Here is a 72,089-nt window from a genome sequence, read left to right as displayed (position 1 = left end):
GGAGCAAAATAACTGATGATGGTGGAAGCAGAGAGGATATATAATGTAGACTGGCAATGGCAAGGAAAGCGTTTCTGAAGAAGAGAAATTTGTTAACTTCGAGTATAGATATAAATGTCAGTAAGTCGTTTCTGAAAGTATTTTTATGGATTGTAGCCGTGTATGGAAGTGAAACATGAACGATAAATAGTTTGGACACGAAGAGAATAGAAGCTTTCGAAATGTGGTGCTACAGAAGAATGCTGAAGATTAGCTGGGTAACTAACGAGGAGGTATTGAACAGAATAGGGGAGAAGAGGAGTTTGTGGCACAACTTGACAAGAAGAAGGGACCGGTTGGTAGGGCATGTTCTGAGGCATCAAGGGATCACAACTTTAGCATTGGAGGGCAGCATGGAGGGTAAAAATCGTAGAGGGAGACCAAGAGATGAATACACTAAGCAGATTCAGAAGGATGTAGGTTGGAGTAAGTACTGGGAGATGAAGAAGGTTGCACAGGATAGAGTCGCATGGAGAGCTGCATCAAACCAGTCTCAGGACTGAAGACCACAACAACAACAACACCGTAGCGGTCGTGCGGTTCCAGACTGAAGCACCTAGAACCGCTCGGTCACAACGGCCGGCACGCTTTTATGAAAGCAGCGTAAGGCGACAGGTCGGATGATCGCAAGCAAGACGAAGACTTTTTTAGACCATCGCCCCTAGCCAGTCAGCCCTGCCATAAAATTTTAATATATTTCCTTATCCCATTTAGAAGTGATACATTCTTGTATCTGTGCTGCAGTCTTTTTCTGAAATTACAGTAATTATTCTGCAGAAGTAAGTTTTTCCCAAACTTTAAAAACTCTTCCAGAGGACATTCTCATCTACCTGGGAACAAATATTCTATTCAAATTCAAAAATTCTGCAGCCGAGAAAATCTTCAGTATTTCATACTGCAGAATTTCTGAATTTGAATAGAATATTTGCTCCCAGGTAGATGATATTCAAATTCAGAAATTCTGCAGTCGAGAAGATCTTGATAATACATTATTTGATAGTCCATGACTTACATTTTCACTCTACTACATACCACTTATCAGAAGATAAAACCATATTAAGAAGAATTAGTGTCAAAATCCGGTTAGAAATTAAGAACGCGTTGAATTAGAAGACATTGGCAACCAACAGAAATGTCTCTCTTTAAAGTCAGTACCGCCATTAGACTGTTTTTTATTTGCAGTGTTGCATTTACACGATCATGATTTCGTCTTTACAATGCCATTATCAAGTGTTTTAATGTTATACAGTGCCAAAGGTGGCATACTGTCGTATTTAAAATACACTATTAGACACGTTTTCTAAGCAGTATGCTTTTACCAGAAACATTGACCCTTAGACAATGTGTCTAATAGTGTATTTTAAATACGACAGTATGCCATCTTAGGCACTGTATAACATTAAAACATTGGCAGAGCGTTGCTTGGTCTGATGAAACCCGATAGATTCTTCATCATGGGGTTGGGAGGGCGCGAATCCGCGGTAACAACTCCTTGATATCTGCGCCACGTAGGCAAGCTGACGGCTGCTCCATTATACTCTGAGGAATATAAGTAAACAGACAGAATACAGCGTTGCGGCCGTCAACGTCTACATAAGACAACAAGTGTCTCCAACAGTTGTTATATTCGTTACTACTGCTACAATGGCAGGTTACCAAGATTTAAGTGAGTTTGAACCTGGTGTTATAGTTGGCGTACGAGCTATCATCTCACGAGAGTACTGAGCCGTGGCGGCTCATATCGATAGTACCACTCTGGTGGTTTACCTTTCCTGCCACGGTCAGGGCGGTAAGCAGCGCCCTCTGGGGCCTACGCGAGAAGTAACGAGGCGAGGTCCTGTGGGGGTGTGCTCCGGGACGTGGTGGAAGAGGGTTGTCGGGCTGACGCAGCGAGTGTGGGACCGGACCTATCGCATGGAGAGATACAAGTTGGCTCTGAACGGAAGGCGCCGTAGCAAGCAGCGGGAAGCGGGCGTCCTGTAATTTGTGTGAAGGAGTAACGATTTTTGCATTGGATGTCCCAGTGGTTCCCGAGAGATGCGGTGGGTGCTTTCGGAGAAGAGAATTGGTAAGAGCTTGCGTCTACGCTCTTTTCCGTACGATGTTGCTGCCTGCCGTTATAAACGGGTGAAAATCAGGTGCTTTCGGAGAACAGAATTGGTAAGAGCTTGTGTCTACGCTCTTTTCCGTACGATGTTGCTGCCTGCCGTTATAAACGGGTGAAAATCAGGCGCTTGTATTGACTATACCGGAACTGGTGATGTAAAATTACATTTGTGATTGAGTCTCACTTGTACTGTGACTATTTACAGGCGAAAACTGTGGTGATTTCATTAGGTCTGGTTCTTTGCTGTGCAACTAAGGGAGTCAGTTATTTGGAGTAACTGAGGGAGCACCGTTATGTTGGTCTAAGTGATACGTTCTACACATTTTGTCTATGGCTTTGCGAATCGAAATCGTGGGGGAGTACACATGTGAGTAATTTGCTATTGTATTGATGGTTATGTTGCAAAGACTGTTCTCTGGTGTGTTAAATCACGCGCTGATTTGTAGCCAATCTGAGCAGAAGTTATCATTGCTACTTGCTTACGAGCTACTGTCCTTATGATTGGCGTTGTTTGTCTTTTGATTGTGGGTGTGCTCACGTTTAATAAAAAAAATTACGGCTACTATACATAAGGGTTGTCTAGTAAGGAAATTGCTTAAGCTTTTACCATATGCTGGTCTGTTTGCCTATCACATTGGCTTTCTATGCAGTAACTGATGGAATATGCATGGTGGTTCAAGATTGTAGGCTGACTAGTATTTAAACTTGTGTTGAGGTTAAGGGCGAGATCAGCTTCCCGTGGGGCGATTCTGTATACAACCAACCCTCGGGGAGCTCTTCCGTCAAATCCACCCGCTCGTTACACACCACCGACATACATCACGTGGCGACTCGGTACAACCGACCACGACTGGTCCACGCTGGAGAGCCACACTGCCCTCCCGTGTCCACCAGAGTCTCTGAGCGCACAACGCCCCTTCTTCCGCGCCACCACACAAAGTTACAACCGTCAAAGACCTCACTTCCTCCATAGCAGTTTCCCGGAAGCAAACGCAGATATCGAGAGCAGAGGGAACAGACAACCAAGCAGCCACTTAAAGACAGACAACATATCAATCAAACATGTCAGGGGAAGAAAAGGAAAACCAATGCAATTTAAACACAAGGTGTAGCAAGAGTCGATACACGGCTAAGGTATGGAGACAGCTTCTTGAATCCATGGACCCTTCATGTCAGCAGGGGACTGTTCAAGCTGGTGGAGGCTCTGTAATGGTGTGGGACGTGTGAAGTTGGAGTGATATGAGACCCCCGATACGTCTAGATACGACTCTGACAGGTGACACATACGTAAGCATCCTGTCTGACCACCTGCATCCATTCATGTCCATTGCGCATTCCGACGGACTTCGGAATTCCAGCAGGACAATGCGACAGCCCACAAGTGCAGAATTTCTACAGAGTGGCTCCAGGAACACTTTTGTGAGCTTAAACACTTCCGCTGATCAGCAAACTCTCCAGACATGAACATTATTGAGCATGTATGGGATGCATTGCAATGCGCTGTTCAGAAGAGGTCTCCACCCATTCGTATTACGGATTTATGGACAGCCCTGCAGGATTCATGGTGTCAATTCCCTCCAGCACTACTTCAGACATAAGTGTAGTCCATGCCACGTCGTGTTGCGGCACTTCTGCGTGCTCGCGGGTACCCTACGCGATATTAGGCAGGTGTATCAGCTTCTCTGGCTCTTCAGTGTATATCTCCATCTATGTGGGCCAGTGGAATGAAAACTGAACACCCGTCACAAGATGATCACGGTATGGTTCCATTCAAAACTAACCTCCCCACGCGTTGAGACTTTCACCCCACTGCGAGACGAGACGATCAGTTCCTGTTTCGTAGAACGCGGTCGGCCGCTAACGGATCAACAACCGCTGCCACTCTTGTAGTGGCTCGTCCAGCTGAAATCGGCGTACATCCATATCTTTCTTCAGACCGCCAAAGATGAGAAAATCACACGGTGAAGGACCCGGGCGCTGCAGAGGATACTGCGGTGTTTCTCAACCAAATCACTAAAGTCTAGCTTTCGTCTGGTTCACAGTGTGGGCGCTGGCGTTATGGCGCAACAGGATGATTCCGTCAGACAGTATTCGGCAGCCCGAGGGCAAACGGCAAAGCCAACAACGGAAACATCCCACATGTCCCCCCATCAACGAAATCCAAAGATGTTCACTCAAGTTCCCATACGGTCATGATGACCTTCTCTGACCTCAGGTACCATCTGCTCGTCGAGTTCCTCGAGCGTGGAACCACAAGCAATGTGCTATGAAGACACTTTGCAGAAACTGCAACGCGCCATAAAGTCAAAACATCCTGGAATGTTATCGAGTGGAATCATCCAATAGTACGGTAGTGTCCGCCCCACACTGCCAATTGGACGAAGGCCACACTTCAGCGTTTTGGTTGGGAAGCACTGCAACATCATCCGTACAGCCCGGAACTTTCCTCGGTGTGATTTTCACGTGGACGTCGGTTTCAGTCTTACGAGGAAGTGCAAGAGCGGCTGAGGTTGTGAATCCCAATGCGTTCCACGAAACAGGAACCTGTAGCTTCGTCACCCAGTAGGATAAGTGTCTTAACAGGTGTCGTGATTACTTTCGAATGGTTTGTGGCCCCTTTGAGTCTCGTGTCCGGTGTCCATTTGGCTTCTCCATACACATGTTTACTCTGCACGTTACCTTTCGGCGTGTGGCGGAGGGTATTTTGTGAACCAGTGTTGTTCCCCGTGCCACGTAAGGCTACAACGGAATATCCAACATACAGGGTGATGGTCAGCGGGCCAAATATCTTAAGAAATAAGCATCAAACGAAGAAACTACAAACTCATCTAGCTGGATGGGGGAAACCAGATCAGCATACTGATGACTCAAATTAAAAAAGACGAAGCGCATCCAAAAAAAAAAAAAAAAATGGACTGTGATTTAAAAGCGAGACCGCCAAATGGGAGGTGACCCTGAGAAATATACTGAATATAGAACGAAAGGGCTCTACGAGTAGGGGCGTGGAATATCAGAAGTTTGGCCGTGGTAGGGAATCTACCCGTGGTCTAGGGGTAGCGTCTTTGATTCATAATCAAAACGTCTTCGGTCCCGGGTTCGATCCCCGACACTCCCTAAATTTTTATAAATAATCAGCATTGGCGGCCGAAGACTTCCGGCATAAGAAGTCAGCCTCATTCTGCCAACGGCCTTCTCAAAGAGGGCGGAGGAGCGGATAGAGGTTCAGGGCACTCTCTTGTCCTAGGGGTGGGAAATTTCCCCTAAAGGCGGAAGAATCAGCAATGATCAACGACATGAGGATGCAAAAGGCAATGGAAACCACTGCATTAAAGACACGTAACGTGTATCCACAGGACATGTGGCTTGTAATTGAAGAAGTGTCATGATGATCTCTCCATTGGCAAAAGATTCCGGAATAGCCCGCCATTCGGATCTCCCGGAGGGGACTGCCAAGGGGGAGGTTACCATGAGAAAAAGATTGAATAATCAACGAAAGGATAACGTTCTACGAGTCGGGGCGTGGAATGTCAGAAGCTTGAACATGGTAGGGAAACTAGAAAATCTGAAAAGGGAAATGCAAAGGCTCAATCTAGATAATAGTAGGGGTCAGTGAAGTGAAGTGGAAGGAAGACAAGGATTTCTGGTCAGATGAGTATCGGGTAATATCAACAGCAGCAGAAAATGCTATAACAGGATTCGTTATGAATAGGAAGGTAGGGCAGAGGGTGTGTTACTGTGAACAGTTCAGTGACCGGGTCGTTCTAATCAGAATCAACAGCAGACCAACACCGACAACGATAGTTCAGGTATACATGCCGACGTCGCAAGCTGAAGATGAACAGATAGAGAAAGTGTATGAGGATATTCAAAGGGTAATGCAGTATGTAAAGGGGGACGAAAATCTAATAGTCATGGGCGAATGGAATGCAGTTGTAGGGGAAGGAGTAGAAGAAAAGGTTACAGGAGAATATGGGCTTGGGACAAGGAATGAAAGAGGAGAAAAACTAATTGAGTTGTGTAACAAGTTTCATCTAGTCATAGCGAATACCCTGTTCAAGAATCACAAGAGGAGGAGGTATACTTGGAAAAGGCCGGGGGATACGGGAAAATTTAAATTAGATTACATCATGGTCAGACAGAGATTCCGATGTAAGGTGTACCCATGAGCAGATATAGACTCAGATCACAATATAGTAGTGATGAAGAGTAGGCTGAAGTTCAAGACATTAGTCAGGAAGAATCAATACGCAAAGAAGTGGGATACGGAAGTACTAAGGAATGACGAGATACGTTTGAAGTTCTCTAACGCTATAGATACAGCAATAAGGAATAGCACAGTAGGCAGTACAGTTTAAGACGAATGGACATCTCTAAAAAGGGCCATCACAGAAGATGGTAAGGAAAACATAGGTACAAAGAAGGTAGCTGGGAAGAAACCATGGGTAACAGAAGAAATACGTCAGTTGATTGATGAAAGGAGGAAGTACAAACATGTTCCGGGAAAATCAGGAATACAGAAATACAAGTCGCTGAGGAATGAAATAAATAGGAAGTGCAGGGAAGCTAAGACGAAACGGCTGCAGGAAAAATGTGAAGACATCGAAAAAGATATGATTATCGGAAGGACAGACTCAGCATACAGGAAAGTCAAAACAACCTTTGGCGACATTAAAAGCAACGGTGGTAACATTAAGAGTACAACGGGAATTCCACTGTTAAATGCAGAGGAGAGAGCAGATAGGTTGAAAGAATACATTGAAAGCCTCTATGAGGGTGAAGATTTGTCTGATGTGATAGAAGAAGAAACAGGAGTCGATTTAGAAGAGATAGGGGATCCAGTATTAGAATCGGAATTTAAAAGAGCTTTGGAGGACCTACGGTCAAATACGGCAGAAGAGATAGCTAACATTCCATTAGAATTTCTAAAATCATTGGGGGAAGTGGCAAAAAACGACTATTCACGTTGGTGTGTAGAATATATGAGTCTGGCGACATACCATCTGACTCGGAAAGGCATCATCCACACAATTCCGAAGACGGCGAGAGCTGACAAGTGCGAGAATTGTTGCACAATCAGCTTAACAGCTCATGCGTCGAAGCTGCTTACAAGAATAATATACAGAAGAATGGAAAAGAAAATTGAGAATGCGCTAGGTGACGATCAGTTTGGCTTTAGGAAAAGTAAAGGGACGAGAGAGGCAATTCTGACGTTACGGTTAATAATGGAAGCAAGGCTAAAGAAAAATCAAGACACTTTCATAGGATTTGTCGACGTGGAAAAAGCGTTCGACAATATAAAATGGTGCAAGCTGTTCGAGATTCTGAAAAAAGTAGGGGTAAGCTATAGGGAGAGACGGGTCATATACAATATGTACAACAACCAAGAGGGAATAATAAGAGCGGACAATCAAGAACGAAGTGCTCGTATTAAGAAGGGTGTAAGACAAGGCTGTAGCCTTTCGCCCCTACTCTTCAATCTGTAGATCGAGGACGCAATGATGGAAATAAAAGAAAGGTTCAGGAGTGGAATTAAAATACAAGGTGAAAGGATATCAATGATACGATTCGCTGATGACATTGCTATCCTGAGTGAAAGTGAAGAAGAATTAAATGATCTGCTGAACGGAATGAACAGTTTAATGAGTAGAATATGGTTTGAGAGTAAATCGGAGAAAGACGAAGGTAATGAGAAGTAGCAGAAGTGAGAACAGCGAGAAACTTAACATCAGGATTGATGGTCACGAAGTCAATGAAGTTAAGGAATTATGCTACCTAGGCAGTAAAATAACCAATGACGGACGGAGCAAGGAGGACATCAAAAGCAGACTCGCTATGGCAAAAAAGGCATTTCTGGCCAAGAGAAGTCTACTAATATCAAATACCGGCCTTAATTTGAGGAAGAAGTTTCTGACGATGTACGTCTGGAGTACAGCATTGTATGGTAGTGAAACATGGACTGTGGGAAGACCGGAACAGAAGAGAATCGAAGCATTTGAGATGTGGTGCTATAGACGAATGTTGAAAATTAGGTGGACTGGTAAGGTAAGGAATGAGGAGGTTCTATGCAGAATCGGAGAGGAAATGAATATGTGGAAAACACTGATAAGGAGAAGGGACAGGATGATAAGACATCTGCTAAGACATGAGGGAATGGCTTCCATGGTACTAGAGGGAGCTGTAGAGGGCAAAAACTGTAGAGGAAGACAAGAGATTGGAATACGTCAAGCAAATAATTGAGGACGTAGGTTGCAAGTGCTACTGTGAGGTGAAGAGGTTAGCACAGGAAAGGAATTCGTGGCGGGCCGCAGCAAACCAGTCAGTAGACGGATGACCAAAAAAAAAAACGGAACCTAGAAAATCTGAAAACGGACGTGCTGAGTCTCAATCTCTCGGGGTCACAGAAGTGAGATGGAAAGAAGGTAAGTATTTCTAGTTGGATGAATGTACGGACATATCAACATCAGCGGAACATGGTATAACGGGGATAAGATGGATAGGAAGTTAGGGCAGAGAATGAGCTCCTGTGAACAGTTCAGCGATAGCGCTGTTCGCTTCAGAATGGACACCAAACCAGCGCCAACAACAAATGTCCAAGTATACATGCTGATGCAACAAGCAGACGTTGAAGAAGCAGAGGAAGTGTATGAGGATACTGAACGTCTCATTCTAAACGTAAAAGGAGATGAAAATCATGGGGGAATGGAATGTGGTTCTAAGGGAAGGAGTAGCAGAAACAGTTAGGAGAGAATATGCGCTGGGTAGTAGGAATCGGAGAAACGTTAGTTCACTTCTGCAATAACTTTCAGCTCGTAATAGCGAATACTCTGTCCAAGAATCTCAGGAGGGTGAGGTATACTTAGAAAAGGCAGGATGACACGGGTGAATTCCAGCTCGATTACAACATGGTCACACGGAGATTCCGAAATCAGGTGTTGGACTATAACGCATACCAGAGAGCAGGTACAGATGCAGGTCACAGTTTAGCGTGGTAGGAAATGGGATAGTGATGTACTGAGCAATGATGAGGCGCGTCTGAAGTTAGTTGAAGATACTGATACTGTGATAAGGAATACCAAAGTTGGCACTTCAGTTGAGGAGGAGTGGACATTTACAGAACGAGCGATCACACATGTTGGAAAGACAAAGAGAGGTACTAGGAAGGTAACTGTGAAGAAACCTTGGGTAAAAGATGAAATACTTAAATGTTTGACACAGAAGGAATTACAAAAATGTTCGGGGAAAGATATGAATACAGCAATATAACTCACTTCGGAATGAAAGTAATAGGAAGAGCAAGGCATCCAAGATGAAATGTCTAAAGGAAGAGGTCCAAAAAGTCCTTTTCGATGATTTACTACTGAATGCTTTTGCTCTCCTGTTCTTTTTATACCTCAACAGACAATTATTTCTTACTTCATTTTTGTACTTTAAATTTTTGTTACATTTTCAACCATTTCTCATATGCATTTTAACTATTTTATTCTACGCATAATTTTAGATTTATGACTGATAACGACTCGGTTCATAATTGTATATTTTGATCTGGTATTTTATAACCTGTTACATTTCGGCTGGTTTTACGTCTGATTGATGATTCTACCGCTATCTACCGACCGATGATGCTAATTTCTACCTAGTATTTCGCTTTATACCTAATAGTAAGTACGTTTCTATCGTCGGTTATCATGACACTGCTAATTTCAATATCACATACAGCTTATACCTCACATTATGTGGGGATCTTTCGCCCATGACGGTTACCTCACAACATACCTCAGCGTTTTCACGCACATCAACTGTTTTTCATGCCTGCGTGCTGGCACACAACGTAGAGGCGAGTTGCTGCCGTATAATTAACATCTAAGCAGATATTTACACTACTGGCCATTAAAATTGCTACACCAAGAAGAAATGGAAATGACAGATGGGTATTCATTGGACAGATATATTATACTAGAACTGACTTGTGATTACATTTTCACGCAGTTTGGGTGCATATATCCTGAGAAATCAGTACCCAGAACAACCACCTCAGGCCATAATAACGGCCTTCATACGCCTGGGCATTGAGTCAGAGCTTCGATGGCGTGTACAGGTACAGCTGCCTATGCAGCTTCAACACGATACCACAGTTCATCAAGAGTAGTGACTGGCGTATTGTGACGTGCCAGTTGCTCAGCCACCATTGACCAGTCGTTTTCAGATGGTGTGAGATCTGGAGAATGTGCTGGCCAGGGCAGCAGTCGAACATTTTCTGTATCCAGAAAGGCCCGTACAAAACCTGCAACATGCGGTCGTGCATTATCCTGCTGAAAGGGTTTCGCAGGGATCGAATGAAGGGTAGAGCCACGGGTCGTAACACATCTGAAATGTAACGTCTACTGTTCAAAGTGCCGTCAATGGGAACAAGAGGTGACCGAGACATGTAACCAATGGCACCCCATACCATCACGCCAGGAGATACGCCAGTATGGCGATGACGCATACACGCTTCCAATGTGCGTTCACGGAGATGTCGCCAAACACGGATGCGACCATAATGATGCTGTAAACAGAACCTGGATTCATCCGAAAAAAATGACGTTTTGCCATTCTTGCACCCAGGTTCGTCGTTGAGTACACCATCGCAGGCGCTGCTGTCTATGATGCAGCGTCAAGTGTAACCGCAGCCATGGTCTCCAAGCTGATAGTCCATGCTACTGCAAACGTCGTCTAAGTGTTCGTCCAGATGGTTGTTGTCTTGCAAACGTCCCCATCTGTTGACTCTGGGATCGAGACGTGGCTGCACGATCCGTTACAGCCCTGAGGATAAGATGCCTGTCATCTCGACTGCTAGTGATACGAGGCCTTTGGGATCCAGCACGGCGTTCCGTATTACCCTCCTGAAACCACCGATTCCACATTTTGTCAACAGTCATTGGATCTCGACCAACGCGAGCAGCAATGTCGCAATACGACAAACCGTAATCGCGATAGGCTACATTCCTACCTTCACCGGCGCCAACCTTGTGTGACTGCTCTGAAAAGTTAATCATTTGCATATCACAGCATTTTCTTCCTGTCGGTTAAATTTCGCGTCTGTAGCACGTCATCTTCGTGGTGTAGCAATTTTAATTGCCAGTAGTGTATGTGATGTTATGTTACTTTCTTTATTAATTTTTGTAAAATTGTATTATATGTACATAATATCATAACGCTTCTTACGTACTGTGCGACTGATTGCCTGTTCTTGTCGTAAAACTGTAAGCTGTGAGCAAAGCTCCCAGTAGTTAGCCCATAGCCCCTCCACTATAATCAATAGCTGACGTACGTTCCTGCCCCGTTCACTGCCACAACCTACCATCATGGGTACAACTTATTTTAATTTTGGTCATAACAGCTATTGTTAGAGTTCCCTCTAAATTTAGAGGGTGGCAGCTTGTTGTGGGGTAGGTTGTGCTGAGAGATAATTCTGAAGAAAAAATTTTGATATTTTGTTTCAGAGATTTAATTAGCATTGAAGTTAGCCAATCAGGCATTTGCGCGCCTAGATTCAAGAGGCTAGTCAGAGATGGTGTCGCCAAAAGTAGTCTTCGTTTGGTTCCCTAAAACCGAAGAAGAGAGCGATCCAAAAATTGGACATGGGTCGCTAGTAAGTGTCGAACCCAAGAAGACTGAATAGTCATCTACACTATAACAACTGACACTAATGAAATAGCTTAATGAAAAAAGGCTAACATTCCATTTACCAAATTTTTGAGAAAACGAAAAAACCCTTTGGTGCCCAAACGACATGTCGTATTGAAAAATTCGCTGTTAAGCAAGTGTACAACTAGTAAAAGTGGTTATGTCTCAAATTGTCATAATATTACTGTCATTAGTTAACGACAAATTAATGATTAAACGTGCTGGAGTATCATCCTTTTTCCATTCACTGTTTAAACAACTCGAGAGATAGAGATAAGAAAGGCTGCTGGGCAGAAAATACTCCAAAACAAAATACTGAAGACAATAGCTATTATTTACAGCCGTTAATGAACAGTTTATTTACTGAAATGGAAAAAAGGAAACCCATCAGAGATGCAAAATCATTTCGAGATACTTCACCCGTAAGTATCGCTGATCACCGAACAAGAGAGATCCACAAATTGAACATGGGTCGGTAGTAAGAATTGAATCCAAGCTAAAGGCTGAGTAGTCTCGTGCGATATCACCTGCATTATAAGAACAATTGACACTAATACAATAGAAGGAGGCCACTGAAAAATCTCATCATATGATGACCTGTGGTTTTCTAGCACGTAGTGTATTACTTTGTAGAAGTCCTGCAGCTTGTTAGCTTCGTCTTTCGTGAGCATCACATCCTCTGCCTTCTTCAGCTTGAATGACCTCCAAACTAAGCTACCGATGGATCCAAAAATCTCCACATATCCTTTCAATTTATTACAGTACTCCACATGTCTGTATATGCTACTGTTGAACGAATAAGCATTTCTCCCCATTTCGTTGGATGTCTTCTTGTAGTAACGAGGCCTCCAATCCTTAGAAGTTAAGCACTTGATTGGCTTGGAGACTCTTAGCTACAAAAGGGAGTTTGCGTTTCCTTACAGTGCGAATGATTTCACACACTCTTCAGGCAAAGAAATCCGATCGACTCTTCGAACGACTCTCTCGGCGACTGAGAAGTTTCTGTCACAGGCCAAAAACTACGTCCTCGAATCGGAAGGTACCGAGACTCTGCCGTTCATGATAAATGTCAAAAATAGCTTTCGGTACCGTGTGGTTGCAATTCTGTCCAGCAAATGCACCGCTGAATATATGCAGTCTGGCGGGCCGCTTGAATTTACGAGTGCTAATTAACTCGGAACCGGCGCATCGTGTCGAATACATTTCTTAAGAATTATTTCTAAGCACGACTTGCCCTGCGACTCTCTTACATGTTTCTCAGACTGTTTCTGACCAACCTCTATATTGTAATTACATTTCAGTGCATATGGTCCAAAGATAGTTTGCTGTTTGACCGAAACCGATTGAAATTTTTAATAAAAGTACTATTGCGATCAAGACTGTTTTAATTTTAAATATTCCATTGATCTCGCTCGAGAAAATATCCCGCAATTGAAGCAGCCAAGGAGGCACGATTGTAATGCACGATAGTAGACCCACTAGGGGCTGGACTCGTCAACCGCAAAACGCGGCAGCAATTACGTTCCCACTGACCACAACAATGTAACGCTAGGAAAAGCACTGACAACTATCTACTACAAGGTAACCCCAGTAACGGTACCTGTTTCGATTATTTTTGCAGCTGGACCGAAAACTTTTTCCGGTATTGCATTCCAACCTTCCTTTGCGGCTATCGCTCCTGTGTGACTTGGAAATGACAACAAAAACTGTTTCTATGCAGGCTACCTCAAGGACGTACCACGTCCTAGAGCATATAAATGGGTCCGCTGGTCAATCATGGGCAACAATCTGTCGAACATGAAGCTGCTGGTAAGTCATACTCTCTGTGCTTTCGTTATTTTCACCTGTCTCTTGCTTAAAATTTTCGCAACGAAGCGAGCTAGATCGCTACATAGGGATAGCTTGGATATGAAGCAAAATTTGTCATCTACATCTACATCTTCATCCATACTCCGCATGATACCTGGCGGTGTGTGGCGGAGGGTACTTTGAGTACCTCTATCGGTTCTCCCTTCTATTCTAGTCTCGTATTGTTAGTGGAAAGAAATTAGCCGAACGGGCTAAGGCGCTGCAGTCAGGGACTGTGCGGTTGGTCCCGGTGGAGGTTCGAGATCTACCTCGGACATGGGTGTGTGTGTTTGTCCTTAGGATAGTTTAGATTAAGTAGTGTGTAAGCTTAGTGACTGATAACCTTAGCAGTTCAGTCCCATAAGATTTCACACTTTTTTTTTCGTGGAAAGAAAGATTGTCGGTATGCCTGTGTGTGGGCTCTAATCTCTCTGATTTTATCTTCATGGTCTCTTCGCGAGATATACGTATGAGGGAGCAATATACTGCTTGACTCTTCGGTGAAGGTATGTTCTCGAAACTTCAACAAAAGCCCGTACCGAGCTACTGAGCGTCTCTCCTGCAGAGTCTTCCATTGGAGTTTATCTATCATCTCCGTAACGCTTTCGCGATTACTAAATGATCCTGTAACGAAGCGCACTGCTCTCCGTTGGATCTTCTCTATCTTTTCTATCAACCCTATCTGGTACGGATCCCACACTGTTGAGCAATATTCAAGCAGTGGCGAACAAGTGTACTGTAACCTACTTCCTTTGTTTTCGGATTGGATTTCCTTAGGATTCTTCCAATGAATCTCAGTCTGGTATCCGCTTTACCGACAATCAACTTTACATGATCATTCCATTTTAAATCACTCCTAATGCCTAATTCCAGATAATTTATGGAATTAACTGCTTCCAGTTGCTGACCTGTTATACTGTAGCTAAATGATAAAGGATCTGTGTATTCGCAGCACATTGCACTTGTCTACACTGAGATTCAATTGCCATTCCCTGCACCATGCGCCAATTCGTTGCAGATCCTCCTGCATTTCAGGCAACAGTGGTGAGTGGCTGCGGTTGTTTCTCTCTGGCACTGATTTTTCTGCTTGTCCTCTTCAAAAGAACTACAGAGTCACCGAAAACGTGTTATATTTAAAACTCGAACGTTGCAAATACACTGGTCTTTGATTTTATCCGTACTGGACGAGTGGTCGTGGTTGCGAATGTCAATGTTAAAAAATATATCGGCTCAACCACTTGTTTATAGTGTAAAACACTAAGATTGACGCGTTTCGGAAGTCAAGCTTCCATCACCAGAATAATAAAAAGTAAAAGAACATGTTAAAACTCGCTAAAATAGAACATGCACCAGGCACAATAAAATTGATAGTAAAATTAATCGTGGCTACTTCCCTTGTTGCAAACGTGTCTTCCAAGGTGCATCTCCACATAGTCGTCAAAATATGAAAAACTCTAAAATGGTGTCGCCTATGGTGTTCAACATCTAACCACATGGCTCTCTCCTCTATCGTCGTAAACCGCCCGTGTGTCTTCGTTGATACCACACACCACGTAACCAAACACGACACTGAAACGCGAGTGAACTCACGCCCAAATAAACAAGTCACAGAGATGTCTATACAAACAGATGACGTATACATGTTCCAAGGACCTCATGAAATGATGGTATCCTGCCAATTACTAAAAACGTAGTTACTAAAAGAAACCAGTGAAATGCTTGAAAAAGTTATTTGTATCACCAGTTAGCTGTTCATTCAGTGTGCTCTGATTACCCACGCTATGTATCGTAATTTCCGCTTTTCAGACCAATAATACGCTGCGGTTTAAACTAAGAAATAATTTGCAGCAAGAAAACTATAAATATGAGAGAGCTGGGGTCTATAAAATTCAGTGTAACACGTGAAGGCAAGCTATGTAGGCCAAACTGGTAGGTCCTTTAAAGTACGTTACAAAGAACATAGCGATGCTTTCCGGCTTAATAATTTCGAAAAGTCAGCTGTAGCCACGCATATTTGGGAAACGGGACACTACATGTTGGGAATAGATCAGGATCTCGTTATTTTAATCAGACAGGGAAAACGCAAAAAGCTGGATCTACTAGAACAGCTGTAAATTACTATACATAGCGTGGATAATCAAAACACACTGAATGAACAGCTATTAGTAACTACATTTTTAGTAATTGGCAGGATACCATCATTTAATGAGGTCCTTGGACCATGTGTACGTTATCTGTTTGTATAGACATCTCTGTGACTTCCTTGTTTACTTGTACGTGAGCTCAAAAAAAAAACAAAAAAAAAAATTCAAATGGCTCTGAGCACTTTGGGACTTCACATCTGTAGTCATCAGTCCCCTAGAACTTAGAACTACTTAAACCTAACTAACCTAAGGACATCACACACATCCATGCCCGAGGCAGGATTCGAACCCTACCACAACACGTGGTTCCAGACTGAAGCGCCTAGAACCGCACGGCCACACCGGCCGGCGCGTGAGCTCACTCGCGTTCCAGTGTCGTGTTTGGTTACGTGGTGTGTGGTATCAACGAAGACGCACGGGCGGTTTACGACGATAGAGGAGAGAGCCATGTGGTTAGATGTTGAACACCATAGGCGACACCATTTTAGAGTTTTTCATATTTTGACGACTATGTGGAGATGCACCTTGGAAGACGCGGCTGCAGCAAGGGAAGTAGGCACGATGTTTTAATTTAATTATCAATTTTATTGTGCCTGGTGCATGTTCCATTTTAGAGAGCTTTAACAGGTTCTTTTACTTTTTATTATTCTGATGATGGAAGCTTGACTTCCGAAACGCGTCAATCTTAGTGTTTTACACTATAAACAAGTGGTTGAGCCTATATTTTTTTGTAAGATTAACAAATACACTGGTGTCCAAAATTAAAGCAACAAACGGAAATTTTGCAAGGCTGCCTTTATTTTGACACAGAACAGTATACGCAGGTGATAGTAAAGTAGAAACAATGTGAAGAACACAGAACGTAAACAACTGCAACATGCATAAGGGTAGACAAAAATGTTTCGTTTTTCCAAATTAACCGATTAGCACACATTTTCTGCTCAGTATGGGTGTGACCACCTCTGGCGGCAGTACAGGCATGAAAACGACAGGGCATGCTTTGAATGACGTCATCAGTCTCATTTTGAGGCAATGACGCCCATTCTTCCTGCAGAGCTGCTCGCATTCTTGGAGTGGTTGGTGGATGCTGACGTGATGCAGCCCGTCTCCCTAGTGCATCCCAGACACACTCCATGGGATTCAAATCGGGAGAGCGATCAGGCCACACCATGGGTGCAAAATCTTCCGTTTCCAAGAAAATTACCACCCGTACCGTGTGAGGTCGACAACACCTCGCGACAACTTCTCATGAGGTCGCAAGATCTCGCCGCGACACGTGACAGCAGTTACATACTGCTGATTCAGCCGTACAATGTTCGATTGGCCAACATAATCCGTGCCCACGCCATAAGGTTGCAATTCTGTCCAGCAAAGGCGTTGCTGAATATATGCAGTGTGGCGGGCCGCTTGAATTTGCGAGTGCTAATTAACTCGGAAGCGGCGCATCGTGTCGAATTTATTTCTGAACAATTATTTCTAAGCACGACTTCTAACAACCCTACCACAACAAAGGTCAAAAATTAATTATGATTGTAGTGTTTCTCACGCTGCTAAATATTGCATTTTCGGGCAACAACAAAGTTATATTATGTGGCAGGTGTCTTTAGAGCACATTTCTTGAAATAATGGATAAACTAGGCACTCATCTTTTCGTGTTTCCCACGCTGGTCTCGTTGTGAACTCATGGCTCAATCGTCGAAAATCTAGGTAGTGATGATTCCAAGCTCAGAGACAAAGAGACCTAGTTGTTATTCTGCGATATTCAAAAGTTTTATAGATTTGCTTCATAATGGTACTTGAATTACGTAACCATTACGGCACCTCAACTCAACCTCTCGATACCAGCAATATTCTACTGTGTTTCTGTAAAATAGTAAACATATTTCTGTGACAACATTCAGATTTGATTTCATTAATGTAGAGGTACTTCGATACATCGATATGTTTATATTGCAATGATATTATTCTTTTGTCACTATGATCTTAGACGTACTCGTAACTCTGATTTTTGGGCGTGTAAGCGGTTATTAGAGAGTCAGGTTTTGGTCGTCATGTTAAAAAGACGCAAATTGTTGTCAGTTTATGAAATGTGAACTTTAACAGTGAGGAAGATATTTTCAAGTATGTTTTATATTCTGAAGTGATGTTTTGGAACGAGTTCGCGATACTGCAACATAAGTAATAAAAAAGAAGTGTAACTTAAATTCGGAGTGCTGATTACTTTTTTACATCACCGTTGTCCTAACTTGCAAAAGTTTAATCTTCAAGAATGGTTTATGAAAGACATCTATAAAACTTGTGAATATTGCAGAATAGCACCTAGGCCTCTTTGCATCCGAGCTTGGAATCATCACTACCTAGATTTTCGACGATTGAGACGTGAGTTCCCAACGAGACCAGCGTGGGAAACACGAAAAGATGAGTGCCTAGTTTATCCACTATTTCAAGAAACGACTTTATTAACTGTGCTCTTATTACACCTACCATATAATATCTGTTGTTGCCCGAAAATGCAACATTTAGCAGTGTGAGCAACACTACAATCATAATTAATTTTTGACCTTTGTTGTGGTAGGGTTGTTAGAACCTGCAACACTCTGACATGTTTCTCAGACTTTTTCTGACCATTCTCTATATTGTAATTACATTTCAGCGCATATGGTCCAAAGATGGTTGCTGTTTGAACGAAACCGATTGAAATTTTTAATAAAAGTATTGCGATCAGTGGTCTACATAATCCATGCCTACACCATAAGGGATCATCCTCGATGTCAGTCTCTTTCCACAATGTTTGGATGCCGAAACCGTGTTCCAAGTGCCCTCCAGATACGAATCCGTCGTGAATCACTCTCCAGACCAAATCGGGACTCATCTGTGAAAAGAACATTGGTCCACTGTTCGACCGTCCAGGTGACATGCTGACGACTCTATTCGTAGACCTTCTCTTCTGTCGAGACCTGTCAGACGTAGACATACAGCAGGGCTGCGACAGTAAAGCCCACTCTCTTGAAGCCTTCTGTACACCGTTTGTCTCGATAAAACACGTCCAGTGGATGCTGCGAGGTGAGATGCCGTGCAATGCTGAGGCGGTGCCGTCATGCCTTTACAGCCAAATAGCGGTCCTCTTTTTCTGATGCCACAAATGGTCGGCTCTGCCCTGGTCTTCGGGATACATTTTCGGCCTCTATAAACTGCCACCATATCCGAGAAAGAACGATTCACATTTTGCCATAGAAAGTCACATCAGTTTGCAACTGTCCTGCTTCCATTCTTCATATTGGCCCCCACCGCAGAGAATCTGCTAAGCGTCAAACAAATATGATCAAATATAAGGCCTCGCCGTAGAGTTGATTATAAAAGTCGTTCGTCTATTGTTCACTGCAATGTGAAATGTAACCGCTTCGAGCGCTGGCATCACTACAGCTATTTGACGTCACTATAGTGACTTTGTAAACATGGCTTCAAAGTTGGTTTGTTCCCTCGACTCTTTTTCTATTAATGAACTTCCTTCGACTAGGGTGGGGGTTGAGAAAGGGACGCAGTGCGTGCTATTAATTGTGTGTCGATGGGCAGGTGGAATATGCTGCAAGCGACTTCATGTCCACAATCACCGCTACAGCCATCCATCTCTACATCTGGAAACATCCAGGCAGCTTCTCAGCAAGCCGAAATAAAGGGTGTGGTCACACTCTAAAATCAAATGTTCTTTCTTAGCTTTCCATCTTACTTTGTTTGTTTTTGAACTCTGGATGCTACATGTTGAAAAGCGCTTCATCTGTTTCATACTTTTCAATAATTTTGTAGTTGTTCGAACACTAATTCTATTAATTAAATTATTCAAAAATAAAAATTGTTCTTATTATCCATATAGTATACTGAACATTAATTTACCTTCACATATGCCCCATTCAGTGCTTTATAAATCACTTCGCACCTTTATGGAATTATTTTGGTTAATGTGCAATGTGAAGTTCGAGTGTTGTGTTGTAAGCTAGAATACCTCTCTCCTGTATCAAGAAATACCTGTGTCACAGTTCGCCTGTCTTCTGCACATATAGCACTTCTCAAGAGAGTATTCTGAATTGTAATATGAGAAGTCACTTTACTGAGCAAATACTGAAATACTCTATTATCCATTCGTAAGTAATTTATATATTAAGACTTGACTTCCTCCACTTGCAACTCTCGTCACAAATTTTGCTGAACGCTTTTATTGTCTCGGCGTAAGACCTACGGCTTCATCCAAGTATGTTTCCTTTTTGCTGCTGCTTTCCTTCCAAACGCACACACAATGCACATCTGGTACTAGCAACTGCAGAGGATATTAAAAAGTTGTCCACCATCTTGAAATGTGTCGAAAAATAGGACGACTGTGTAGTACCCCTTTTTTGAGCCGCGTCGAAGATTTTCGTCAAAGAAATTTGACATTTGGAAACATTTAAGCAGCTTCTCAGCAAGCCGAAATAGAGGATGCGGTCACACTCTAAAATCAAAAATTCTTTCTTAACTTTCCATCCTACTTTGTCTGTTGTTGAACTCTGGATGCCACAACTTAAAACGCGCTTCATCTGTTTCATACTTTTCAATAATTTTGCAGTTGTTGGAACACTAATTCCATTAATTAAATTATTTAATCAACTAATAATTAATAAATAAATATAAATATATATAAAATAAATCAATAAAAATAAAAATAAAATAAAATAAATAAAAATAAATAAAATAAGTAAATTAATTAATTAAATTTAAAGAAAATGATAGCCTAATACCGGCCACACTCTCGCTCGCTGCGCGCAACCTACACTACTGGCCATTAAAATTGCTACACCAAGAGGAATGCAGATCATAAACGGGTATTCATTGGACAAATATATTATGCTAGAACTGACATGTGACTACATTTTCACGCAATTTGGGTGCATAGATCCTGAGAAATCAGTACCCAGAACAACCACCTCCGGCCGTAATAACGTCCTTGATACGCCTGGGCATTGAGTCAAACAGAGCTTGGATGGCGTATACAGGTACAGCTGCCCATGCAGCTTCAACACGATACCACAGTTCATCAAGAGTAGTGACTGGCGTATTGTGACGAGCCAGTTGCTCGGCCACCATTGGCCAGACGTTTTCAATTGGTGAGAGATCTGGAGAATGTGCTGGCCAGGGCAAAAGTCGAACATTTTCTGTATCCAGAAAGGCCCGTGCAGACCTGCAACATGCGGTCGTGCATTATCCTACTGAAATGTAGGTAAATAAATTCGCAGGGATCGAATGAAGGGTAGAGCCACGGTTCGTAACGCATCTGAAATTTAGCGTCCACTGTTCAAAGTGCCGTCAATGCGAACAAGAGGTGACCGAGACGTGTAACCAATGTCACCCATACCATCACGCCGGGTGATACGCCAGTATGGCGATGACGAATACACGCTTCCAATGTGCGTTCACCGCGATGTCGCCAAACACGGATGCGACCATCACGATGCTGTAAACAGAACCTGGATTCAACCGAAAAAATGACATTTTGCCGTTCGTGCACCCAGGTTCGTCGTTGAGTACACCATCGCAGGCGCTCCTGTGTGTGATGCAGCTTCAAGGGTAACCACAGCCATGGTCTCCGAGCTGATAGTCCATGCTGCTGCAAACGTCGTCGAACTGTTCGTGCAGATGGTTGTAGCCTTGCACACGTCCCCATCTGTTGACTCAGGGATCGAGACACGGCTGCACGATCCGTTACAGACATGCGGATAAGGTGCCTGTCATCTCGACTGCTAGTGACACGAGGCCGTTGGGATCCAGCACGGCGTTCCGTATTACCCTCCTGAACCCACCGATTCCATCTTCTGCCTTCAGACATTGAATGTCGACCAACGCGAACAGCATTGTCGCGATACGATAAACCGAAATCGCGATAGGCTACAATCTGACCTTAATCGAAGTCGGAAAAGTGATGTTACGCATTTCTCCTCCTTACACGAGGCATCACAACAACGTTTCCCCAGGCAACGCCGGTCAGCTGCTGTTTTTGTATGAGAAATCGGTCGGAAACTTTCCTCGTGTCAGCACGTTGTAGGAGTCGCCATCGGCGCCAACCTTGTGTGAATGCTCTGAAAATCTAATCATTTGCGTATCACAGCATCTTCTTCCTGTCGGTTAAATTTCGCGTCTATAGAACGTCGTGGTGTAGCAATTGTAACGGCCAGTAGTGTATATACAACCGCTCGCAGAAAGATCCGTAACTAAAGTCTGGAAAATTACTCAAGTCACACCGATACCCAAAGAGGGAAGTAGGAGTAATCCGTGGATTTACAAGTCCATATCACTAACACCGATTTGCAGTACGGTTTGGGAACATACTGTGTTCGAACATTATGAGCTACCTCGAAGAAAACGATTTATTGACACATAGTCAGCACGGATTCAGAAAATATCGTTCTTGTGAAACACAACTAGCTCTTTATACTCATGAAGTAATGAGTGCTATCGACAGGGGATGTCAAATTGATTCCATATTTTTAGATATCCAGAAGGCTTTCGACACCGTTCCTCGCAAGACTCTTGTAACCAAACTGCGTGCCTGGGGAGTATCGCCTCAGTTGTGGATCTGGATTCGTGATTTCCTGTCAGAAAGATCACAGTTCGTAGTAATAGACAGAAAATCTTGGAATAAGACATAAGTAATATCCAGCGTTCCCCGAGGAAGAATTCCTGATCTATATTAACGACGTGGTAGACAATCTGAGTAGCCCTCTTACATTGTTTGCAGATGATGCTGTCAATTACCGTCTTGTAAAGTCATCAGGTGATCAAAACGAATTGCAAAATGATTTAGATAAGGTATCTGTTGTTGTGGTCTTCAGTCCTGAGGCTGGTTTGATGCAGCTCCCAGTAAAGCTGCATGCTCTCGGGAAAAATTACTGCTGTAGTTTCCCCTTGCTTTCAGCCGTTCGCAGTACCAGCACAGCAAGGCCGTTTTGGTTAGTGTTACAAGGCCAGATCAGTCAATCATCTAGACTGTTGCCCTGCAACTACTGAAAAGGCTGCTGCCCCTCTTCAGGAACCACACGTTTGTCTGGCCTCTCAACAGATACCCCTCCGTTGTGGTTGCACCTACGGTACGGCCATCTGTATCGCTGAGGCACGCAAGCCTCCCCACCAACGGCAGGGGTCCATGGTTCTTGGGGGGGGGGGGGGGGGGGGGGAAGATATCTGTGTGGTGCGAAAAGTGGCAATTGACCCTGAATAAGGAAAAGTGTGAAGTTGTTCACATGAGTACTAGAAGAAATCCGCTAAATTTCGATTACGCACTAAGTCACACAAATCTGAAGGCTGTAAATTGAACTAAACACTTAGGGATTACAATTACAAATAACCTAAATTGGAACGATCACTAAGATAGTGTTGTGGTTAGAGCAAACCAAAGACTGCGATTCATTGGCAGAACACTTAGAAGGTACAACAGGTCTACCAATGAGACTGCTTACACCACGCGCATCCACCCTATTCTGGAGTATTTCTGTGCGGTGTGGGATCCGCATCAGTTGGGACTGACGGATAACATCGAAAAAGTACAAAGAAGGGCTGCTCGTTTTGTAATAGGGGAGATAGTGTCACAGACATGATACGTGAATTTGAGTGGCTGTCATTAAAACAAAGGCGTCTTTCGATGCCAAGGGTATCTTCTCATGAAATTTCAATCACCAATTTTCTCCTCCGATTGCGAAAACATTCTGTTGGCACCCACGTACATAGGAAGAAATGATCGTCACGATCAAATAAGAGAACTCAGGAGTCGCACAGAAAAATTTAAGTGCACGTTTTTCCCGCGCGCCGTTCGAGAGTGGAACAGTAGAGAGACAGCTTGCAGGTGGTTCATTGAAGCCTCTTCCAAGCACTTCATTGTGAATAGTAGAGTAATCACGTAGACACGTAGATGTAGACGAAGCGGGTCGGAGGACGCGAAAAACAGTGAAGTCGCTGTCGTAATGCGGAAACGAAGCGGTTTATGTGACGTCCAAATGGACATGACCATTAGCTTTCGGGCCAAGGACGGAAGCATTTCCGAAACTGCTAAGTTCACGTGCCGGCGTAGATAAGTGAATGTGCATGGCAAAATGGCACTGTTCAAAACCGGCGCCGAGGCAAATGTGGTGCATCACGGGTCACAGACGAGAGAGAGGAGAACGAAGGTGTGCAGAGACTTGTACAGGCGAATAGACCTGCAAGTTTCCAGAATGCGGAGTGTGCGCTGATATGAAACTTCCTGGCAGATTAAAACTGTGTGGCGGACCCAGACTCGAGCTCGGGACCTTTGCCTTTCGCGGGCAAGTGCTATACCAACTGAGCTACCCAAGCACGACTCACGCCCCGTCCTCACAGCTTTAAATCTGCCAGTACCTCGTCTCCTACCTTCCAAACTTTACAGAAACTCTCCTGCGAACCTTGCACAACTAGCACTCCTGAAAGAAAGGATATTACGGAGACACGGCTTAGCCACAGCCTTGGGGATGTTTCCACAGTTTTAATCTGCCAGGAAGTTTCATATCAGCGCACACTCCGCTGCAAAGTGAAAATCTCATTCTGGAAACATCCCCAAGGCTGTGGCTAAGCCATGTCTCCGCAATATCCTTTCATTCAGGAGTGCTAGTACTGCAAGGTTCGCAGGAGAGCTCCTGTAAAGTTTGCAAAGTAGGAGGCGAGGTACTGGCAGAAGTAAAGCTGTGAGAACGGGGCGTGAGTCGTGCTTGGTTAGCTCAGTTGGTGGAACACTTGCCCGCGAAAGGCAAAGGCTCCGAGTACGTGTCTAGGTCCGGCACACAGTTTTAATCTGCCAGGAAGTTTCGGACCTGCAAGTGTTGAGCAATTGATCACCCAGGTCAACCAAGGATCTGTCAACAGTTTCTCCTCAATGACCGTTCAGCGAACGTTGCTGCCCATGGGTCTCGGATCCATGGTATTGGTGATGCACTCATGCTGATTGCGGCTCATCGGCGACGAACGCTGTAATTTACATGCCAATGCCGAAACTATAAGTCCACTGTATGGCGACAGATGGCTTTTTCAATGAATTACGTTTTATGCTCCATCCGACCGATTGGCGTCCGCATGTACAGCTCGAAACGTCTAAAAGTCCGCCCCTGGTAGCTGAGTAGTCAGCGCTACAGAATGTCAATCCTAAGGGCCCGGGTTCGATTCCCGGCTGGGTCGGAGATTTTCTCCGCTCAGAGACTGGGTGTTGTGTTGTCCTAATCATCATCATTTTCTGCCCCATCGACGCGCAAGTCGCTTTGTGGATAACATCGGAAGTTCACTGAGGCTTTTTGCTGATGATGCTGTGGTGTATCGAGAGGTTGTAACAATGGAAAATTGCACTGAAATGCAGGAGGATCTCCAGCGAATTGACGCATGGTGCAGGGAATGGCAATTGAATCTTACTGTAGACAAGTGTAATGTGCTGCGAATACATAGAAAGATAGATCCCTTATCATTTAGCTACAATATAGCAGGTCAGCAACTGGAAGCAGTTAATTCCATAAATTATCTGGAATTAGGCATTAGAAGTGATTTAAAATGGAATGATCGTATAAAGTTGACCGTCGGTAAAGCGGATGCCAGACTGAGATTCATTGGAAGAATCCTAAAGAAATGCAATCCGAAAACAAAGGAAGTAGGTTACAGTACGCTTGTTCGCCACTGCTTGAATATTGCTCAACAGTGTGGGATCCGTACCAGATAGGGTTGATAGAAAAAATAGAGAAGATCCAACGGAGAGCAGCGCCCTTCGTTACAGGATCATTTAGTAATCGCGAAAGCGTTACGGAGATGATAGATAAACTCCAGTGGAAGACTCTGCAGGAGAGACGCTCAGTAGCTCGGTACGGGCTTTTGTTGAAGTTTCGAGAACATACCTTCACCGAAGAGTCAAGCAGTATATTGCTCCCTCATACGTATATCTCGCGAAGAGACTATGAGGATAAAATCAGGGAGATGAGAGCCCACACAGAAGCATACCGACAATCCTTTTTACACGAACAATACGAGACTGGAGTAGAAGGGAGAACCGATAGAGGTACTCAAGGTACCCTCCGCCACACACCGTCAGGTGGCTTGCGGAGCGTGGATGTAGATGTAGATGTAGGAATCGAAAGACTTGCATCTGGCGAACGGTCTACCCGACGGGAGGCCCTAACACGATGTTAATGTCTAAAAGCGGACACTCTAGAACCAACTGAGCTACCCAAGCACGACTCACGCCCCGTCCTCACAGCTTCACTTCTGCCAGCACCTCGTCTCCTACCTTCCAAACTTTACAGGAGCTCTCCTGTGAACCTTGCAGAACTAGCACTCCTGAAAGAAAGGATATTGCGGAGACATGGCTTAGCCACAGCCTTGGGGATTTTTCCAGAATGAGATTTTTACTCTGCAGCGGAGTGTGCGCTGATATGAAACTTCCTGGTAGATTAAAACTGTGGAAACGTCCCCAAAGCTGTGGCTAAGCCATGTCTCCGCAATATCCTTTCTTTCAGCAGTGCTAGTTCTGCAAGGTTCGCAGGAGAGCTTCTGTAAAGTTTGGAAGGTAGGAGACGAGGTACTGGCAGATTTAAAGCTGTGAGGACGGGGCGTGAGTCGTGCTTGGGTAGCTCAGTTGGTATAGCACTTGCCCGCGAAAGGCAAAGGTCCCGAGTTCGAGTCTGGGTCCGCCACACAGTTTTAATCTGCCAGGAACTTTCATATCAGCTCTCACTCCGCTGCAGAGAGAAAATCCCACCCTAGAACCCGGTTGAACCGTTATGCTCTGGGGAAGCTTTTCGTGGTAGTATCCGGGTGGTCTCGGCATTCTGTTAAGGCACACTGGATCATCACAAGTATGCCTCCATCATTGGGAACCATGCCCGTCCCTACATGCGGTTTGCTTTTCCTCGACCTGATGGCACCTACCAGCAGGACAATGCAACGTGTCACACAACTCACTCTGTATTTGCGTGGTTCGAACACCACCATGACTTTACCGTATTTCCCTGCCCACCAAACTCCCGGATTTAAACGTAGTCCACAATCTGTGGATTCACCTCGGTCTGGCTTTTCGTGCCATGGATCCAAAACCGAAAAATCTAGCTGAGCTAGACAAGATACTCGAGCCGGCATGGCTCCAGATCCCTGTTGGCGCCTTCCAGAACCTCAGTAACTCTTTTCGAGAAGGTCTCGGACGGCAAAACATGGTTACTGCCATATTTGACAAGAGGTGACGTTAACGTGAAGGTGTGTAACACTCCATTCGGATACACTAAAAGTTACTTTTACGTATGAAAATTTCTTTCTGTCGTGAAAAGCAGGCTGTGGTCTGTCTGCTAGGAACTCTTCAGTCTAGCGATAAACATGATCTGACAGTCCGTAGGCCCGGTTTTTGTTCATTAGGCGGCAGTGCAGAGCTGTATCGAATGCCTTCTGGAAATCAAGGAGCCTATTTACCTGTGAGCCGGTTATCTTCTTCTTTCTGCGTGTTACGTACGGCCGGCTGGAGTGGCCGTGCGGTTCTAGGCGCTACAGTCTGGAACCGCGTAACCGCTACGGTCGCAGGTTCGAATCCTGCCTCGGGCATGGATGTGTGTGATGTCCTTAGACTAGTTAGGTTTAAGTAGTTCTAAATTCTAGGGGACTGATGACCACAGCAGTTAAGTCCCATAGTGCTCAGAGCCATTTGAACCATTTTGTTACGTACGGTCAGAGCGAACTGGGTTCCACACGGTCGTTACTTTCGGAATCCATGTTGATTCCTATAGAGGACATTTTCTGTCTTCACAAATGTCATGTGGGCAGACCTTTTTGCGAAATACTGTAACAGAGTGACTACAGAGATTTAAGTCCATAGTTTTTGCTATTCTGTTCAACAAACACTCTTTCACTCAATGACTTTTCTGACAGTAAATCACAGATCCAGTCGTGAAAGTAGGATTAAAATAAATAGCTACACAATTTGACTAGAATCCACTTGCAGGAACGGCGACAAAACCTTGTTAGAAGTCTAGAAATATGGGATCAATTTGAGACCACCTGTAGAAAGCACTCTTCGGTTAAAACAAACACGCCGTATGGCCAGCACAGATGCAAGAAATAGCTGTCTGTTAAAGCATAACTAGCCCTTTATTCATGTGAACTTGAGGCAACTAAATATCCAGGAAACTATGCATCGTACAAAAAGAATTGTTCTTGCTGAGAAGTTGATGCAAGTAAATGGAAAGCTTGTGCGCTCAACAATTGGCCACCTCCCTAGTGGACGGTGTCAGCTTTCTAGGAACTCCCCATTTTTATGGTTTATTCGGATTCTGCACCAGAAACTAGGTGTTCGTTGAGGGCTCTGGTCCCGTCGGCTCGTAAGTTTTTCTCCCGTCAGAAAATGGGAAGGTGTGAGTGCATCAGAATCATCTCCTGGTGTGATGGGCCCGGAGTTCACCGCGGGTTCAATACTGATCAAGCTCGTGGTCAGTTGTTCCCCAGTGAGCTTAGCGAGTCCCAATACCTTCCGTAGGCAACGCTTTATAGTGCCCACCATTCTTTCCCACCATCCTCCCCACCAAGAAGCCCGGGAGACAATGAATTTCCAATTAATACCGTGGTGGGCGAGGAACTGATAAGTTTTTGTGGTGGTTAATATCTTCCAAAGTTGGGCTAGTACCATATTCGTGGCGTGGAATGTTTTCACGTTACCTGTATATATCGTGTAGGGTAGTCCGCGTCTTCCGGCGAACCGCTGAAGTGCCATAAGAAACTTGTCCGTTGACAAGTCTGTACAGAGTTTGAGGTGTACAGCTCATGTGGTAGCACAATGTGAAAAGAGTGATATATGACTTGCGCTTTTCCTTCCCCACTTTGATGAATAGTGGGCCAGCAAAGTCTATTCCGGTTACAGCAAATGGTTTGGCAGGCGAAACTCGTTCAGGTGGCAGCGGTGCTCCAATCTGTTGCCCTCGTGGATTCTTCAAGATCTTGCACGCGAGGCGTGAGTGTAGGATTCTTTTCGTGGCTTGACGAGCTCTAAGGACCCAAAATTCGGTTCGCAGTTCGGATAGTACAGAACGAACACCAAAGTGATGGTGGCGGATGTGTGTCTCTCGAATAACCAATTGTGTGAAGTGGTGGGAACCGTCAAGGAGTACAGGATGTTTTTGTTCCCTATTTAGGCTAGTGCACTGCAGTCGACCTCCTAGACGTATCAATCCATCTTCTACGAAAGAATTGTAGGATTTTTGACTCTTTTGGCAGTGGTAAGTTATTTTGAAGTGCATTTACTTCGCTGGGGAAGGAATCTTTCTGGCCCACTCGAATCCAATACATTTTGGCAGCTGATAATTCGGTGGCTGTAAGTTCTCCTGAAGATTTATTCTTCTGACGAATGTTGTGTAGGAAGCGGAGAGTCCATGCTGTGATAAGAATGAGTTTCCAGTATGAGCTGAATTTAAATAAGTTCAGAAGGCTGGTTGGTGAAAATATCTACAAGACTTGGCTCTGTGTTTTCTTCCTCTTTTCTTCGGGAGGAAGTAGTAACATCGTTGGAGTATCGTTTGGCCAGCATTCAGGAGGGCGTGTAAGCCAAGACGGTCCATGCCACCAAATATCCAGAGAATTCATAGTCACAGAACACACAATACAACATGTCAAAGATACACTGTCCTAAGAGTAAACAAACAGTTTCTCACTTGCCAGAAGTACTGTAACACTTCTGGCACTAAATGTAACTGGGTTTTCTCTTTTGGTGCTAGTCAATTGTCAGGATGAGCATCACTGCAAAGGGCATTTGATTCTAAAGCATTATGTCAGGGTGAAAATACTAAATAAATTACTTTTTCTCTCTTAACAACATGTGGGCAGGGTGGGTTCTTCCTTGGCTCGGGTATGAGGTCGAGTGAAACAGCAGTTTTACATAAGATAACTTTTATCGAAGATTTGCACAACGGTTTCTTTACTGGACTGTTCTGGCTGGGAGAGCGGCAGCTGTGTCGTCTGCGAAGCCTTCTGCTGCGGCAGCGGCGGCGTCTGATTACGCCTGGCGGTGTGTATCTCGTGTCGCCGTCTCGCCCAGTTGACTGGAGACGCGTATGGTGCTGTGGCCCGTCTAATTATTGAGAACGAGGTCGTGAATCGGATGGTGATACCTTGGATGTGGCGTCCCAGTGTTTCTCTTCTCTAAGCGGCCGCGTGTGTCAGTGTTGTGCGTCGGCCAGCGGAGCGGCGCGGCGGGGGAAGGCCAGTGTCCCGGACTCGAACAACGGACTCCCGCTTGCCAGTCTTCGGCTGTCAGATCTTCATCCCAGCTCACAGGTGACTGCTCATGTGAGGCCGTCTCCTTCCCGTCCTCACGAGTCGCCCGGGTACGTAAAAAATCAGTCTTTAACTTCTGTCTTCTGGCGCCGAGACTGCTGCTGCTATTCTATTACAGCGGCGGACTTGTTGCGTCTGTGTATGATGTAGTCTCTTCTTGCATGACGGTCTTCAGCACCGAAACTGACTGAAAACTACTGCTACCCTTTTTGTCGGGCCCACTGCGTCTCGCGTATTTATTCACTTCAGTTCACTGGAGGTGAACGACTTCACGGTCATTGCCTCTTCTGTCACGTTGAAAAGCTTCTCGAAGAATCTTCTTAACGTTGGTCATTGGCTCTTGGAATGTAGGCGAGGGCCTTTGATCACACGTGACAACTGAGAAACACGTGAGTCGGTCGGGCGATGCCCTGACGGCTGAATCGCCAGTTTTCCCTTCTCTCCTGAACGCGCTGGCTTCAAGCGCCGGCCGTTGCCACTGCTGCTCTGCCCGCTGTTTGCCAGTGTGTAACTCTTCTAAACTAAACTAAGTTTTTCATTTATTTTCTAATTTCTACTTCACTTGACATTGATTTCACTAATTTATTTACCTACCTTAAGTATCACTCTGTGACACTAGGTACGGTTTACTCAGACCATTATTTCCCTGTCGTGGTAGAAGACACTGTAATCGACAAATAACACGTGTGCCTGTTTCAGTAATTAAGAAACGACACATTTGATTATATATTGCAATTACGATGAAAACATAAACTTTTGTGTCCTTACGACTGATACTGATATTCCAAATTTTCTTCAGTGTTTCAAATGTGATTGTACACTACAGTTAACACAAGTATGTCTAGAGACTGACATTTCTGGCGGATAAGCTACTTCTACGGTAACACAGTTTTCTGTTCCTTACGGGATTGATTGCGGTGAGTCCCCAAACCACTGGAATGCTTGATTTCGCTGGCTGCCCTCGAACCCCGCTATCAGAGTGACTGATTTCGGTGTGTCTCCGTCCAACTCATGGCAGCTCTCACGCTGCCCACCACGTGGCTGCCTGCGGAACACAAACTACAACCGTTCTGTTGTTGTTGTGGTCTTCAGTCCTGAGACTGGTCTGATGCAGCTCTCCATGCTACCCTATCCTGTGCAAGCCTCTTCATCTCCCAGTACCTACTGCAGCCTACATCCTTCTGAATCTGCTTAGTGTATTCATCTCTTGGTCTCCCTCTACGATTTTTTCCCTCACGCTGCCCTCAAATACTAAATTGGTGATCCCTTGATGCCTCAGAACATGTCCTACCAACCGATCCCTTCTTCTAGTCAAGTTGTGCCACAAACTCATCTTCTCCCCAATTCTATTCAATACCTCCTCATTAGTTATGTGATCTACCCATCTAATCGTCAGCATTCTTCTGTAGCACCACATTTCGAAAGCTTCTATTCTCTTCTTGTCCAAACTATTTACCGTCCACTTTTCACTTCCACACATGGCTACACTCCATACAAATACTTTCAGAAACGACTGCCTGACACCTAAATCAATACTCGATGTTAACAAATTTCTCTTCTCCAGAAACGCTTTCCTTGCCATTGCCAGTCTACGTTTTATATCTTCTCTACTTCGACCATCATCAGTTATTTTGCTCCCCAAATAGCATAACTCCTTTACTACTTTCAGTGTCTCATTTACTAATCTAATTCCCTCAGCATCACCGGACTTAATTTGACTACATTCCATTATCCTCGTTTTGCTTTTGTTGATGTTCATCTTATACCCTCATTTCAAGACACTGTCCATTCGGTTCAACTGCTCTTCCAAGTCCTTTGCTGTCTCTGACAGAATTACAATGTCATCGGCGAACCTCAAAGTTTTTATTTCTTCTCCATGGATTTTAATACCTACTCTGAATTTCTCTTTTGTTTCCTTTACTGCTTGCTCAGTACACAGATTGAATAACATCGGGGAGAGGCTACAACCCAGTCTCATTCCCAACCACTGCTTCCCTTTCATGCCACTCGACTCTTATAACTGCCATCTGCTTTCTGTACAAATTGTAAATAGCCTTTCACTCCCTGTATTTTACCCCTGCCACCTTCAGAATTTGAGAGAAAGTATTTCAATCAACATTGTCAAAAGCTTTCTCTAAGTCTACAAATGCTAGAAACGTAGGTTTGCCTTTCCTTAATCTTTCTTCTAAGATAAGTCGTAGGGTTAGTATTGCCTCACGTGTTCCAACATTTCTACGGAATCCAAACTGATCTTCCCCGAGGTCGGCTTCTACCAGTTTTTCCATTCGCCTGTAAATAATTCGCGTTAGTATTTTGCAGCTGTGACTTATTAAACTGATAGCTCGGTAATTTTCACATCTGTCAACACCTGTTTTCTTTGGGATTGGAATTATTATATTCTTCTTGAAATCTGAGGGTATTCCGCCTGTCTCATACATCTTACTCACCAGATGGTAGAGTTTTGTCAGGTCTGGCTCTCCCACGGCTGTCAGTAGTTCTAATGGAATGTTGTCTACTCTCGGGGCCTTGTTTCGACTCAGGTCTTTCAGTGCTCTGTCAAACTCTTCACGCAGTGTCATATCTCCCATTTCCTCTTCATCTGCATCCTCTTCCATTTCCATAATATTGTCCTCAAGCACATCGCCCTTGTATAGATCCACTATATACTCCTTCCACCTTTCTGCCTTCCCTTCTTTGCTTAGAATTGGGTTTCCATCAAAGCTCTTGATATTCATGCAAGTGGCTCTCCCTTCTCCAAAGGTCTCTTTAATTTTCCTGTTGGCAGTATCTATCTTACTCCTAGTGAGAAAAGCCTCTACATCCTTACATTTGTCCTCTAGCCACCCCTGCTTAGCCATTTTGCACTTCCTGTCGATATCATTTTTGAGACGTTCGTATTCCTTTTTGCCTGCTCCAACATTAATGAGACATAATCTAGAGGTCAGTCTGTACAAAAAATCATGCACCGGCAACACCTTCGCGATTATAGACGGCCACAGAGGCAGCAGGGAACTTCCAACGACTTGTGACCATGCCACGTCTAGTTGCTGCACTGTGTCAGGAAAAAGGAGGATCGACACGTTTTAAGAGGTGTCACATGACTATTGTCACCCTAGTCTACGTTGAATGGAAGTGAGTCATGGACTGTGGGAACTGTAGGAAAGAAGATAATCAAAGTGCTTGAGATTTGGTGCTACAAGAGGGTGTTGAAAATTTGGTGCTTTGATACATGAAAAATAAGGAGGTACTCGAAACAATGGGCGAGGGAAGGAAGTGTGGAGCGAACGTGTGGCAAATATTGATAAGAAGGACGGCAGGGTGATAGGTCATGTGTTAAGACAACAAGGAATAGCTCCCATGGTCTAGAGGGCTGCACAGTCTAAAAACCTCAAGGGAAGACAGAGATTGGACTATATCTGTCAAATAACTGAGGTCGTAGAGCGCAAGTGCTACTATGATATGAAGAGGTTGGCAGACCAGAGGAATTCCTGACGGGCCACATCAAACCACTCAGAAGACTGATGATAGAAAGAGAGATGTATATGCTGCATCCAACATCCTCTGTAATCTGATTTTAATGTTGTAGACATTTTCACCTCCAACTCCTTCCCCACTAATCACACCTATTGCTTCTTCCGGCCCCAAGTTGACTAATCTTAGGTGCCGAAGGATGGTTCTTACAATGCTGCCCACGTGCGTGCAGTCACATCATCAACTCACTCGCAGCTAGGCTACTAGCCAGGCAGCCCTATTATAATTCTGATGAAATGAAATGTTAATATAACTGGAGTTCATTCTGTACGAAAACAATTTGTTTGTGAAAAATGAAAAAAATGATTAACGAAGGTGCTCGGCTGATGCACAGTCGTTTTAACCACTGAACATCCCTGTCACAACATTTTCTGCAACTGATATCATCTGATACAAATGATATCACATATTAAAGAAAATGAGTTTGTCAATAAATCTCTTTAAACATATTTGAATAACTATGTCCCTAGCATTAAATTAGAATTCATCAAATTATATTTGCATCCGAACAGTTGAGCGCCAGGAGAAAGGCGAACACAGAATAATAGGGTTTAGTGTAGCAAGGGATACAACCCGTCGGCTTTGAACAATGACGTCACAAGTCGCCAGAGAGCATGTATTACAAAGATGAAAGAGCTGAGGAGAAGTTGAGAAACAAAGGAATGCGAGAGAGATAAACTTTATTTCACATATGTAAGGGCCAAAGTATTTTCACGTTAACGATATCGCGTGTTTGTATCTTAGTATTTCTCCGCAAAATACAATGGAAAGAAATGAATGAAATTACTAGCAAAGAATACATCACGTTACATTTATGTCAGTTGTATCTCGAAAGTCTTTCGAACTGTATTGCTTAAGTGCAGTAGGGGATACAAGTTCAGCGTAGTCGATTTCTTAGTTTCAACTAGCATTGCTGTCCTGTTGTTCACTTGAACTATGTATCCCCTGCTTCACTAAACCGTAAATGAAACACCCGATACAAATTAAAAGCTCATTCGAAGTGTGTTGCTTAAGTACAGTCCGGAATACGAGTTTGTCGTAAGGCGATTTCTTCGTTTTGACTAGCATTACTGTCCTGTTCTTCACCTGAACGATGTATCCTCCGCTTCAGTAAACCCTAAGTGGAACACGGGATACAAATTGTAGATGTGCTGTTTATTTCGTCTCCGCTATTACTAACAGTCTTTTCTTACGTACATATCAGTATTACTGATGACAGAAGGACCTACGTATGTCATATATGTATACCAGACTTCCACTGACCTCGATATATGTACACTGGTAACGAATAGGTGGAAATACACGTACTTTACATTTGCAACCTGTTTAATTTTATATGTTTTGATTGTTTATTTAACCTTTGCGTTTCACTTGTTGAAAGGGAACTACACATTGATCTTGTCAAAAGCCGAGAAACGATTCTTCTTAGTGTTGTAGCTCCCTTCAGTAGCTGAAGAGTGTTTTTTGGCTTTTTAAAAAAAGGAAAATCTCACGAGATAGAATAAACTGATCCTAAGATACAGATGCTTCAGTAGCTGATAAGTGTCTTTTGGCTTTTTTTTAAATCTCACGAGATAGAATAAACTGATCCTACTTCATTAAGCAATCAATAAAAAAACTAAACTAAAACATAACAGCAAAAGCGAAAATGGTAAACTGAAAATAGAATAGATTACGAAGCTACTGAAGCATCTGTATCTTAGGATCAGTTTATTCTATCTCGTGAGATTTTTTTTTTAAAGCCAAAAAACACTTATCAGCTACTGAAGCATATTGGTGGAATAAGAAAGTGAAATATGGCAAAATAGTGAAATATAGATAAATAATCGCTTTTAGATTCACATTCAATTATTTTAATGATAGCGCTTATTAGAACACATAACTGCTTTATTATCTATGCCCCGAAGTGAAGACATTACTATCTATGACTAAGGAATGACGTCATTGTTCAAAGCCGACGGGTTGTATCCCCTGCTTCACTAGACCCGAATAATAAATGAAAATAAATGAAACAAATGATGTGCACTCAAAAAAAAAAGACAAATGACTTGAAAGGATGACATACAGGATTAAATTCTTTGTATGTAATTATACAATAATAAATCTTTCCTACACAGTGATTTGTTTGTACTGAATTTTCTCTTTACACACAGTCGTATGTGTATTATTTGCTTTCGGTGGAGATAATACAAAAATCTGAAGCTCTATAATAATCCTGCTAACTAGACAGGAGAATCCTTTCAGTTAAGTCACTGGTGTGTCATTCCCAGTTTTGATGTTAAGCGAGTTATTATTGTCGTTCCTGCTACTTTTTGTCACTCAGTAAGATATATAGGTATGAAACTTCCTGGCAGATTTAAACTGTGTGCCAGACGGAGACTTGCCCGCAAAAGGCAAGGGTCCCGAGTTCGAGTCACGGTCCGGCACAGAGTTTTAATCTGCCAGGAAGTTCCATGTCAGCGCACACTCCGCTACAGGGTGAAAATGTCATTCAAGATATGTAGCTTAATATGGTACGGGAGAGCATATTCATTGGTGTTAACAATGTAGAAAGTATCTCGCCGTGTCAACAATGCTAGTGTATACGGGTGGCAACTGGCCCTGTGTACTAGCATCATTCCTATTCAAGCTCTCTTGTGTGAGCTTCCTTGCACTGGAACGCACTTAGTATTATATTACAATCAATACCTGTAGTTTGTTCCTTGTAAAAAAATTTACGAGAACTGCTTTTCTCTTAAAGAGCTGTTTAGTGGCACACGATGTGGAATTGTATGAAGAAGAAAGTATTAATAAAAATCGTTATTGCAATGTTATTTCAGTGCTTCTGTTGGTAAACAACTTACGAATTCCCAAAATTCGAATGATAGATGCTACAAATGGTCCTGCAGTAGCACCCTCTGAAAGTGTTCTACACTGTTGGGGGGAGAACGGCTTGCTACAGCTGTTGCCTACGCTTTATTTATTACTAAATTATATTATATGTCTTTACTCTTATTAATGTGAACTTGTATCCTACTTGTTTTTTTGGCATTAAATCGTACTAGGACTTTGTCGTCTTTGAGATTTCCTATAAAACAACACCTTGCTCTATAGACTAGTAGTAGCCATTACTGATACTGTGGTTTCTGGAGAGACGTGTCACTTGTATATAATCAGTCCTCTTTACGTGTGACAGGTGTCGGTCCTGTTGGTGGCTGCTGTGGTTGTGGTGTTGGTGGACGCAGGAGGTGAGTGTTGCGTAGCTGCACGTACCAGGGACGACATGCAATAAAATACTCAATCATTTCGTAATTTCAAGTACTGCTTGTTAGCAACCGTTTAAGTAACATTGTCATTAGTGAAAAATTTACATTTTATTTCCTTAATGAAATAATCGAGCTAAAAGTCCTTACTGAAGAAAATCACAAACATAAATTTAGGTATGTTTGTTTTATAATTGTTCTTCAGACAGCTTATACAGCTTTTTATTTATACTTGGATAGTGATTTATTTATACATCCATCTTCCAACCCTGATGTCCATGGTGAGATGGCAGCGTTAATACAGTAGTTCCTAACACTAGGTATTAAACAATTTTGTACGATTAACAATTATTGTGGCTGCAACCTAACAATGAATATCTATGTCACAAGATGCCTGTTTAGCTAAAACAACCACCAAGTGTAAAAAATAGATTAATTGTGTTTCTAGATCAGATTACACTTCGCTATGTTGTCAACTGACATCATGGTAACACTATGGATGTATATTACATATTTTCTGACGTGGTAGAGAAATATGTTCTTGCGATCAAAATTATTATCGTACACAGCTTCCAATGGATTTGCAATCTGACAGATCGTAATGCAATGCTGTAAATATCAACTACACTGAAGTTTCATGTTTCATAGCTGTGACAATTCACTGACATGTTTTCCAATGACCACCTATTTATTTATTCGTTTTATAAATTGAAACGCCTTTTTCTTGCTGCAGTCTATATTTATTTATGTGCCACACATTACGCCTTATACGCTAAGGCATTTTCAGGGATTTTAGCCTGGAGCAACACAGATTTGTTTTCCTATGAGGTATTTATAAATAGTAAAAAAGAGCTTTATTTTCATAAAAATCATGGAGTATCAGTATATTGCCCTTGCGCCCTGAGACACCTTGATATACATACAGTTCGACTGTTGCTCTGGCCATCCCATTTCGAACCGACGGAAAACATCTGACAATGGGCTGCAAAAAGGGTGGTATGCCTCCTCTACTTACCACCCACTATCAGCAGAAAGAAAACTGGCGTTCTACGCATCGGAGCCTGGAATGTCAGATCCCTTAAACGGACAGGTAGGTTAGAAAATTTAAAAAGGGAAATGGATACGTTAAAATTAGATATAGTGGGAATTAGTGAAGTTCGGTGGCAGGAGGGACAAGAATTCTGGTCAGGTGAATACAGGGTTAGAAATACAATATCAAATAGGGCTATTGCCGGAGTAGGTTTAATAATCAATAAAAGATAGGAGCAGAGATAAGCTATTACGAATAACATAGTGAAAGTATTATTGTAGCCAAGATAGACACGAAGCCCACGCCAACAACAGAAGTACAAGTTTATATGCCTACTAGTTTCGCAGATTATGAAGAGACTGAAGAAATGTATGATACGATAAAGGAAATTATTCAGGTTGTTAAAGGAGACGCAAATTAAGTAGTCATGTGTGACTGTAATTCGATAATAGGAAAAGGAGGAGAAGGAAACGTAGTAGGTGAATATGGAATGCGGGTAAGGAATGAAAGACGAAGCCGTCTGGTAGAATTTTGCACAGAGCATAACTTAATCATAGCTAACACTTGGTTCAAGAATCATGAAAGAAGGTTGTATACGTGAAGGAGGCGTGGGGACGCTGAAAGATTTCAGATAGGTTATATAACGGTAAGACAGAGATTTGTGAACCAGATTTTAAATTTTAAGATATTTCCAGGTGCAGATGTGAGCTCTGACTACAATTTATTGGTTAAGAACTGTAGATTAAAACTGAAGAAACTGCAAAAAGGTATCAATGTAAGGAGATGGGGCCTGGATAAACTGAAAGAACCAGAGGTTGTAGAGAGTTTCAGACAGATCATTAAGGAACGATTGACAAACACTGAGGAAAGAAATACAATAGAAGAAGAATGGATAGCTTTCAGAGATGAAATAGTGAAGGCAGCTGATGATGAATTGGAAAGAGGATGAGGCCTAGTAGAAATCCTTGAGTAGCAGAAGAGATATTGAATTTAATTAATGAAAGGAGAAAATATGAAATGCAGTAAACGAAGCAAGCAAAAATGAGATCGACAGGAACTGCAAAATGGCTAAGCAAGGATGGCTAAAGAACAAATGTAAGGATGTGGAGGCATATATTACTAGGGATAAGATACTGCCTACAGGAAAATTAAAGCGACCTTTGCAGAAAACAGAACCACCTGAATGAATATCAAGAGGTCAGATAGAAAACCAGTCGTGAGCAAAGAAGGGAAAGCAGAAAGGTGGAAGGAGTATGTAGAGGGTCTGTACGAGGTAGATGTACTTCAGGGCAATATTATGGAAATGGAAGATGACGTAGATGAAGATGAAATGGGAGGTATGATAATGTGTGCGCAATTTGACAGAGCACTGAAAGATCTAAGCCAAAAAAGGCCCCAGGAGTAGACAACATTCCACTAGAACTACTAACCTTGGGAGTGCCATCCATCACTAAACTCTACCATCAGGTGAACAAGATGTATGGACAGGAAAAATACCATCAGACTTCAAGAAGAATATAATAATTCCAATTCCAAAGAAAGCAGGTGTCGGTAGGTGTTAAAATTACCGAACTATCATTTTAATAATTCATGGCTGGAGAATACTAACACAAATTCTTTACAGACGAATGGAAAAACTGGTAGAAGCTGAACACAGGGAAGATCAGTTTGGATTCCGTAGAAATGTTGGAATACGCGAGGCAGTACTGACCCTATGACACATCTTAGAAGATTGATTAAGGGAAGGCAAACCTACGTTTCTAGCATTTGTAGACTTAGTGAAAGCTTTTGACAATGTTGACTGAAATACTCACTTCCAAATTCTGAAGGTGGCAGGGGTAAAATGCAGGGAGCGAAACGCTATTTACGGTTTGTACAGAAAACAGATGGTAGTAGTAAGAGTCGAGGGCCAAGATACGGAATCAGTGGCTGAGAAGGGAGTAAGACAGGGTTGAAGCGTATCCCCAAAATGATTCAATGTATATATTGAGCAAGCAGTAAAGGAAACAAAAGAAAAACTTTGGAGTAGGGATTAAAGGTCACAGAGAAGTAATAAAACTTTGGGGTTTGCCGATGACATTCTAATTCTGTCAGAGACAGCAAAGGACCTGGAAGAGCATTTGAATGGAATGGACACTGTCTTGATAGAAAGATATAAGATGAACATCAACAAAAGCAAAACGAGTATAATGGAATGTAGTCGAATTAAATCAGGTGATACTGAGGAAATTATATTAGGAAATGAGACATTTGAAGTAGTAGATGCGTTTTGCTATTTGGGGAGCAAAATAACTGATGATAGTCGAAGTAGAAACGACTGGCTATGGCAAGGAAAGTGTTTCTGAATAAGAGAAATTTGTTAACATCGAGCATAGATTTAAGTGTGAGGAAGGCTTTTCTGAAAGTATTTGTATGGAATGTAGCCATGTATGGAAGTGAAACATGGACTGTAAATAGTTTAGACAGGAAGAGAATAGAAGCTTTCGAAATGTGGTGCTACAGAAGAATGCTGAACATTAGATTGGTAAATCACGTAACTAACGAAGAGGTACTGATTAGAATTGGGGAGAAGAGAAATTTGTGGCACAACCTGACTAAAAGAAGTGATCGATTGGTGGGACACGTTATGAGACATCAAGGGATCACCACTGTAGTATTGGAGTGAAGTGTGGAGGGTAAAAATCGTAGAGGGAGACCAAGAGATGAATACACTAAGAGATTCAGAAGGATGTAGGGTGCAGTTGTTATTCAGAGATGAAGAGGCTTGCGCAGAATAGAGTAGCATGGAGAGCTACATCAGAGCTGTCTCTGGACTGAAGACCAGAAAATCAACAACAATGGTTCTATGATTGATGAACTCTGGCATAGAGCTGATGCAACATGTAATGCCATGTGTGTATCTGTCATCAAAGAACAGTTCGACCCAGATGGGTTTAGCCATTGTTGCTCTGTCCAGTAAATTTCTCACCCTGTTGTAGCAGAGCCAACAGAATTAAGTTCCATCCACCATATTGGAGGGTGTGGCAGCAGCTGTTCGCTGGTCAGAATGGCTGTTCGAACCTCCTTGCTCCAAGACTGAGATTTTACCAGTGGGGTATGGAGAAAAGTTAGCAAAGCTCACATTGCAGATTATTTGTTAGATTTGAACAGGATACAGCAATGGTTGAGTTCCACCCACAGCAGTGAGGAAGGGAGTTGAATCCATTGTCCTCAGCAATGGTCAGAGTCCCAGCACAGCTGTAAAGAGAACAGTTTGGCCTGGAGGGAGCGTTCTTACCAGAAAGCCCGCCCTGCAGCAGCTTCTTACTATGCTTTATGCTCGCAGACCAGGTGGCTGGTGTAACTAGCCTGCTCAGAACTAGCTTGCAGTCATTGCTGAGTGAGCTATGTCCCTCGCCATCTGGCTAGTGGTGGCTCGGCCAAGGGGGGTGGGGGCAGATGGTTAGCAGGATCCCAGCTCGACCCTCAGGCGCACTGTGCCAGGTTCAAATGGTTCAAATGGCTCTGAGCACTATGGGACTTCTATTATCAGGCCCCTAGAACTTAGAACTACTTAAACCTAACTAACCTAAGGACAACACACACATCCATGACCGAGGCAAGATCCGAACCTGCGACCGTAGTGGTCGCGCGGTTCCAGACTGAAGCGACAAGAACCGCTCGGCCACTCCAGCCGGCACTGTGCTAGGTGCAGGGCTGCTAAATGATACTGACTCGGGTTGTTGGCTGCATCAGCAGATGGTGATTGAAGAACAATGCTTCCCTCGACAACATAATCGATAGTCTCCTCTACAGTATCCAGTAACTTGAACCACTTTGGCTGCTCTTTATATTTGCCCTGATGTGGCACACTGTTGTGTGGACATTCCAGGTGCCAGGTAGCCACCCGGTCATAACCCTGAAGTGACATATCAGATCTTGGTCGCGCAGCTGAACAGCACTCACGTTGTGCCATATAGTTGGTGTAATTCTGAAGCAAATGTTTGCAGAAATCTTCATTGGCTATTCATTCAATGGGCAATAACCTCCTAAATTTGGCTATCATTGTTTCACTGTGTATCCCAAATTAGCTACAACTTCACAATTTCGTGCATTTTTCCTTCTGTACTGTATAAGGACAATAAGTATAATTCAGTTATGTAGGGAGTGGACTTAAGATTTTAATGGCCAACAATGTATATTAAGAAGCTGCAGTGTTCTATTGTAAATCATGTTTTATGCCAGACAAGTAATTGTGTTCGAAGCTTTCTAACACCTGTGTTCTTCATCATGTTTCAAGGTAAAGGCGGTGGGAAAGGAGGTGGCGGAGGTAAAGGCCAGTCAGGTGGCGGTGGCAGCAGTGGTGGTGGCAGCAGTGGTGGTGGCAGTGGTGGTGGTGGTGGTGGCGGTGGTGGCAGAAGCGGGGGAGGTGGCAGCAGTGGTGGAGGTGGCAAGAGTGGCGGAGGTAGCAGTGGAAGTGGTGGGGGTGGCAGCAGTGGTGGGGGTGGCAGCAGTGGTGGGGGTGGCAGTGGAAGTGGCGGAGGTGGTGGCAAGGGGAAAGGGAAACGCAGCCTGCTGCTGGAGCCCCTACCACACGCCGTGATCCACGGCCCTGTGCCTGCCTACCCCCACCTCTATGTGCCAGTGCTGCCCTATGGCTATGTCAAGCACCACGGTCCTGTCCTCCATGGATAGAAGCATGTCTTAAAGGCCGGCAAATGAAGAGTGAATGCCCAGTTCCTGAGTAGCAGTAATGCTCAACAACCAAGGAGAAACAACAAGGAGTTCAATACCACATTGTAAAATTCCTTATTAATGTTGAAAGGAGGGTAAAAATAAAGTTACTGTGTACTTTTGATTTACAGATTTACTTATTTGTGTTGGAACATTTCTGCTATAGATATATAAGCCATTAGATGTAAAATGATGTAATAAAAAGGAAACAAATATATTAGATGGAAATACAAATGGGAGCTGATCTTCATTGAGTGTATTGAACTGAATTCTACAGGTTTGTGGCGAAGTGGCTTATACTCATCACTTTTAGTGTGGTCAGTCTTAAGCTTACATCAAAGAACCATGTTAGCCACCATTTTTTACAGTTACCATCCAACATTTAAGGAAAAAACAGATTCACTGTACGTATTGTTTTTCCGAACTTTACAACAATTGATTTACATCTGTTATTTTATTTCCCTGCTGAAGTATTAATTTCAAATATGCAAGAAAAAAACTTCAAATTCCAAATTATTGCTTACTAGAAGGGAGGTAATTGAGGGTATAATCTTTTACTGATATTTGGGAAAAATCTGTTTCACAGTGTGAACTAAGGACATTCGAGTTCCATGCGAATTCCAGGGAGTGCAGCACTCAGATACACGTTGGAAAAAAATTAGAGGAGTGTAACAGTCGCCTAACTGCACGAAGCCAACAGCCTGTGGCTATCGAGACGAATGCAGAAAATTCTGGGGAATTATATTCATTTTATAAAATACATGACACAAATGCTGAATTCATTTATATTTTTTTCCTACCAGTTTTGGTCATAAACCATGTACATGGTCTTGTAAGAAAATTATGTCAAAATTTAGAAAAGAAATGACCGACAAGTTCACAAGATTATTTGTAATATAACAGCAGAGCAATTACTTACGTCGAAAAATTAATCTGCAGCCAACATATGTATCAAAAATATAAGTATTTTTCACCTCAAACATTACAAGTATGATATCTGTGTGAACAGAAACTAACTGAAGGGAACTATCACAAGACATATGCTGGCATTACGGGGCCACAACTCACAGTAAACAATTCAACAAGGAATGCAAAGACATTATATTCATAGGCATGATGAAGATAATACTAATTAGACTCACTGCAAATGTCTAGTCCTGCTGACATACATTAATAAAGGCTATTAAGTCAATTTACAGATTTTTTAAGCAAATAGGACCGTGAAGTAACACTAACTATTAAACCCAGTATCTGAAATATCTTCAGCAAACGTAATCAGAAATTATCACAGTCGCTGTCATTTGAAACGATAAGAACAGGAATAACCATTGTTACACTTTAGCCTTTACGATGACAAAGGATGTTGTTAGCATAAAGTAATTAATTATGTAAGCCAAAAAACCCTTAAGTAATGTAATTCTTAATGTTTGTTATTTGGTCTTCTTGAAATGTTTGGTTGCAGTACAATTTCGTTACGAGATGTATGATTAATGTTACCTTTATCCTGCTATGAATGTAATATCTTCATTGTCCTTGATCTTTGAATTATTTACTATGAGTTCAGGCCCTGTAATGTCAGTCTATGTCTCGTACTGGTTCTCTTCAGTTAGCTGCTCGCCATACATGTATCTAATGTTAGGAATGAATGGTACTTTTAGTTTTGATATGTAGTGTTGGCAGTAGATTAATTTTTCGATGTAAATAATACTTCTGTTGTTGCATTCAAAACGATGCCTTGTTTGTCTTACAGGACTGTGTTACATTGTTTATGACCCAAACCTGTCAGAATATTATGTAAATAAAGTCATAATTTGCGTGCCATGCATTTTATAAAGTATTTACAAGCTGTAACTGCCTTAATACGTGAAAATATATTGAAGCAGTCATCGTTAAGATCTGTTGTGGATAGATCAAAGTATATGGCTTGCGTGAACTTATATCCTTAATAATATTTAAATATATTTATTAATCAATTTCAACAACTGCAAATGCATGCATGAGATGACACAAGTAAGGTATGCAATGCTCAGTTTACTAAAATGCAAAATTTAGTATCCAACATAATAGAAGATATGAAAATATAATCTGTCCCTTATATTTTCACCAGTCTTAAATAAACGGCGCAAGAAATATTACACAACAAGAAATACACTCCTGGAAATTGAAATAAGAACACCGTGAATTCATTGTCCCAGGAAGGGGAAACTTTATTGACACATTCCTGGGGTCAGATACATCACATGATCACACTGACAGAACCACAGGCACATAGACACAGGCAACACAACATGCACAATGTCGGCACTAGTACAGTGTATATCCACCTTTCGCAGCAATGCAGGCTGCTATTCTCCCATGGAGACGATCGTAGAGATGCTGGATGTAGTCCTGTGGAACGGCTTGCCATGCCATTTCCACCTGGCGCCTCAGTTGGACCAGCGTTCGTGCTGGACGTGCAGACCGCGTGAGACGACGCTTCATCTAGTCCCAAACATGCTCAATGGGGGACAGATCCGGAGATCTTGCTGGCCAGGGTAGCTGACTTACACCTTCTAGAGCACGTTGGGTGGCACGGGATACATGCAGACGTGCATTGTCCTGTTGGAACAGCAAGTTCCCTTGCCGGTCTAGGAATGGTAGAACGAGGGGTTCGATGACGGTTTGGATATACCGTGCACTATTCAGTGTCCCCTCGACGATCACCAGTGGTGTACGGCCAGTGTAGGAGATCGCTCCCCACACCATGATGCCGGGTGTTGGCCCTGTGTGCCTCGGTCGTATGCAGTCCTGATTGTGGCGCTCACCTGCACGGCGCCAAACACGCATACGACCATCATTGGCACCAAGGCAGAAGTGACTCTCATCGCTGAAGACGACACGTCTCCATTCGTCCCTCCATTCACGCCTGTCGCGACACCACTGGAGGCGGGCTGCACGATGTTGGGGCGTGAGCGGAAGACGGCCTAACGGTGTGCGGGACCGTAGCCCAGCTTCATGGAGACGGTTGCGAATGGTCCTCGCCGATACCCCAGGAGCAACAGTGTCCCTAATTTGCTGGGAAGTGGCGGTGCGGTCCCCTACGGCACTGCGTAGGATCCTACAGTCTTGGTGTGCATCCGTGCGTCGCTGCGGTTCGGTCCCAGGTCTACGGGCACGTGCACCTTCCGCCGACCACTGGCGACAACATCGATGTACTGTGGAGACCTCACGCCCCACGTGTTGAGCAATTCGGCGGTACGTCCACCCGGCCTCCCGCATGCCCACTATACGCCCTCGCTCAAAGACCGTCAACTGCACATACGGTTCACGTCCACGCTGTCACGGCATGCTACCAGTGTTAAAGACTGCGATGGAGCTCCGTATGCCACGGCAAACTGGCTGACACTGACGGCGGCGGTGCACAAATGCTGCGCAGCTAGCGCCATTCGACGGCCAACACCGTGGTTCCTGGTGTGTCCGCTGTGCCGTGCGTGTGATCATTGCTTGTACAGCCCTCTCGCAGTGTCCGGAGCAAGTATGGTGGGTCTGACACACCGGTGTCAATGTGTTCTTTTTTCCATTTCCAGGAGTGTATTAAAGCACAACTGCAGAAGGAGAACAAGAGAAAAGAATAATCAATTCTAGCGAATACGATAGCCTTAAATATGCCCAATGAAAAGGCAACATTCTAGCTAACACTACGCAAGCAAGTACTGAGAGAGCAAAACTCAGCAGTAGAATACGCCAGTTCAACTCTTCTGGGCACAATAAGTGAGAACAACAAAACAGTGAATGACACAACTAGGGATGATTAAAATTTCACTAAGACAACAATAAAATAAGGGCCTCACCATAGCTGTAAAATTGTGATCTCTTGGTTATTTAATTTGCCCAACAAAGACACACTAAAAGACCGCACTGATCACAACCAGCACAATTCGCTTTAACTGTCATAGCCAAACTCACATCACAGTTAACAAAAGTAGACTCCAGGCCGCACTCCATTCCCTGTATTCATGAAGCCAAGTACTGCCTACTACTCCAAACCTCAATAATGCCCAGTGTTGACAGCAAACCGCCCCCAGCCTTAACTGTAAGTCCAACAGCCTGCCTCCCTGTTATCCCCCAAAACTTCTTCCTTCACTATGTCCAACTGCCTGCTCTGTTCAGAGGCTGCTAGCTGCATTGTATCTCAACAGACCACCCTGACACTCTTCGTCCCCAGTGTGGCTCCCTGTGACAACAGCAGCTGCCCTGTCCTGCACACACAAGGTCGCTATGACACACATCTCCCTGGGACATCCATACTGGAACATAAACAAGCTCGGAAAGTGCTACTTTGACAGACTGACACCACACACAGGTCTTGCCTGCCAATGGCGTTCGGCCCTGGTTCAAACTTGGAGTTTCTTTTTACCATAACAACTTTTTCATGCTGGTACTAGTTGCACAGGGTCTGGCAGACCTAGTGAAAGTTGGCTACACTGAGCCACAGCGCCAGAGATTGCGCCAAAGAGTATTATTCAGCCGCCTCCACTGGCAGTGCTTGCCGAGGACTCGTAGTAGTCAGTGCTTGTTGAGATGTGCTAGTGAAAAGTGCTTGTCGAGGACTCGTAGTAGGCAGTGGTTGCTGAGATGTCGTAGTGAAAAGTTCTTGTCGAGATGTGGCAGTAGTCAGTTCTTGTCGAGAGGTCGTAGTAGGGAGTGCTTGTCGAGATGTCGTAGTAGTGAGTGCTTGTTCCATGTTTTATGCAGTTGTTTGATGGGCTAGACAGCAGATGTTGTTCTAATGGAGATATTGTAATGATCAGAGTGCTTTTCGTCAGTATACATGAAGGTAACAAAACTCCTTTTCTTTTTTTCTCATTATTTCAATGTCCTGAATAATGCGTCATTACAGGTTCAGTCAACAACGCATCTGGCTTGTGTTCTTGTATTAGAGTGTAATTCTGGTTTCCTTACGCAATTATAGTGTTTCTATTTCTTTTTAATTACTTCAGTATAAATGGTATTTAAAATTTCTTGTCTTACTGAAGAAGAACCGTGCCAGATGTGTACGTTGAATCACACTTCCACACACAGAACAGTTACACTTGTGCTTTGGTTTCGTACGTTTTATAGTTGCTGGGGACTTAATTAATTAATTGTGTTAACGGAAATTTTCTTTCATTCTTTGTTGTTATTCTATGCAGTCAGATAGCATACTAAAATTAGTCAGGGCCAACCGTTAACGACACTTCGTAATCGGACAACTACAGCGCTAAAATTTTAAAATTAAAAAATATTTGCATTAAAATAATAATTAAGCCCCCATGCACTAGTAGTTCATGTCCACTGACCCACACCTCCAGTAGCTCTGTATTAGTAGCGCCCTCAGCTGTTGCAATACAAGACAGGCGCCGGCAGTTGCTCAGCCCCATTAGCTCTTGGAGAACCATCGCATTGATACGATAGTTCACGCTGTAGTTGAAAGAGTCTCATCTGGTCTGATGTTGTGATAGCTGGACTCTTCTTTTCTTGCTGCTTCATTTGTAATGAGTCTCTGTATGCTTGGAGAAATACAAGTTAAGTAAATCTTCTGTGCGCTGCATTATATTGTTTGCTAATCATTTCTGCTCCTGTCCACCTTTCCTATGACGACAGTTGCCACGCCACCCTGTGGTCTCCCTTCCTCACTGTTGCGTATTAAGCTGTACACAACACTACCATTGGTATGGAAAGAAAAATAAATGAATGTGTGAGGGAGAAACTAGGAGCTATCGTCTTCTCTTTGTTTTTATATGTTTGTTCGTTTCTTTTGCAAATAATTAGAATCACACATCGTTCAGTGTTAGTCCATTGTATATTTTATATCTTTACAAAATATAAATTTATTTTATAAGTGGTAAAAATTTGTTGACGTGTAACCTCTGCGCTTTTATGAAACCAAACCATTTACTTTCGATACAAGTACAGATTACGTGCAGAAACTTGAAAAACTATTTAATTGTTGTTGTTATTTTGTACTCAGTAGAACGTCCTTCATCATGATCAGCAACAAGAGTTTTCTGTTATTACTGAAAAGTCTTAAGTTGTTTATGAATAATAGAAACATATTTTATACATGTTCCATGAAGTAGTAAGGCGATATTTGGTACGTTTTTCTTTCGCTTTTTTTAATTTTACTTTTTTAGGAAATTGCGTTTACTAGCACTATGTGATAAATTTGTATTGTTTATAGGTTTCTGTGCCTTAATCTATAAAACGTGACCTTCATAGGATCGCTATGTTTTCTGTCTGTCTATCTGTCTGTCCAACTTTTAAGAACCCTTTTCCTCAGGAATGGGTAGATGTATCAATTTAAACTTTTTGTCACATACTGAAGAGTACGATCCCTTGCCGATGTACAACATTTAAGGTTCTAAGTCATTGAAATTAAACGATACACTCGTAAATTCCCTCATGAAAACCTTAGGAGTTCTTCCCATTGATCTAGAAACATGAAGTTTGGGAAATTGTAAAGTTTCACAGCACAAAAAAATGAAAACTGTTAGGTGGTTATCATGTCACACAAAAAATAAAAAAATTTCTTTTTACCATTGGAACTCACATTGCATTCATTGCCCGTCAAAAACGTAATAGAATATTATTGTATGCAAACATAAAATGTAAGTTGTAGTCGTGTTTTAGTAAGTTAATAAAAAGTATTTTATTAAATCTTCCCTCTCCACGTATTTAAACTTTAGTCCCACACTCACTTCTTTTAGTATTTCTGGGCCAGTGGGCCAGTCTGATTTAATAGTTTGCGTGGGATCATCGGTTCATGGCCCCTAGACCCCTACTCATACTTGGCCAAATTCTTCATTTTTTCTATATCCCCCAGTTTTGCATTACAAATCGACAATATTCGAGTAAAGCCTGAGTTGAACTTTGGCAATTTCAATTTTCCTCTAAATACTGTTTATTTTTACGCTACAGCAGGAGGATAACTACGTAGAACAAAATGTTCAAAGGGCCTAGCGTTGTGGGGCCTTTATACACTGAAGAGCCAAAGAAACTTCTACACCTGCCCTATATCGTGTAGGGCTCTCGCAGGCATGCAGAAGTGCCGCAACACGATGTGGCATGGACTCCACTTATGTCTGAAGTAGTGCTGCAGGGAACTGACACCATGAATCCAGTGGGGATGTCCATAAATCCGTAAGAGTACGAGGGGGTGCAGATCTCTTCTGGGCAGCACTTTGGCAAGGCATCTCAAATATACTCAATAATGTTCATGTCTGGGGTGTTTGATAGCCAGCAGAAGTGGACAAACTCCGAATAGTGTTGCTGCAGCCACTCTGTAGCAATTCCGGATGTGTGGGATGTCGCATCGTCCTGCTGGAATTGCCCAAGTCCATCGGAACGCACACAATGGGCATGAATGGATGCGGGTGATCAGACACGATGGTTACGTACATGCCACCTGTCAGAGTCGTATCTACACGTACCAGGTGTCCCATACCACTCCAACTGCACACGTCCCACACCATTACAGAGCTTCCACCAGCTTGAACAGTCCCCTGCACACATGCAGGGTCTTTGGATTCATGAGATTGTCTCCATGCCCGTACACATCCATCTGCTGAAGACAATTTGAAACGAGACTCGTCCGACCAGGCAATATGTTTCCAGTCATGAACAGTCCATGACGGTGTTGATGGGCCAAGGTGAGCCTTCAAGCTTTGTGTCGTGTAGTCACCAAGAGTACACGAGTGGGCCTTCGCCTCAGAAAGCCCATATTGATGATGTTTTGTTGAACGGTTCCCGCAGACACTTGTTAATGTCCCAGCATTAAAATCTGCAGTAACTAGCGGAAGGGTTGCACTTCTGTCACGTTGAACGATTCTTTTAAGTCGTCGTTGGTCCCGTTCTTGCAGGACCTTTTCCCGGCCGCAGCGATGTCGGAGATTGCTGTTTTACCGGATTCCTGATATTCACGGTACACCCATGAAAAGGTCGTAGGAGAAAATTCCCATTTCATCGCTACCTCTCAGATGCTGTGTCAAGCCGCTCGTGTGCAGACTATAACACCACGTCCAAACTCACTTAAATCTTGATAACCTGTCACTATAGTTCCAGTAACCGATGTACCAACTGCGCCAGACACTTGTTGTCTTATATAGGCGCTATCGACCGCAGCGCCGTATTCTGCCTGTTTACATATCTGTGTATTTGAATACGCGTGCCTATATTCAGTTTATATTCGCCTATAGTCACTCAAAGACAACATTTGTCCGTACACAACAGTATCATCAGCAAACAGCCGCAAATTCCTGTTCACCCTGTCCGTTAGATTATTTATTCATATAGAGAACAAGAATTATTCAATGACACTTCCCTGGGGCTCTCCCGACGATACCCTTGTATGTGATGAACACACGCCGTCGGATACAGTATAATGGAATCTGTTACTTCAGAAGCCTTGGAGCTACTCGCTTATCTTGGAACCTATTCTATAAGGTCAGACCCCTTGCTAACAGTCTACAGCGCCGCACTCTATCAAACGCTTTCCGAAAATCTAGGATCATGGAATCTGCCTGTTGCTCTGTCTGTCATTATCATCATCATCATCATCATCATCATCATCAGCCAATTCAATCATTAAATGATGTGGCCTCTTCGAGCCGTGGATTCAGGTAGGCTTTCAGCAGTCTTCTCCAAGTGGGACGCTCTTGGGCAGTTCTCTGCCAGGTGTTACCAGCGATCTTCTTGATGTCTTTGTCCCATCTGTCTGGTGGTCTTCATCTAGGCCTCCGGTGCTCTCTCGGACTCCACTCCAGTACTAGCTTCGTCCATCTGTTGTCTTTTCTTCTTGCGATGTGGCCAACCCACTGCCATTTCAAGGAACCTAAAATGTCATTAACCTTCGTCACAGACCGGATGTCATCTGCCCTTTTCCTATCCATTCTTGTATAGCCCAGCATTGATCTCTCCATGACTCTCTGTGCTGTCCTAAGTTTCCCTTTTGTAAATGAGTTCAGTGTCCATGTCTCGCAACTATACGTCATCACAGGAAGAATGCATTGATCAAATATTGCTTTCTTCAGATTTACTGGCATTTTTGATCTGAATACTGTTGAATTCTTCCCAAATGCTTGCCAGCCAAGCTTGATGCGTCGATAGATTTCTGGCCTTATCTCCCTTCATATTTATAACCTGGCCAAGGTAGACATATTCACTGACCTCTTCCAGTAGACTGTCCTTGACTTTCACATCTCCAGCTGGGACCCATTTGTTGGACATTACTTTTGTCTGTATAGTCTACAAAATATCGTGCGAGAAAAGGGCAAGCCGAGTTTCGCAAGAAGGATGCTTTCTGAATCCCTTCTGATTTGTAGACAGAAGCTTTTCCGTGTCGAGGAAGTTTATTATACTCGACTGACAATACGTTGAGAATTCTGCAGCAAACCGATAGGAAGGATATTGGTCTGTAATTATGCGTGTCCGTTCCTTTACCCTTCTTGGAGCCATCCGCATTTTTTCCAGTCACTTCGGACTCGGCGCTAGGCGACTGATTAGCGATATATGCAAGATGTATAACGGGTCAAGCCGAAAAGCACTTTCTGTAAAACCGAATTGGGATTCCATCCACTTGGAGACTTTTTTTATCAGTTCTCTCAGTTGCTTCTCAAGATCAGAGATACCTTCCTCTGTGTCTCCCATATAGGAATCCGTGCGACTATCAAACGATGGTGTCTGTAGGATTCTCTTGCATCAATGATTTTTAAACGCGAAATTTAAAACTTCTTCGTTCCTGTTTCTTCTACTGCCACACAAGTCTGACGGACAAGCTTACTGATTTTACGTAGTTATCAGAATTATGTACGGTTCTTGGCAAGATCTTCCACTAACGTACATCGGTGGAAGTAGTTTCATTCTTCACTCATCGAACTTTTCAAAGATGCACAAATTTATAATAATGTTTGCGTATAGAGATCTTTGCTTATATTAGTATCACCACAAACATCAAAAAAGGTTTCACATCACCTCGGTTCCGAGAGTTCAGGAACCTGTACACAAAATTCGAGTAGAGATCAACATAAACATCATTTCCGCCCTTTTTATTGCTCATGAAAACCACACATTGCATCTTAACCACCATACAACGAGACTTTCAGAGGTGATGGTTCAGACTGCTGTACACAGCGGTACCTCTAATACCCAGTAGCACGTCCTCTTGCATTGATGCATGCCTGTATTCGTCGTCGCATACTATCCACAAGTTCAGAAAGGCACTGTTGGTTCAGATTGTCTCACTCTTCAACGGCGATTCGGCGTAGACCCCTCAGAGTGGTTGGTGGGTCACGTCGTACATAAACATACCTTTTCAACCTAGCCCAGACATGTTCGATAGCCGGCCCGGGTGGCCGAGCGGTTCTAGGCGCTACAGTCTGGAACCTCGCGACCGCTACGGTCGCAGGTACGAATCCTGCCTCGGGCAAGGGTGTGTGTAATGTCCTCAGGTTAGTTAGGTTTAAGTAGCTCTAAGTTCTAGGGGACTGATGACCTCAGAAGTTAAGTCCCATAGTGCTCAGAGCCATTTGAACCATCTTCGATAGGGTTCATGTCTAGAGAACATGCTGGACACTATAGTCGAGCGATGTCGTTATCCTGAAGGAAATCATTCACAAGATGTGCTCGATGGGGGCACGAATTGTCGTCCATAAAGACAAAAGCCTCGCAAATATACTGGCGATATGATTGCACTATCGGTCGGAGGATGGCATTCACGTATCGTACAGCCGTTATGGCGCCTTTCATGACCACCAGCGGCGTACGTCGACCCCAGATATGACACCCCAAAACAGCAGGAAACCTTCACCTTGCTGCATTCGCTGGACGGTATGTGTAAGACGTTCAACCTGACTGGGTTGCCTCCAAACACGTCTAAGAGAACGTGATGCCAATCCTGAACGGCGTGTTGTTAGGCCCATCGGTACCGCGCTGCATTTTGTCGTGGTTGCAAAGATAGATCTCGCTACGGACGTTGGGAATGAAGTTGCGCATGATGCAGCCTATTGCGCACACTTTGAGTCCTAACAAGACGTCCTGTGTCTGCACGAAAAGCATCATTCAACATATATGAAGATGCTATCTGTTGTTTCGAACATGTCCGGAAGAACAGATATCATCTTCATATAGTCAAGACTAACCGGCCAAGTTTAAAAAATTTTAAACATTTAAACATAAAAAGGTACATACTTATAACTATCGCATTATTTGCTAGTGTCAACAATAAGATGCATGTAGTATATCGCTGTGGTCCTAAAAAATACAAGAAGAGTGAGTAATACAACAACGAATCGATTAACACAATAAGAGCTTACATGTGGTTCATAGTTCCCTCACACAAGTGGTATGAGGATGCAAGTCCATAAGTGCAGACATCATGCCAGAACTGAGTTGGAGCTAATGAGCTAATGACACTAATCAGATAATGATGTATCTTGAGGTTCGTCTCTTGGTGGGGGCAAAAGTACGATATCATAAAAAAATCAAATCGTAGCCAACGATATATTTCATAAGGCATAAACAAAAATTTAAGTGCTCATAAACAGCGTAATTACTTGTAATGACACATGAAATCCTAACGATAAATAAAATAATACCAGTGACAAGTGGCGCTATGGATGGGAAATTTCTGAACTTATCTCCCAACAGCTCTAGTCAGGTTTGAAGGTGGTAAGTCAATCTCTCATTTTAATTACTCTGTCGTCAGATTAATATTCATACTTCAGGTCATGATCTCCGTGTTCCCCAGTACTAGATCTGGTATGTGTGGCTTATGACTTTTTTACCTGAGGAAATTGTGAGCAGAATGTTTTTATAGCTGCATGTGTAGCACGTAGATTACTTTTGTCTGAGGGGCCATAGTGGAGGCGACGGAAAACAGGGAGAAAGATGGATTATGGGCCACAAATGTATCCACTGACTTTATTCGGAGAAGCAGCACCCTGAGAATTGTACCTGCAGAGGGACCTCGGGCCGTGGCAAACCAGTTTTCCCACTTAATACACTCGAGGTATGAACTAAAAAACGCCTTCAGTCACAATTTTTCGTGTTTTATTCAGAACACGATGTATTTCTGACCCTGTGGGTCCATCTTCACGTGTAATGCGTCTTAATACATGATTTATTTGTTTACTTGAATGAGATGAAATGCATATTCCTGTCACGAAAAGGTTTGATGTTAGGTTACGAACTATGTAAGTCTCACAATTGTCTCACAGTTACTTTAAATTCAATGGGAAAGTTTACTAACAGAATGAGGGTTTACCATGGGCAGTAGCATATCAAGTTCTCTGGCAGACATATTTCTCAATCATCTGGAAAGTAAGTTCTTTAGTCAAAACAATAGATTCAAAAGTAAAATAATATATTACTGGATATATGTTGATGATACCTTGCGTCTATTTGATGGAACAAAAGATGAGACTGAAGAACTAGTAGCAGTATTCAGTTCTTTCCACAAAAACATAAAATTCACTATAGAACATGAGGACACCAAAATCATAAATTTCTTGGACTTTAAAATGACCAATCATCAACAAAAACATAGGTTCAGCATACACAGAAAACACATATACATAGACATAACACTGCCATCCCACCACACAGAAACAGGCTACATTTAGGTCTATGTTATACAGAGTACACTCTCTTGATCTAGAAGGAAACACCCTCAAGAATGAGATAGATACAATAAAGAGCATAAGCAATGGCTACACAGCCAAAACAATTCACAATTTAGACAAATACACAAAAGCAAGACAAGGAATGACAACACTATGAAAGAAGAGAAAATATTCGCCAGTATCCTATACCTGGGAACCATATCACAAAAAATAGCTAACCTTTTCAAGAAAACAACTGCAACAGTTTCATTCTCAACTAATAATAAATTAGGATACTTACTCATCCATAACATAAAATCAAATACACAAACCTACAACAACAGTGGAGTGTACAAAGTATCATGCCTCAGTTGTCCTGCCTACTATGTAGGGAAAACAGGCAGAAACTTCAAAACCCGTTTCCAAGAACATGTAAATGCTTTCAGGCTCAACCACTTTGAAAAATCAGTCATTGCACAACATATTTTGGAAACGAAACATGTCATCAACAATTTAGAAAACAAATTGGTAGTATTACATAATGAAGCCAATGGTAAAACCCTGAATCTGTCAGAACAACTGGAAATATACCACCACAAAATCAAAAAACCAGAATCGATGTTAAATGAATAAACAGATGTCGCTAGCCATAGCTATTTCAGTAATTTTAAAGATCTATTCTAAAGTTATTTCCTGCGTATGTCAATTGTTTCCTGCATATGTCAATTGTTTAATAATTATATCTGTAGCACTACGAAAAATTCATATTTGACCACACAATGTACAAAAACGTCTGTGAAGTGTTTACAAACATGTGCTTGCGAATGTGCCACTTAATGAAGTGATATGCTTGAAAACGATGGACGAAAAAGCTTATACTGTTACTAAAACATTAAAAATGCTTTTCTTGCATTATTTGGTAAGTTTACACTATTTATCTTTTCCACTATTTCACACATATTTTCCGCGCATTATATTGCGACAGTTATAAGTATGTACCATTTTTATGTTTAGTTTTTAAATTTTTAAATTATTAATCCTTAATTTCAGTGTTCATATCTAACTTCTACTTATTTGTTGTATATTTTTGTGCACAGCCATCTGGAGAAAGGCACTAAGTTCTTGAAACCGGTGAGGAAGTTAAATTTATTTTATGCTCATGGTTAGATATATACAACTACAGTTACTGAAGATGGATGAAATATTAGCTGCTCGAAGTAATTTTCAGACAAGAGATTCAGAATACTGCCACTTCAATCTCGGTTCCTGGCACCAGTTCTGACAGCATGACTCCCCAAATATATGCTTCGCAAGTTGATATCCCGCCCTTTTATAACCTCTAATGCCCGATTTATCACAGCTGGAGGCTGTGTAGTATGTGGGTCGCAGTTCACGTGTGTCTTAATCTTTCTTGTTACTTGAGAATAATTTTCCTCCTTTCCGTTGAGTTTGTGTGAACTTGCCACCTCCTATCATTAGTTAAAAGGTCAGGTCGCTCTGTCACTTGATAAGATTCACAGTCCCGTGTTAAATTTCGGGGAATCATTAATAATTAAAATAAGTTATCGAGCTAGTGTTTTTGATACACAAATAGCTAAGACTTTGTTTTCCTCTTGGACGAAGCAAAAAATCGTTAAACGCGAAAACATTTCGCTTCTCGGGCGAACAAAGTTATTTCTTCACATGTGAGTCAGTCTGATTTACTGTCACATTTTTCGTTAGAGCTAACACGGTAAACATCGGCTGCTATATTGGTGTTGTTCACCGCCTGTCCTTGGTTGCCGCCATTCTCTGAATACTTTAATCAGGTTTCCCACTCGTTAATTCGTATTTCGAAGACTTACGCCTATTCATTGTGCTTTCGCCATCTTAAACTCTTCTAAGGCACTTCTCGGTCGCCTGTTGCAGATTGTCCGCTTCGCCGCTCTTGCGCGCGGAATTCTTTACAACCTGTATGAGAACGCCAGCCGGAGTGGCCTGCGGTTCTAGGCGCTTCAGTCTGGAACAGCGCGACCGCTACGGTCGCAGGTTCGACTCCTCCCTCGGGCATGGATGTGTGTGATATCCTTAGGTTAGTTAGGTTTAAGTAGTTCTAAGTTCTAGGGGACTGATGACCCCAGAAGTTAAGTCCTTTAGTGCTCAGAGCAACTTGAACCATTTGTACGAGAACGCTGCAACGACAGTGGTCGTCAACGGAAAGCTGAAACCGCCGGTTATGTCTTTGCTTGTCCCTCGTACCGCTGTCGCGACAAGCTGCTGACCGTCTGTCAGGTTCAAAACTCTCAGGGGGGAACCTCACAGATCGGGCTTCAGCCGGTAACATGGTGGTCCTTAGATTAGATTAGATTAGATTTTCGTTCCATAGATCCGTGCTGAGGAGATCCTCGTGGATGTGGAACATGTCAATTTTTTTTTCCACTGAAATAACAATACTAATAGTATGAATATATACATCATTTGTTTCTATTAAAAAATTCATCAATGGAGTAGAAGGAGTTGGCCACTTTTAAACTGATCTTTATTTGTAACTAAATTTTTTGTGTTTGCCCGGCAAATTATTGAAGATGAGTGTTCCTGAGTAGTGGACCCCTTTTTGAACTAAAGTAAGTACTTTTAAGTCCTGGTATTGTATGTATGAACTGAGCTGTTTGTTGGAAAAAGAGGTATATTATTTAGGACAAATTTCATTAAGGAGTAAATATACTGAGAGGCAGTAGTTAGTATACCCAGTTCTTTGAACAGGTTTCTACAGGACGTCCGTGAATTTACTCCACAAATAATACGTATTACACGCTTTTGGACTACGAAAACTTTTGTTTGACTTGAAGAGTTACCCCACACATACATGCCCGAGGCAGGATTCGAACCTGCGACCGTAGCGGTCGCGCGGTTCCATACTGAAGCGCCTAGAACCGCTTGGCCACAACGAGAAAAGTGGTGCTTGGTAACTTTCGTCGTACTTCAGATGCACGTTTAACTGATGACAAACGCAAATTCCTCAACCTACGCGGCTTACAAGGGAACCTCTCCATCGCACCCCCCTCAGATTTAGTTATAAGTTGGCACAGGGATAGGCCTTTAAAAACTGTACACAGATCAATCGAGAAAACAGGAAGAAGTTGTGTGGAACTATGAAAAAAATAAGCAGAATATACAAACTGAGTAGTCCATGCGCAAGGCAGGCAACATCAAGGAGCGTGTTAGCATACGAGCGCCGTGGTCCCGCGGTTAGCGTGAGCAGCTGCGGATCGACAGTTCCTGGGTTCAAATCTTCTCTCCAGTGAAAAGTTTAATTTTTTTTATTTTCAGATAATTATCAAAGTTCAGGCACTCACATATAATCAACTTCGCTCTCCAAAATTCCAGGACATGTTCAGATTTGCTTGGACATATACAGGATTTGACGGTCTACGCACGGAAACATTTGAAAACGTAAAAAACATATGTTTTGACAGAGCACAGGGAAAACTGTGCGACTGTGAAACTGTTGCATTCATTTGATGCAGTTTTTGTGACAAACTCTTATGTTTTCATCACTTTTTTGGGAGTGATTATCACATCCACAAGAAAAGCTAAATCGGGTAAGGTATAAGAATCGCCAAGTATGCAAGTTAGGTGGGTCGACAACATATTCCTGTCATGCCGTAACCAGTGTCGTAAAGAATATATCAGACGTATTTTCCCGTGGAGGAATCGGTTGACCTATGACCTTGCGATCAAATGTTTTCGGTTCCTATTGGAGAGGCACGTCCTTTCGTCTACTAATCGCACGGTTTTGCGGTGCGGTCGCAAAACACAGACACTAAACTTATTACAGTGAACAGAGACGTCAGTGAATGAACGGACAGATCGTAACTTTGCGAAAGTAAAGTTTTCACTCGAGGGAGGACTCGAACCAAGGACATTTCGATCCGCAGTTGCTCACTCTAACCACGAGACCACGGCGCTCAACAGCGTACATTGTCCTTTCTGTTGCCTATCTTCCACAAGGGCTACTCAGTTTGTATATTTTGCTTATTTTTTCAAAGTTCCACACAACTTCTTCCTGTTTTCTCGATTGATCTGTGTACAGATTTTCAAGGCCTATCCACTGTGTCAATTTATAACTAAATCTGAGGGGGGTGAGATTGGGAGGTTCCCTTGTTAGAGCACGCTGTCCTTTCTTGGACGCGTTTTCTGGATCACCGTACGTCTTTGAGGTTGTCGTCGATCGTGGCCACATTCAGATGGCAGCTCAGACGAAAAAAAAAACAGAGTGACAATTGAGCAATAGCACTGTATGTGCCAGAATACGTAAATGAAAACACCTGTCAAGCGCACGATCTACTGAAGTTGGTATAAACACGCCGGGTACACGGCTTTTCCTACTTTTGCGAGTGGTTAGCGCACTGGACTCACGTTCGGGAGGACGACGGTTCAATCCCGCGTTCGGCCATCCTGATTTAGGTTTTCCGTGATTTCTCTAAATCACTCCAGGCAAATGACGGGATGGGTCCTTTGAAAGGGCACGGCCGACTTCCTTTCCTAATCTGATGAGACCGATGACCTCGCTGTTTGGTCTCTTCCCCCAAACAACCCAACCCTACTTTCGCGTCTGCGACGTTCGCCATGACACTGCAGGTTCAAAAATGTCTCTGAGCACTATGGGACTTAACTTCTGAGGTCATCAGTCCCCTAGAACTTAGAACTACTTAAACCTAACTAACCTAAGGACAACACACACATCTATGCCCGAGACAGGATTCGAACCTGCGACCGTTGCGGTCACGCGGTTCCAAATTGTAGCGCCTTGAACCGCATGGCCACACCGGCCGACTCCGATTGCAAACTTTGCCGCATTGAAGTTACGCACTGCGTAACACATTCTGAACGTGACCCCGTAAACACTTCGGTCAGTTGTGGAACATGCTGTTTCTCGATTTTAAATTGTTGCAGATAACGGTTGGCAGCATATTGGACATGTCTTGCGCCAGTCACACGGAAATTAACAATCACATTTGGTTTTGATTCCTACGTTTTATGTGGTTTTTGGCCTCAGGACAATTAAAAACCGATTTTTGCTACCCGATGTGATATGACCTTGCCGTGGTGGACGGACTTACGTAACTAACAGTATCACACCTGTACACCCATGCACACCGAGTAGTACAGTTTGTTTAACGTCAGACGTACAGCTTAGGCATTGTTGTATGATTCACTTGTCATTTGTGGTCGACCACTATTAAATTACGGTTTTTACAGCGGCATCAATTGCTACATTTTGTAACAATTTATTTTTCTTCCGTCATACGTTTTCCCCCTTCTCCGATAATATTGTGTTGCAATTTGACGTCATTCTGACCAGTGGTGTTATTTCTACAGCGGGCTGAAAGTTTAATTTTGATTATAATACAACACGCAGACATTTCCCCTTCTCAGAATGATGACGAAGAAATTGCGCCAAGTATCTTGCCGATTTGTATGGAAAGGCCATATAATTAAGATACGTTACGACATTCTCATCAGTAATGGCAGCCGAAGTCACCCAATTTCGCTAACAGTTTTGCCAAAGGGGTCAGAGGGGCGGACTGAGGTTCAAGGCGCGCTCTTGACTTTGGGGTGGAAAACTGCTCCCAAAAGGCGGAAGATTCAGCAATGATCAACGGCATGAGGATGCAGAAATCAATGGAAACCATAGCATTAAAGACGCATAATGTTTATCGACAGGACATGTGGCCTGTAGTTGAGAAAGTGTCATGATCTCTCCATTAGTGAAAGATTCCGGACTACTCCCCTATTCGGATTACCGGGAGGGAACTGCCAAGGGGGAGGTCACGATGAGAAAAAGACTGAATAACCAAAGAAAGGCTAACGTTCTACGAGTTGGGATATGGAATGTCAGAAGTATGAGTGTGGTAGGGAAACTAGAAAATCTGAAAAGGGATGGCCGCGGGGGATTAGCCGAGCGGCCCAAGGCGCTGCAGTCGTGGACTATGCGGCTGGTCCCGGCGGAGGTTCGAGTCCTCCCTCGGGCATGTCTGTGTCTGTTTGTTCTTATGATAATTTAGGTTAAGTAGTGTGTAAGCTTAGGGACTGATGACCTTAGCAGTTAAGTCCCATAAGATTTCACACACATTTGAACATTTTTTTGAAAAGGGATGCTAAGGCTAAATCTAGATATGGTGAAATGGAAAGAACGATAGGATTTCTGATCTGATGAGTGAAGGGTAAAATCAACAGTGGCAGAAAATGGTACAACGTGAGTAGGATTCGTAATGAATAGGAACGAAGGGCAAAGAGTGACTTACTAATGAACAGATTAGTGATACGTTTGTTCTCATCACAATCGACAGCAAACCAAAACCGACAACGGTATTTCAGGTGTACAGGCCGACGGTGCAAGCCGAAGACGAAGAGATAAACTGTATGAGGAGAGTGAACCGGTAATTCAGTACGTGAGATGAAAATCTAATAACCATGAGGAATTGGAATACGGTTGTAGGGGAAGGAGAAGAAAAAAGGGGTGCGGGAGAATATGGACTTGAGACTAGGAATGGAAGAAGAGAAAGTCTAATCGAGTTGTGTAATGAATTTCAGCTAGTAATAGGCAATACTCTGTTCAAGAATCGCAAGAGGCGGAGGAACTTGGAAAAGGCTGGGAGTTACAGGGGTACTTTAATTAGATTACATCACGGTCAGGCAGAGATTTCAAAGTCAGATACTTGATTGTAAGGCGTACACAGGAGCAGAGGTAGACTCAGATCACAATGTAGTAGTGATGAAGAGTAGGCTCAAGTTTAAGAGATTAGTTAAGAATAATCAATACGCAAACCAGTGGGATACGGAAATGCTAAAAAATGGAGAGATACGCGCGAAGTTCTCTGAGGCTATAACTACTGCGATAGTCAATACCTCAGCAGACAGTTCGTTTCAGTAGGAATGGACATCTCTAAAAAGGGCAATCACAGAAACTGCGAAGAAGAACATAGGTACAAAGAAGGTAACTGGGAAGAAACGATGGGTAACACAAGAAATACTTCCGATGGTCGAGGATAGATTCAAGTAAAAAATGGTCGGGGAAATTCAGGTATATAGGGATAAGACACTTAGGAATGTCCGCCCCTGGTATCTGAGTGGTCAGCGCGACGGAATGTCTTACGTAACGGACCGGGTTCGATTTCCGGCTGGGTTGGAGATTTTCTCCGCGTAGGGACTGGGTGTTGTCCTTATCATCATCATTTCATCCCCATAGACACGCAAGTCGCCAAAGTGGCGTCAACTCGAAAGACTTGCACCAAGCGAACGGTCTACGGGAGGCCCTAGCCACAAGGCATTTTTTTACACTTAGGAATGAAACAAATCGGAGGTACACGGAAGCTAAGGCGATTTGGCTGCAAGAAAAATGCGAAGAAATCGAACAAATGATTGTTGGAAAGACTGACTCAGCATATAGATAAGTCAAAATTAAAAGCAAGGGTGGTGCAACGGCAATTTTTCTGTTAAATTCAGAGGAGAGAACGTACAGCTCTAAAGAGTACACTGAAGGTGTATATGAGGGGGAACACTCTTCGGATGAACCATAGGAGAAGAAACAGTAATGCATAGAGAAGAGACAGAGGATCCAGTGTTAGAATAAAAATTTAAAAGAGCTTCAGAAGACTGAAGATCAAATAAGACAGAAGGGATGGATAACATTCCATTGGAATTTCTAAAATCATTGGGTAAGTGGTAACAAAATGACTATTCATGTTGATGTGTAGAATGTGTGAGATATTCTGAAGAATATCGTCCAAACAGTTCCGAAGACTGGAAAATCTGACAAGTCCGAGAATTATCGGGTATATAGGATCCAAGTAGCTGAAAAAAATAATATACAGAAGAGTGCAAAAGAAAATAGAGAATCTGTTAGATGACGATCAATTTGGAAAAAGCGTTAGACTGTGTAAAATGGTGCAAGAAGTTTGAAATTCTGAGAAAAATAGGGATAAGCTATGGGCAAAGACTGGTAACCTATAATATGTAATATGAACAAGGATCAACGGTTAACACTATGAATGGAAGACCAGAAACGAAGTGCACGGACTTGAGAGGGTGTGAGATAGGGGTGGGATAAGAGCACAAGATGAGTGATAAGATTCGCTGATGACATTGTTAACCTTAGTGAAAGTGTAGAAGAATTACAAGATCTGTTGAATGGAATGAACAGTCTGAGTACAGAGTACGGACAGAGTATAAACCAAAGAAAGACGAAAGTAAAGAGAAGTAGCAGAAATGAGAATAGCGAGAAACTTATCAGGACTGATGGTCACGAAGTAGGTGAAGTTAAGGAATTCTACTACCTAGGCAGCAAAATAACCAATGACGGACGAACAAGGACATCAGAAGCAGACTAGCACTTATAAAAAGGGCATTCCTGGCCAAGAGATATCTGCTGGTATCAAACCTAGGGCTCAGTTTGAGAAAGAAATTTCCGAGAATGTAAGTTTGGAGCATAGCAACGTGCGGTAGTGAAACACGGACTGTGGGAAAATCGGAACAGAAGAGAACCGCAGCATTTGATAAGTGATGCTACAGAAGAATGTTGAAAATTAGATGAACTAATAAGGTAAGGAATGAGCAGGTCCTCCGCAGAATAGACGAATATTGGTTAACACTGACAAGAAGGAGGGAGAGGATGGTAGTACATCTGTTAACAGAGCAGGGAATGACTTCCACGGTACTATAGGGAGCTGTAGAGGGTAATAACTGTAGAGCAAGACAGCGGTTTAGTGAGTCTTGCTTAGCCTTTTGACACAGCTCGCATTCGTTTCACATTGAGTCACTTTCAAGTACTTTATATTGCGGCGAGCCATCTGGAGGCGGCAAGTGGTCAACCCCCGCTTACTCGAGATGACACCGTGGTCTGCCCATACCCATTCAACTATTATCATAGTGTGTTCGTTGGCACGTTGTCTGGACTAGAGGTGAGGAAAACCGTCGTTTTATGGGATAGGATTAGAACCATTCACTCACTGGAATGTTCTCTTTTTCATGACTTACCATTCACCATTCGCTTGGTAAAATAAATGAAAGAGACCATCCTCTCTCTCTCATTCATGGTCATTTTTACCGTTTAACCTGTTTTGAAAGACTACAGCAAGAGGACTAATAATTTTCTGTTACATTACTTGCAGTTTTAAGGCTTCTGAAAAGTTTTACATTTCTGCGCCAGAAAGAACTAAAAACACCACAAACAAATTCTGAACAAGTGTTTAGGAAATTATAAAACTAACTCATTCTTACTATTTTTTCATACACTACTGGCCATTAAAATTGATACACCACGAAGATGACGTGCTACAGACGCGAAATTTAACCGACAGGAAGAAGATGCTGTGATATGCAAATGATTAGCTTTTCAGAGCATTCACACAAGGATGGCGCCGGTGGCGACACCTACAACGTGCTGACATGAGGGAAGTTTCCAACCGATTTCTCATACACAAACAGCAGTTGACGAGCGTTGCCTGGTGAAACATCGTTGTGATGCCTCGTGTAAGGAGAAGAAATGCGTACCGTCACGTTTTCGACTTTGATAAAGGTCGGATTGTAGCCTATCGCGATTGCGGTTTATCGTATCGCGACATTGCTGCTCACGTTGGTCGAGATCCAATGACTGTTAGCAGAATATGGAATCGGTGGGTTCAGGAGGGTAATACGGAACGCCGTGCTGGATCCCAACGGCCTCGTATCAGTAGCAGTCGAGATGACAGGCATCTTATCCGCACGGCTGTAACGGATCGTGCAGCCACATCTCGATCCCTGAGTCAACAGATGGTGACGTTTGCAAGACAACAACCATCTGCACGAAAAGTTCGACGACGTTTGTAGCAGCATGGACTATCAGATCGGAGACTATAGCTGCGGTTACCCTTGACGCTGCGTCACAGACAGGAGCGCTTGCGATGGTGTACTCAATGACGAACCTGGGTGCACGAATGGCAAAATGTCATTTTTTCGGATGAATCCAGGTTCTGTGTACAGCATCATGATAGTCGCATCCGTGTTTGGCGACATCGCAGTGAACGCACAATGGAAGCGTGTATTCGTCATCGCCATAGTGGCGTATCACCCTGCGTGATGGCATGGGGTGCTATTGGTTACACGTCTCGGTCATCTCCTGTTCGCACTGATGGCAGTTTGAACAGTGGACGTTACCTTTCAGATGTGTTACGACCCGTGACTCTACCCCTCATTCGATCCCTGCGAAACCGCACATTTCAGTAGGATAATGCACAACCGCGTGTTGCAGGTCCTGTACGGGCCTGTCTGGATACAGAAAATGTTCTACTGCTGCCCTGGCCAGCACATTCTCGAGATCTCTCAGCAATTGAAAACGTCTGGTCAATGGTGGTCGAGCAACTGGCTCGTCACAATACGCCAGTCACTACTTTTGATGAACTGGTATCGTGTTGAAGCTGCATGGGCAGCTGTACCTGTACACGCCATCCAAGCTCTGTTTGACTCAATGCCCAGGCGTATCAAGGCCGTTATTACAGCCAGAGGTAATAGTTCTGGGTACTGTTGTCGCTGTTAACCGCGCCAGAGGTGAACATACGGGCTATTAGATAAGTTCTCATGATGTTCTGGCACATCAGTGAACATAACACATAATATACACCGCATTTTTAGCAGCATTTTCTGTACCGTACTGTCTATTGGCACTGTATTGTATTGTATTGTATTGTATGTTAACCGGGGACCTAGAAGCGACAGAGAGGCTCCGTCCCCGCCGCAGCCGCAGTGGTCCACAACCCCACGACGACTACCGCAGTCCACAGGACCCCTCCGCAGCTCCCCACCGAACCCAAGGTTATTGTGCGGGTCGGCCCCCAGTGGGCCCCTCCAGGGAACGTCTCACACCAGACGAGTGTAACCCCTATGTTTGGGTGGTAGAGTAATGGTGGTGTACGGGTACGTGGAGAACTTGTTTGCGCAGCAATCGCCGACATTAACTGAGGCGGAATAAGGGGAGCCAGCCCGCATTCGCCGAGGCAGATGGAAAACCGCCTAAAAACCACCCACAGACTGGCCGGCTCACTGGACCTCGACACAAATTCGCCGGGCGGATTCGTGCTGGGGACCGGCGCGTCTATTGGCATACTGGGTAGTCTTCCTTGAATATTTGTTCCACACACTGATATCAGTCGCTTTTCGGATCCAAAGAGCTACTACTCCTTTTTTCCACGTCACCCATCACTCCCTTTGAAAGGATCTAACTCTTTGAATCAATTCAGGAGAGAATCACCGTCCTCTAGTACTGACCATCATGTCTCCCCATTCACATGGTGGAAGTGGCTTTCTCTTGGTAGAAAGACATTAAGAACTTACTCAGAAGAGCTAAAACATTGTAACCAAACGAACCGCGATTTTGGACGCCGCCTGGTGTCTTTGCGGGCACATGACGAGGAAACAAAAGTTTGTAAGTGGAGCAGACACGGACGGGAGATTTGAGCTGCGGATGGGAAAATGTAATGAGATAAGCGACTTTGACAAAGGGCAAATAATTATTATGCAGAGCCTGTGAACGATTATCTCGAAATCGGCGAAGCTGGTAGAATGCTGACGTGCTACTGTAGCGAGCACCTGCGAAAAGAGGTAGGAAGACAGTGAAACTAACACTAGGTGCTACATGGTTGGACGTCCAAAAATGTTCAAATGTGTATGAAATCTCATCGGATTTAACTGCTAAGGTCATCAGTCTCTAAGCTTACACACTACTTAGCCTAAATTATCCTAAAAACAAACACACACACCCATGCCCGAGGGAGGACTCGAACCTCCGCCGCGACCAGCCGCACAGTCTATGATTGCAGCGCCTTAGACCGCTCGGCGCGATGTCATCTTTCAGCAGTATAACTGGCCGTGTCTCGGAGACAAAACGGTGCTACAGCGATTTGAGGGGCATTATAGCGAACTCACGATGATGTCTCGGCGACGAAATTCGCTTCTTGTAAATCCTATGGCATGTATCTGTGTCGCTGTCGGGCACCATCAATGTGTGCGCAAATCAGCGGCCCGTTATTTACGCGAATTACGTGACCTGTGCGTAGACATCTAACGCTGCATACCTACCAAAGAAGTGTTGGATACCTGGTACGCAGTACCAGTGATGTATTTCATTCCAATGATGGACAAACAATCTATTAAGCAGGTTGCCATGATGTTTTGTCTCATCAGTGCATTACCTACTAATGAACATCTACATCGGATTGGACTTAGTGTTGTCCATGCGGTTAATTGGTGACGCTTCCGCACAAATTTTCCTTCAATTATCATCTGGCGTACTGGCTCTGGCTGCGGAATCAACTTGCTTTCATCACCATCACATCCATCACTGCTTACACCACCGACGTTATCCTACGGTCGGATTCCCCCTACTTTCCGAAGTCGAAGTCTGATTCTGTGTTGTCATTAATTACTCATTTTGTACATTTTGTTGTTACTGGCGTAGGGGGAGGGGCTGACTTTTTGACATTTCAGCAGTACATGCTTTCTGTATACTGGAACGCCTCACAGTTGCCCCGATATCGCAACAATTTCAGTAACACTTCATTCTTAACATCAGGAGTCAAAATGTCAAAGATGTCACTTTGCTGGACAGGTTCAATACAAGCAGTGATCATAAATTAATAAGAACAAGATTTCAACTGAATGGAAAAGGTGAGAGACTCAAACTAATTAAAGGAAAAAGGAAAATTTTAATACTCTCGAAGAAGGGAAAGGGAAATTTCAAGAAAAAATTAAGAGAAAATTAAGAGAATGTGAAGCGGAAGCAGTAACAAAGATACTAATAATATCAGATGAAGAAGTGGGTGGCTTTCGCAACTCTCGAAACCATCCAAGGAAGCTGACAGATAAAACGGTAAGTTTAGTGGACAAGGGAACAAATATGAAAGGAGAAACAGACAACGTTAAGGTGGAATATCCGGAAGTATGCAAGGCTCTGAGAAAGTGCATGAAAGCTGAGATCGAGAAATATGAAGAAGATAAGCTACAAGTCAGTCTTGAAAATAAATCTCGTTAAAGGCAGACAAGCGGAAGCTTACGATTGGAAAGAAGCAGCTAATAGCGTTAGAAACAGACCAAGGCCAAATTACAGATAAGAAAGATATACTCGAATACATTGAAAGTTTTTATAGTAAGCTGTACAGCAAATTCAGCGACGAATTGAATGCCTGTGCTTCCCAGATCCCAGTAATACTCCCCTCAGAAGTAAAACATGCTATAGACAAGATGATAAAAGAAGCCACTCCAGGTAGTTACGACCTCTCAGCCAATACTTTAAAGTCGATCGATGTCGAATCTCTAAATCATTTAGCTAAAATATTCTTCAAATTATTTGCATAGTGGAAAATTACCAAGAGTTTGCAATAAAGCCATAATAATATTAGTGCATAAGAAACGTAGTACTAAAGATATAAAGAACTATCGCCCTATCAGCCTCCTGTTCAAACTGAACAAAGTTTTGATGTAATTTTGATTTGACCATGACCAACCCATTGAGCAAGCTGGGCTGTCCCCAACATTTACCACAGTCGATCATATCTTCACTTTACGCGAATCAATTAGTAGAACAAATGGATATCACCGAGCCCTTTGCCTTGCCTCCGTAGTTTTTCAAAAGGCATTCGATTCGATGTCACCAAGCTGTGTTTGAGGCTCTAACAGAGGAAGGAATACAACAGGCTATATTAAAGTTTTTACGACATATACAGAACATCCATAGCGTTACTAATTGTAGTTCAAGAAAGAAGTTAATTTTCTCTCTAAAAGGAGGTCAAACGAGGTGACTCCATATCTCCAAAACTATTTACAACAGTCCTCGAAAAAGCAATTTCTAAATCAGATTTGAAAACAAAGGAAATACACTACTAGCCATTAAAATTGCTATACCAAGAAGAAATGCAGATGATAAACGGGTATTTATTGGACAAATATACTAGAACTGACCTGTGATCACATTTTCACGCAATTTTTGTGCTTAGATCCTGAGAAATCAGTACCTAGAACAACAGCCTCTGGCCGTAATAACGGCTTCGATACGCCTGGACATTGAGTCAAACAAAGCTTGGATGGCGTGTACAGGTACAGTTGCCCATGCAGCTTCAACACGATACCACAGTTCATCAAGACTAGTGACTGGCATATTGCGACGAGCCAGTTGCTCGGCCACCATTGACCAGACATTTTCAGTTGGTGAGAGATCTGAAGAATGTGCTGGCCAGGGCAACAGTCGAACATTGTCTGTATCCAGAAAGGCCCGTACAGGACCTGCAACATGCGGTCGTGCATTATCCTGCTCAAATATAGGGTTTCGCAGGGATCGAATGACGGGTAGAGACACGGGTCGTAACACATCTGAAATGTAACGTTCACTGTTCAAAGTGCCGTCAATGCGAACAAGAGGTGACCGAGACGAGTAACCAGTGGCACCCCATGCCATCACGCCGGGTGATACGCCAGTATGGCGATGGCGAATACACGCTTCCAATGTGCGTTCACCGCGATGTCGCCAAACACGGATGCGACCATCATGATGATGTAAATAGAACCTCGACGTTTTGCCATTCGTGGACCCAGGTTCGTGGTTGAGTACACCATCGCAAGCGCTCCTGTCTGTGATGCACCGTCAAGGGTAACCGCAGCCATGGTCTCCGAGCTGATAGTCCTTGCTGCTGCAAACGTCGACGAACTGTCCGTGCAGATGGTTGTTGTCTTGGGAACGTCACCATCTGTTGACTCAAGTATCGAGACGTCGCTGCAAGATGCGTTACCGCCATGCGAATAAGATGCCTGTCATCTCGACTGCTAGTGATACGAGGCCGTTTGGATCCAGCACGGCGTTCCGTATTACCGTCCTCAACACACCGATTCCATATTCTGCTAACCGTCATTGGATCTCGACCAACGCGAGCAGCAGTATCGCGATACGATAAACCGCAATCGCGATAGGCTACAATCCGACCTTTATCAAAGTCGAAAACGTGATGGTACGCATTTCTCCTCCTTACACGAGGCATCAAAACAACGTTTCACCAGGCAACGCCGGTCAACTGTTGTTTGTGTATGAGAAATCGGTTGGAATCTTTCCTCATGTCAGCACGTTGTAGGTGTCGCCACCGGCGAAAACCTTGTGTGAATGCTCTGAAAAACTAATCATTTGCATATCACAGCATCTTCTTCCTGTCGGTCAAATTTCGCGTCTGTAGCACGTCATCTTCGTGGTGTAGCAATTTTAATGTCCAGTAGTGTAAAAATTCTGGGAAAGAGATTAAATAAGCTGAAGTTCGCTGATGATGTTGTACTAGTTGCATATAGAATAGAAGACCGTCAAATAACGGTTAGTGAACTTGCTTCAGTCTGCTATGAAGTTGGCCTACAAATGAATTATGATAAAAAGAAGATAATAATGAATGATTGAGCACTAGAGGGAAATGTGTCTGCTGAAAGTATGCAACAAATCACAGAATGTGTATATTTGCTAAATACGAAGGGACACCTAAAACCCAGAAACATTTCGATTTATTAAATTAGATGGGTAAGCTTATGGAAGATACTCCTCAGTTTTAAAGTCAAAGATGTCGGCCGAGCTGAAGAGAACAGTTTTACACCAATGTACTGTGGAGCAATGGGCGAGTTGTGGCACCCTGGAAATATTCCGAGTTCGGAGTTGGCGTGGCCGCATGGGATGTTCAGCTAGCCGGGGCTGTCAGCAACCACGTGGTACCGAACATTAGCTGGAGCAAGAGGGGTAGCTCCAGCACGTGGCTGGGAATTCCATGCTGACGCTGTGTCGAGGACTGTGCTTTGTTCAAATGGTTTAAATGGCTCTGAGCGTTATGGACTTAATTTCTGAGGTCATCAGTCCCCTAGAACTTAGAACTACTTAAACCTAACTAAACTAAGGACATCACACACATCCATGCCCGAGGCACGATTCGAACCTGCAGCCCTAGCAGTCGCGCGTTTCCAGACTGTAGCGCCTAGAACCGCTCGGCCACCCCGGCCGGCGACTGTGCTTTGTGTCGATGAAGGAGATTTGTATGCCGGGATTGCCAAAAATTGCGGACTTTGTGAAACCATAATGGCAGACATTTCACAGTTCATGTAGAAATTAATAATAGCCAGAGGAATCATGATACCTTAAAGAGAGACGTATATATTACCATTATTTGCACGAAGATTCTGATTATTAGTTTAAAGTTTAGTATCTGACCGTAAATTATACAAGTAATTCCCAGCAACGAATTTCCAAAATGATATGGTTCAGCTGAATATGTCGATCAACGTGTCTTTAGAAAGCTATTTCCGGCCGATGTGGCCGAGAGGTTCTAGGCGCTTCAGTCCGGAACCGCGCTGCTCCTACAGTCGCAGGTTCGAATCCTGCCTCAGGCATGGATGTGTGAGATGTCCTTAGGTTAGTTAGGTTTAAGCAGTTCTAGGTCTAGGGGACATATGTTAAGTCCCATAGTGCTCAGAGCCATTTTTTAGAAAGCTGTTAGTGTAAACCTAAATTGGTATGAATTACAGGCATGTAACTTGAATAGTACATGAGTTATTTGGGGTCAAAGTGGCCGATTACTATTGATCGCGTCAGACCATAAGTACTCCACAGTTACACGAAAAAACGGTAGCAGCATATATATTTATTCGTCTATGTCTTTGTTTATATCCGATATGTCCTATTCATGAAGAAATTGAGCAAATATTTACTGTGATTTAGAAAATACAGAGGCATTAGGACTCTGGCCTCGGAATGTACAGTGTCTTGAAAGGAGGGTATAAGATGAACATCAACAAAAGCAAAACGAGGATAATGGA

At 43.2% G+C, this 72,089-nt stretch overlaps 1 protein-coding gene across 1 annotated transcript; it reads left to right on the top strand.

Annotated features, from left to right (window-relative positions):
• Positions 1 to 42,093: 42,093 nt before the first annotated feature.
• On the top strand, positions 42,094 to 42,594 carry LOC124716761 (rRNA 2'-O-methyltransferase fibrillarin-like). Its single transcript, XM_047243306.1, has one exon. The coding sequence runs from the start codon at positions 42,094 to 42,096 to the stop codon at positions 42,592 to 42,594; it is 501 nt and encodes a 166-aa protein (XP_047099262.1).
• Positions 42,595 to 72,089: the final 29,495 nt, after the last annotated feature.

Source organism: Schistocerca piceifrons, chromosome 9 (genome assembly GCF_021461385.2).
Source record: "Schistocerca piceifrons isolate TAMUIC-IGC-003096 chromosome 9, iqSchPice1.1, whole genome shotgun sequence".
Taxonomy (NCBI): Eukaryota; Metazoa; Arthropoda; class Insecta; order Orthoptera; family Acrididae; genus Schistocerca; species Schistocerca piceifrons.
Note: the sequence above shows the minus strand (reverse complement) of the source record. Positions and strands in the feature narration are given on the sequence as shown.

Coding starts and splice junctions, on each gene's coding strand:
- LOC124716761 (XM_047243306.1), top strand. CDS start 42,094: ATGTATATTAAGAAGCTGCAGTGTTCTATTGTAAATCATGTTTTATGC.